Genomic DNA, 72,089 nt, shown 5'->3' on the forward strand with positions numbered 1-72,089 from the left:
CTGCGTACGTAATGTGCGTGACATAAAATCACATTTGCATTCAGCTGTGCGTGATTCAGCTGTGGTTTGTCCAATCATGAGTTATTATCATTGGTCGCTATCGACACTTCAGCCAATCAGCGAGTGTCCGTTCATGCTGGTTTATTCGATCCATTTTACGTGACTTCAAAGAAGCATATTTTCATTTTCGAGAGTTCTCAGTTATTCTTCGTCTCGTAAGGACGTACTGTTTGGGTTCTAATATCTTTAAGACTTTTATTGTTAAACCGATTTAAGTTTCTTTCCATCTATTGTTTTCAATTTGGAATCCGAACACTTCAATAAAGTTAATCACAAGAAGAAAAGTATCCTATTCGTCTCCTGAACTATTTCTTGTATCATCTCTATATTTCGGACTTAACCCTCGACAGAATAATTTTGTGTAAGGAGCCCACGCTAACCCCACCGCTAGCGCCAACGCCCACGCAAATAAGTATAAACCCACCCTTACAGAAACACTAATTCCCTAATATTTACTTGGAATTTACCTCTACCTTTTGCCAGGGTTCGTCTCTATTTTTGTTTTGGCCATACATTTATTGGTGTTTAATTCTACTATAGAAATTATTTGCAGAGGCTTACATCTTTGAAATACGACATGGTAGTTTTAGGAAACGCGAGCGTCCACGCACAGTTTTCTTCACCATGCATGGAGTATACGCACGCGCTTTAAATAGTCACATTGTGAAAGTTGAGTGCGCGTGTCTGTTTCATCGTATTGGTTACAAATGTATATTTAGCCATGTATCCAAGGCCTTTAGTGTTAGCAATCAACTGTGTTGCTTTACATATCTAGAGATATCATTTAAGATATACACATTGGCATTAACTTGAACCAACTATACGACTCTAGCGAAACCATGCGCGGGCGCCGTCGCGCATGATTGTTTTATCGTGCTTTATATCGTGAATTGTGCACGTGCGGAAGAAGTTTATTTGAGCTTCTATAAGTGCAGAGATAGCAGATAAAATTTATGTAAGCCGAGGGATTTCTAACCATCTGTGCAACAGAATGTTCAGAATCCACTGAATGTTGTCCAAAAGAATTAAAGAGGAACTGAAGTGCCGGTCAGGTAAGGTCCGGTTGCGTTTTTTAAACAATGCTCTGCACATAAATTAAAAAAAAAATAATCTTCTAATTTTCTTGCATTAAAGACATCAGCCGTTAAAAGTCTTGGACGTGTCTTCTCCATTGTAGTTTCACCTTTCATCTATGTATTTGTTGACGTCGAAGCTTTGTTAGAGCTGTGACGAAATGAGAATTCATAACTAAATGTTTTGACTAAAATCGCACAAGCAAACAAGTCTATCCCATAAATTAGAGACAACCCATTTACAGATATATAGCTGATCTGGTTTGTTTGAAAACATTACAGTTAGCCTACTTATTATTAGTATTATTTTTCGATTTTTTCCTGCAGTTAATTTCCAAGTTTCAATTTGTTGTTCATACCATATTCCCGCAAGATGAAAAGAACTCTTAGCAAAGACACTTACGTGAACTCAAATTTACGATGGACATCACCCGAACCAAAGGTTCTAGTACAAAGAATTCCCGTTGGAAAAAACACACCACACAATATTTACCAAGGAAGACTAGATTGGGTTTCTGAAAACATTAGCCCTCCAGAGGAAATGGACAATTCCTGGGAAGATGTAAACGTCCCATGTAATGTAAACAGAGTGCGGAGACGACTGTTAGCTGAAGATGACGTCAGAGTCTCCTGTAAAGAAGAGGATGAAGAACCTTTAGCGCAATCACTCGATGACTCACTCTTCCCTGAAATTGGAAACTCTGGTGACGCCTTGTTGAAATCCCCACCTAACGTTGACTACCTGCTAGGATGTGTCACACCCAAGAGGTAAATTGTTCACTTTCAGTTTACACACGATCAGTTAACCTGGTGTTGGAAGCAAAGGGGATAGCTAGTCCGTTGTAACTTTTTATCAATTTTTTTTACAAAATTGTTAATAATAATCATAATGATAATAAATTACATGTATATAGCGCTTAATACAGCGCTTCTAAAGCGCTTTACAAAGTAGGAAAGAGACAAAGGAAACCAAGGGGGGGGGGGGGGGACTAGGAATCAAACAGAAATGTTTTAAGTTGTCTCTCGAAAATACAAAGGGATGGAGAGCCACGAACGTGAAATGGGAGCTTGTTCCAAAGAGAAGGCGCAGCGACAGAAAAGGCACGATCGCCATAACGAGGAGTTAATTGCAAATGCGCATGATAGGAAGAGCGAAGCGTAACTGTATAGTTGACTGACGCAAAGGAGTAAGAATGTCAGTGTTATATTGAGGGACAAGCCCGTTGATCGCTTTGTGAGAAGTAGGATCTTAAACTGGATGCGTTGAAAGATGGGAAGCCAATGTAATGAACGGAGTACAGGAGTGATGTGATCAAACTTTTTAGTGAGTGAGACTGTAGACACGCAGCAGCGTTCTGAATTCTCTGAAGGGGAGCTATATGAGAAACTGGCAAATTCACATACAAACTGCTGCAATAACCCAGATAAGAAGAAACAAAAGCGTGAACCAGTCGTTCAGTTGAGCCTTGATCTAGATACCTCCCGGGTTTACCAATTTGTTAATCCTTCAGACTTTGACATGCATTTCGTACCCCTGCCAGATGGTTGCTCCTCGGTAGCGGGTGTGTAAATGCTTGGTCCCTACAGAAAGATTAAGTGTACCAAAAATAAAATAAAATAAATAATAAAATGGAATGTAACGTTGAACTGCTCCATTCGCACAGATTGAAGACCGTGTCTAACTTGTTAGATTTTTCGTGTTGTGAAGAAACTACGAAAGTTTAAAATTGCCATCAACATAAGAAAACTTTGCCCCAAAAGAAGTCAACATTTTCTTAACAACATATCTCTCGTCAATTCAACTATTTCTGCAAAATGTTCAATTGTTCACCTTTTTCAATTAAACATTTTGCAGAAAATTGTTCAATTGCTCAGTTGGAATGTAGTGAATAATTGAACATTTTGCAGAAAAATGTTGAATTGACCAGATATGGTAAGTGGTCAATTGAACATTTTGCAGAAAATTGTTGAATTGACGACACATTATAAGTTGTCAATTAAAACTTTTGCAGAAAAATGTTCAATATAAGCTCAGTTAAAGTAACTGAGCAATCCAACATTTTTCTGATTTTGTTATAAAATATTATCTTGTTATCTAAACAATTTACTGGAAAATGTTGACTTCTTGGGGCAGTTTTCTTATGCTGATGGCACTTATAAGCTTCCGTAAGAAACAACTGCGGGTCAGTAATTCTATATGTATACAATCTTTACTCTTATGCCCGAGTTCGGTAACACCGGCCAGATTGTTGCAAATTGTCTGAGCTGGAGCAAGGAAAGGGGAAGTGGGTATGGAATCGGGGCAATATTCAGTGGTGTTCAAAGAGCGGCCAATACATCGGAATTACGCTGCACACATGAAAATCACTGAGTTGGAAATATTGGGGTCAAAGGTAACCCGATCTCACTCGTGTCGAGGACCCTGTGCAGCAGTGGCGGAGCTAGGGGAAATGGGTATTGGTCAGGGGGCGAGAATGGTCTGTAGGGCGCTTTCGACACTATCTAAGCGGAGCGCCACCACAGGTTGGTGCGGAGCGTAAAGAAATTTTTGGAGGAAAGATACTCCCTAGATCGCCGGAAATGACCCTTTCCGGGCCTTGCTAATTTGCAGATAATGTGACAAATGTCAATAGGTAGTCGAGAGCGCAATAAAAAAAATCAACAATCGCGAATAAGTAAAAAGCGGTAAAAAACTGAAAAGGGCGCCAGTCCATTTGAGTCCGTCAGGGGGGCATCCACCCCCTGACTGTATGGACGCTCGGCCACTGCTTGCATAGTTAGTTGAGAAACTGATTCGACTCATGGCCCGACAGGTAAATATCAGGATTCGACTCAACTCCACCTAAACTGGCAGCGATCGGTGTTGCCCTGTGGTCGTTTGAAGCCGAATTTCAGCTAGGGAATGATTAAAATTGTATATGTAAAATGTTGCTTTATGAAGAATATTTAGGCTATAAATTAGGTTTATTTTATGCCTGCATCATTTGATGGGTAGGCGGGAGCGTGGTTCATTATTGATACACTCTTTAGATTTTTCAGAGTGCACTTTACATGTGTGAGGGTATTTAGTGCCTTATTTCTTCCCCAAGGAACACGTGGAATCCCGAAGACGTTTTGAAGAGTCATGGTATTGACATATTTGGAAATAACAGAGATCGTGAAGAATTTACCAACTTTTGTGAAAATCTGATTGCTGTACCAAGGTAGCCTACATGTTTTATATAACGTTTTACCTGTAAATGCATGCCCTAAAATGTGGGCCCTAATGGTCCCAAAAATAATGGGCCCCACAAAATGGATACAAAGAATGTGCCCAAAAATGCATTTGAGGTGGAAATAAATTTGGGTCTAACAAGCAAAAAAAAAATGGGCCCCGATTTTTGTTGGCCAGATGGTCCAAACAAACTAGGCCCATGTACCAGCTATTAAACTACTGTATACCAAGTTTGGTTACAATCCCACGTAAGCTTGCAAAGTTATTGCAATGTCAAAAAGTTAACGTTTGACCCCATAGTCATTAATATTCATAACGCCCGCGCCGAAAACGATATCTGGTGACTCCTTCTTATAATACATTTACATAGCAAGTATGACAAATATCTATCACTCCTTCGAGTTATAACGGACTCAGACCAATGTCACAGACGCACACCATGCCAGCCTTACTGCAGAGGTTCATTTGCTTACACCAAACAACCAAAAACGATGTCATAATTCAAAGTCGATATTGGTAAGGAAACAGAAATATACCTGATGAGAACGTAAGATTTCAGGCAGAACTAATTCTACATCCATTCTGTTTTCAGTAGAGATGCTTCGCATAATGGCACTCCAGGGGTACACCACGACAACCCTCTGTGGTCATGTGAATACAAACCGGTTGCTTGGAAAGGTAGTTTGCCGCACCACTACACTAACCATAAAGGTGCACAGGATACAACACATATATCACCAGCATACGCAACACTAAGTGTAGACTGGTAAGTGTGTCTGTTTTATCAAGTTATTTCCAAGTTTGTGTTTAGTAGATAGTTGGTTGTACATAACTACTTGACACTAACATACAAATATGTTTGACTCGTTGCCCGATTAACTTAGCTAACTTACTGTACCAAATTAACACAACTCATTCTTTTATGTGGGCATATCCTGTTTTTTTATTATAAAGGGTGGAAGGGGGTTAGGTGACCCTCAGATCGTGCGCCTGTTTTACATTAACCTCTTAACATGCTTGTACTGTTGCAGTCACTTTTAATTAAACACAGGTAGTAAAACACTGTTCTATTCTTGATTTATCACCAGCGGTGAACCCTTGTTCAGTAGCTGGCATCAACCACCTAATATCACACCCTCCCCTTTATCTGCTTCCATCTCGGATCAAGTTGAAGGTTTGCAGTATTTGAAGAGAGCCTCCTCATACAGACGAAAGAGGAGAAGAGGTCTTGGGTTAACTGTGTGTGAAGCCTTGTACTATGACGGTGAAAAGTATACCAGCATCAAAGTAATTACTGATGGTACAAGAAAATATAGACTTGTGCTTCCAAAAGAGCATAAACATAGCAAAGGTATGCCTCAACAAGTGCCAATCTATTCCGTAACGGTGGATGATTAATAAGAGATCCTGATTATCCAGAGAAAGACAGATTTGGTATCAACTTGGAGTGTAAGTTGACATTGTCCAGAACATCATGAAGACCTTGTAAAAGGGAAGTTACATTTAATGGTATTTCTGTACGAATGGAGCCAAAAAAAAAAAACAACCTATGAAAATATAGTTTTGAGTATCTAACCCTCCAACTCCGGTAAGGAGTGCTCAAGGAGACTAACATCTCAGTGAACTAACATGCTTTGGAAGTGTCAGGCACTGGACTAACCAATGTGACCATCGTGTCAGCCTAATCGATCTCAGTAGTCAGTACTTTGATTGGGAAATAACTTATTACTCTGGTACCACTGCAGTTACTTGAGTAAGTCACTTACAAAAAAAAAGCAAGTATGTTGTACTTATTAAGTGTTTGGCATTCATTTTGAATCAAACTTTTATAAAGGCCATAAAGAAAGGAAGGAACAAAATAAACTCTCAAAAGTTGAAAGAGACAACTAAGATCGACAAGGTTTGTAACTACAATTCTGTATTCAAATGCATGTCTTACATAACCAATCAGGTTTTCATTCTCAATTTAAGCATTGGTAAAACAACCAAGGAATTTAATACATATTTTCAAAGTTTTGATAAAGACATGAGACAAGGTGTTAAGTTAATCCTTGAATTAACCTATTTATTGTTATTATTTATTGAGCAGAAATAAAATTTACTGCAAAAATGAATGACTTTGATCAAACTGTCCATCCTCTTTGAGTCGAATATGAAGGGGTTTTATTCAAGTTTTTCTGTACATTGTTTCATAAGCTAATGATACAGAAACCACTCCTCCACTAATAAGTCACAAACAGACGAAGCAAGTAAGAGAGAACAACTCACAATTCATGTTACTCATATCTATTGTGCAACAACAACCTCCTTAAATTACATTCCATAGAAACAAGAGCACTTTATGCAACCAACACACAAGCTCCTCCAACCTTCTTAATCTTGTCTTCTGCAAGTTTGCTGAAAAACTTGGCCTTCACAATGACTGGCTGCTTAGGGAGTACACCCTTGCCGAGAACCTTGTAGTATCCCTGCAAAGAAAATACAGTCAAGTTAGCAACTGTACAATTTACAATGAATACAATCTGTTAGGTCGCTCAATGGAGGTAACAATACATTTGTTAGGAATCGCTCCATTTAAAGGTTGAGGGGAATCTTTGCCAGGGATTTTCCCAACTTGTGTCATGGAATTGAGCCACTGTTTTCTTTCAATGTGTAAAACTTGTTTGAGTCACTTCAGGTTTGAGATTTAGTGACAACAGTGATGAATACTTGTTACTACTATGGGTAACAAGAAGTCTCATGGTTTAAACAACATTCCATCACAATTAGTTTTGAAGTTCTAGCTTTTTTAAGCTGTTGGGAAACTTATGAGAATTGCTTTCTTTTCAGGAGATAAAAGGTTCTTGGAATAGATATTGTTTTGTGGCTTTATTACTTTGAGTAACACAAAGAAAGGGAGGGTTAAGTTTGGGGTAAAAAGTGCAAAATGGCTGGAAAACTTCTCTTCTCTGTAGAAGAAAATGGATATGATGGCATGGTTTTAGATGGATTAGAATATTTCACAATTTGGTAAAGGGTTAGCCTAGCAGTCTTGTTCCTATCAATGTAGTGGTGATCTCCCAAATTACAGTACTGCCATGATCATTGCCCACAAGTAAATGTGTCCTAGGGGTCTGAGTGGCTAATTACATTGTCTTCCTCACAATAACCATACCTTAACGCCAAACTTTAAAATATGGAAAGTAGGATAATTGTTCTCACCAATTCTAGGAAAAATATTAAAGTTAAATATTAACATCTGCATTGTGAAGAAAAACCCCTTTTTGAGGTATTTAACATCACTTGTGACAATAAATGAAAATAACTAGCATTTAACATTTTTCTATAACTTACGCCTTGAATGACATCAATAACAGGGGCCTTGTCTGTTTTTTTGGCATAGTTGAGCCTCGTTTGTTCGCTGACCAAGGTCCAAAGTTTGTCCAGATTGATTGCTGGTTTATAGAATTTCTGCTTCTTCAAATGGAAATGACGCATACCGACTTTTCCAAAATAACCAGGATGGCTGTAAAAAGGAAAATATAAAAGAATGCTTCTTAAAATCCTCCATAATAAGATTTATATTTCATCCTTCAACTTTTATCCAATGGTCAAATTAAAGATAAATCCACATTTATTTACAACTGTTGCTGCTGAAATGCAAAGACCTGCAAGTGAATTTGATGAAAATGGATAGCCGTTGATTGTTATGTAAGGAACAGCAGATACTGTATCATATGAGTTACACACTGGAAGCTGTAGTGATGTAACATACCAAGGGTCTAGTGACAAATTTATGCAACTTGCAGGATACGAGGGTGGTGTCAAAGCTTCAAGTACTACGGAAGTTGATGTAATAAGCCTTGATAAGTGTAGGCTGACCATTGCAAGGTTGACATTTTAAGGTGAAATATTCTAACGGTAACTTTACAATGTAAATGAGAATACTTAAGTGATTTAGTCATCCTGATATTAATATAAGCACTGTCATCAACAAGAGCCACTATGCCTTCTGATCAACTATCTTACTAGAGTGATGGCCACAAGGTTTCTCCACTATGCTGTAAAATACCATATGACAGGAAGGGGCTTGAGAGAATGTTCTGTTAATGGGATATTAATATGGTAAACATGACACAACAGAAGTGCAGAATGGGGTACATTGGCTATCTCTCTTTGGGTGTACTTACTATTTGTCAAAGTTGATTCTGTGGTGATGCTGTCCACCAGCGTTTCCTCTGCCACCAGGATGCTTTCGGTGCTTACCGACACGTCCATGACCATGACTGACATGGCCACGCAACTTCCTGGTCTTGCGGGGCTTTTTGTTTGACTAATATGACAAAGCAGAAATTATTTAATCATTACATACAGGTGATCAAGATCAATACTGCAATGCATTGAACTTTCCACAAATTACAGGTGACACACTCAATTGAAACAATACTATATATATCCTTCTATTCTACATTGAAGTCTGGACATAATCTTTGGCTTGCAGAAACAGGGTGTACAGTGTGATGTCATGCCATACACACAATAAGTTCTGGGATTATGGTTTGAAATCTAAACATTGTTTTGAAATTATTCCTTGAACATGCATCTTGTCATAGTGAAAAATTGGTAGCCCCACTAACTGTATGATTATGTCAGAAATTTCATTTAGGCTACGGACATAACTGTTACTAAATATGTGCCTAAGTTCTAACTTGAGCCTAAGGCAACTTCAACATGCCGTTTGTTAATGCAGCAGTTTGTTAATACTCAGCCTGCCTGACTTAGGCTGATGTGTCAATACCCAACAAGACCTTAGTTCAGTCCCTTATCAATTCACTGTGAAGTAGGCCTATCTTAGACAACTCTTATAAAGTACTAATGAATTTCAGGTGTTTGGGAGTAGGCCTAGGCTATAACTTATAACGTTATACTCGTAACACAATTACCATCAGCCTATAATTCAACGTCAATGGTAAGTAACGAAAAGGTTAGCCTAAGTTGGGTATGGAGGATAGCAAAATCATGCCTACAAAATCACGTATCTACAGAGACTTAAAAAGTACTTATGGACAACTAAAAAAGGGGATATAATTTGGAATATCATAGATTGGTACATGGAGTTTTCGAGACCAAAAGTCTTTGTAGATTGGAAGATATTTTCGGATAATTTGGCCTGACTCGTACTATTTGTATTTACCATTTTGTGTCCCGAGGAGAAAGGATGTACGACGAGAACAGCGGATTGCCGATCCGTACCTTCAATTATAAGTAACTAAAATCGATGAGTTAGCAAACTAAGATGCATCCAAAATATTAATATGTATTTATTAGAGGTTATTTATGCGTATAATACCTGAAAATTACAAACAATGGGAAAATAAAATAAAATAAACTCTCTGAAAATTGGAACAAAATAAGCATCTGGTATTAGAGGGCGCATTATCAAAACGGTTATAAGTGCCTGGAAGATTTAGCATAGAACTGCTACCAACTATCTGGTCATGCAGCAGAAACAAATACTAAGTAAAGTGTAGGAGGCAAACTAAAAGTGTAGGCTAGGCTAAGTTGCACTGGTCCATACCACCTATACCATAGCCTAGGACCGTCTTCCCGCTACAATACTAGAAATAACTGAAAAGAAGAAGGCCTTTTTTCAGGCCGTGTTTTCTCATTTGTGCAATGTATAATATCATATGAGATTAAAATGGACCCCGCAAGTTCCTCGACAGCTGGAAATTGCCAGCAAAATAACCAGGCTCAAAGACCTCTGAGACCAGATGAGGTTAACTGCAGGATCTGCAACAATGAACTAAAGTACAGACACCCAAAGTTGTTGCCTTGCTTGCATACGGTTTGTGCAGAATGCTTACAGAAATCAACAGAAAGTAAAGGTAATGAATCTTATCACACGGAATCATTATGTTGCATCGCATGAGCAAACTGTTACATGGAATGAGGAAAATTGCTAGACAAATGCCAATATGACCTAGGCCTAGGTCCTAGTATCTGTTGCAGTGTTAGTGTTATAATGCTCAGGATGATATAATTTTAAATTCTGCATATTACTGGAAGCAAAATGCTTCTTGTTGGTAAGGGATATAACATCAAAGTTAAATATAACAAAAACTGTTAGCAAACTGCTTATCCAGTAAGAGCTTGTGTTAGACTAAGAGGATCTGTGTAAAAGTAAGTGGGCCTGCATTACGTTACTGTGAAGAAGATCCTGCTAGGATCGAAACGTCAGGCCCACTTGCTTTTACACAGGGATATAACTTGTAAGCACTAAATTATTCCTATGACTATCACTTAATTTGTTCATTCATTTATAGCAAAGAAGTATAATTATTTTATATGAAACAATAGTTTAACATTGTCGCCTCCTAGCCTAATTATCACTTTGGAAGTGCCTTTGGCCTTCATTTTTATAAAAATAAGAAGACAGAAAGATGATGCCAGTACTATTTTCTGTAAGTTTGCTCAAAATTTGGTGATTAAAACAAAAATGCAAATCATGAAGTTCAATCTTTGACTGCAAAGCTGTTAACTGGTTATATGCCTTGACCATTTCTGCTAGATGATAATTGGATGAATAAAGCAATACACATGACCAGGACTTGACGACCAAGCCTTAGATTGGCCATATGAGCTGGATTTGCAACCCAGAGAAATAATACAGGCATCTGTAGCTGCCTGGTTAAAAATTGTGGTAAATCTTTATTTCAGGTGAATAATATAACCTATAGAAAATTGTACGTCTCAAGCTGTATACGCCACAGAGCTGCTGAGTTAGGGACTCTCTCTCACACACAAAAAAGTGGTGCATTCTCCCTAGGGTGTCCTGAAAGTGATTTGCAACATTTTCATGTGTCTAAAATTTGAGATTGGCAATAGATTTCAAATGTGCATGATGGTACTCAGTTGGGAAACAGTGTTGTACTTTGCACATAGCTTTAATGATTTAGATTTTGAAATGAATCGACTTACACTGCAACCTAAACTTCATCATTTTAAGAAGCTCTTTCTGTTTTTACTTTCTTCAGGAGGACCGTCCTCGATGGCAGCTCGCTGTCCAGTCTGTCGTCAGATGTTTAGCTCTAAAGACATTCTTGAGAACTATTTCATCACCGGAATGCAAGGCAGTCCTCAGCAAGCATCCAAACAGGACCAGAAGACTTGTACAAGCTGTGAAGATAATGCTAAGGCCTCTTGGTTCTGTGAGAATTGTGTGGAGTGGCTCTGTGATGCCTGCAAGCATGCCCATCAGAGGGTAAAACTTACCAAGGAACACAATGTAAGAAAATCATTTCACATTCATGTAGCAACAACTTAATGTCACATAATTATTCAAGATTACTCATGTGCCAAATCACTAACGTACAGTACTGGGGAAAATAAGTGAATTCCTCTTATTCAACTGTACTTTGCAAAACATGGGATTTGAGTTGATATCTCCCCCCCCCCCCCCCCCTCTCATCCTACCAGAGTTCAGAGTGATTTTCCTTGTACTGTAAGGCATTTTCACATGATGAAGTCACATTATTTCAATCTTTTAAAACAGTTACAGAAATTGTATAACAAGACAGAAGATATGGAATACTGTATAGTTCATAAGCATAGAGACATTACATGAAGATTTATAATTATATAAATACAAAACACAGCAGGAGGATGGAGACTCACAAGAAAGTTTAATTCAGAAAGTTGGACAGATGGACAGACAGACAGATTATTTGAAACACTGAACAAAAATGACAGTAAAATTAGATGTTTCAATAATGTGAGCAAAACATTTCCTGACTGAATACTTCACTGTTTGAATAGTTTTGGTGTCTGTTGTAGTGAAACTTTCCAATTTAAGTATTGTGTGAAACAAGAACAAAATGAAAGAGTAAAAAAAATGTATAGTGCAGATCATCTGATTTGGACTTCATCTGCTGCATAATGATCAGTTCCATGTAATTTTGTTAATACTGGGTTTGAACGTATAATTGTGGTTATTTGTGGACTCGCAGGAATAATCCATCCAGCTACAAAAAAACATATTTTATGGTTTCACTCTTTATCTGTCCTAAAATCCAAGCTCACCGACCCACAGTTCAGTGACTCTAAATGTCTTTCCAATATCTTTGCAGAATAGTTGCCTCTCTCTATCGGCGTAATCTTTCTGTTTTGTTTTTCTACAGGTTACGTATATCATATTACCTTCCCAGCCTGAGTTAACCAATAAACGTTGGTTTCCACCGTGTCAAATACATAAGGGTCAAATGCTCTGGTTACACTGTGCCACCTGTGAGACCCTGGTCTGCCAGGAATGTCAAAGAACCATACATAATTCTCATAGGTAAAGTTCTAGATTATCTCTATTGGTTCCAAAATTCCAAATGTCATTTGGGATCTACAGTACATTCCTTTCTTTTTGGTATATATTCACAGCATTTTCTTGCCCTGAAGGCATTTGCTGTCCTTCACTGGGTGTTTTCTGTTTGGTTTAAATAGTTCTAATAAAATTAGGAAGAGACATGAATGTCTGTTTGATGCATCTTGCTTGATCATATTAGGGCCGAAAATCCTTCCTTTCCACCACCGAAAAATTTGGACCACGTCCTTTTTGGGGTATTAAGAACTTATATTGCCTGGAACGTACTTCATTGCAAGCCTATTTTGCTGGTCTGTTCATCTGCAAAAGCCTATCCCTGCTTGTGTGTAAGGTGTTTTTAATCATGTATTTTTATTTATTAATGTGAGGAGATTGATGGTTTCAACAAGGACTATAATTCATTGTTCGGAGTATTTTGTAACTAAATAAAACCAAACTGTAAGCAAACTACTTATCACTAAAGAGCCTGTGTAAGAGAATGTGTAAAAGTAAGAGGGCCTGACGTTTCGATCCTAGCAGGATCTTCTTCAGAGGCTGAATGTCAAGTTACAGTAACAGAAGGGACAAATACATACACAGAGCACAGACAGGTTAAAATAAAAATAAATTATTGTTTAACCTCACAGAACGCAGGTAGTTGATACAGCAGCACAAGGAGTTCGACAGTTATATCACGGTAACTGTTCAGTGAGGCTTGCTGAGAAACTCCAGCAGGTCAAACAGGTCAAAGATATGATCGGGAAGATCAAGATTGAGATCAACCACCATGAACAAGAGATAACGGCAAAAATGAGAAGTCTAATGGAAAAGTAAGTCACTAGAGCTTAATATGCAGTAGCAATCTGATAACAGATCTGTCTGTCTGTCTGTCTGTCTGTCGGTCCATCGGCCTGTCCACCTGAAATCCTTTAGAAACTCCTCTCCGAGAACATTTGTGTCTGATCTTGAGGATAATTGGCAAGATATGTCAGTTGGTATGGGACCCACAGTTGTGGATCGTAATTGGCCAAAATGTGAAATGTTATAAAACAGACCCTTCATAAGCTAATTTTGAACTAGTTTGATGAAATCTAGTTGCATGAATTAAAGACTAGCCCAGGAAGGAGAGGTGGAAAGATGGTTTATTAAGCTAGAAGATGAAATCAAGCACCTCTCCTTAGGCTTCTTCAGATTGTCAGGAAACTAGGTTTAAACAATTCAGGGTAGAAAGTGGGTACTAGTAGTAGTACAGAAAAATAGGTACGAGGTCATCTTGAGCATATTAGAATGAAAACATGAAAATGATTGCAGTAGTACATAGCTATTTTGCTGAGACATTGCCTTCTTTTTAACAGAATGTTTACTAACCGGGCCGGGGCCTCCAGGATATAATATAGATGATGGTAACATTTCTATCGTGAGTCCTTCTGTGGGTTGAATATCACTTAAACTGGAAAAATGTTTGTAATGGATATTCAAAGTTCTTTTTCTTAAGGAATGGGCTTTATCCCTAAGCTGCCTGGATACAAAAGAGAGCTAAATTGAGGATAAGAAGTTAGGCAACAGCTTTGCTCTTTTAAAATGTGTGGGGGAAAAGAGAAGTCTGACAAAAAAAAAAAAGGTAACTATTCATGGTTACACACAAGCAATGTTTGTTAACGGTCTAGCTTTACTCTGGTTTCAGACTCGTGGCCGAAATATCCAACAGAATAGTAACCCTTAACAACAATCTGAAGGAGAGCTGTAAGAAGAAACAGCAGTTTCTTGAACGCCAGCAGCTTGAAGTGAGTCACCTGGAGAGGGCGCTCTCTAGGTGCCAAGAATTTATCAAAGTCACCATGAATAGCAAGAACAATGCGGCGGTTGTTTCTTGCAAAAAGACGTTGGACAAGCAGGTGGACTTCCTGCTACGGAGAGAACCGACTAAAATGCCAGTCGCCGGCCTGGAATTAACGTTTCTCTTGAATGATAATTGCAATATTTTGAAACAATTAGGATCATTGGGCCATCTTATCATAAAGGATCCTCTGGATAATATTAAGGTTCCTATGATGGGTAATGCCCCCAACAATCTGGGAACATATTCTGCTGTGAACTTTCCAGGTAATTGTAACAATAATGGGCCTGGCCAACATCCGGGCCAGTCTCAAGCTAGACAAGCTGACTTGATTCAGGCTAATCTACAAAATATGAGCCCGGCTGTTCGTAGCATGCTGTCCAAGGCAATGGTACGATTTGACCAGCAGACAACCTCGAAACCAACATTCAACGTTAGCACTCAGCCTCCCGTCAGTACTTCCATGAGTGCACCCTTACAGTCGACTCACATGCCCAGACTAGCACAGAATAGACCCAAGTTTACCACTGTCAGGTTACCGCACCCTGGCTTGTCCCTATCTGTTAGTCCCATCCAAAGCCCCACAATAAATAACCATTCTGATAACAGGAACCCATTACAGAGGCGACCGGTGCCTATCCTTCCTCGACCGTTAGCAGTCAAGGACGCAGAACTACGGATTCCTTCAATATCCCCAAATTCTGTTAGATCTCTTCAACAAGAACAGGATATTCTCTTGAACATACCAAACATTGCAGATGAGTTACCGCAGTCAAATAAACATCAACAGAATAACAATTCTAGTCAAGCCAACAGCTCAACAGAAGCGGTATTGAATACAGGAGATATATCGGATGGGGGCAGCAGACCACCAGCTCTGATTGTAACCACAAACCATCCAGGATCAATTCAAACAAGGTAAGTGAGGAAACAAACGTTTCTCTGCGTTCTCACTGCCTATTTGGCAATCACCTTAAACTTTGTTAGTTCAATCGAAACTATAGTATGAAATGTTTTCCCGAAAGGTAATGAGGGCGGTATTGGAGAACTAAGCATGCATAGACTCCGGATGTGTGACCTGATTAATTCACTTTGACGTTTTCTGTATGCCGCGGTGTTGGATGAATCTAATAAACAGTGATAGTAGTTAACGACTTTGCGTTCCACATTGTAGTCATTGCAGACTTTGCAATCCGCGGTCCCTCCCTCACAATTTTGCAATGTCGGTAAGGCGACTCCATAGTTTTCCTTTTCGGGAAACCAAAACAGCAAAATCAAACTTTGGATTTGGATGCAAGAATGCTTTGTAAGGTCTCAATAGATACTGAAATTCAATGATGTTAGTGGTTGCTACAAATGCAAATGAGTAAAATGATTATTCATGAGGTTTGAATATTTTAACTCTTGCTATATGTAGCTGCAAACTCATCAAGTTCACAGGTAACAACATATTTGGTCCTTATTTGCCTTTGTTGATTTGTTTTAACAGACTAGTGGATACTCTGTGTCCTTTTCCATTGTTTCAAGAGAGTTCCTCGTAAGAAATGGCTGTACTATATTAAATTGTCTTTATTTATTTTGATACTTGTCTCTGAAGCAGGGAATAGTAATATGTTTCCTGTGTAGATTAATTGATACACATAATTGCAATTGTTTAGCAAGATGCTCATTCTGCATTTTTGTTTAAGTTATGCAATACCGATTAAATGCTGAGCAATACTTTTCATTTAGCTACCCAACAACTACTGAATTTGCCTCAAGTTGCCAGTTTTACATCAATTGTTTCTTCAAATGTAAACATAGCTTAGTTTGTTGTGGAAGGTGGTTGAGCACTGCATGTTTAAACTGTTATGATATCGGCAATAACGGCTCCAGTTTAGTTGTTTTGTGGACATTTAAGTTGCTATTTGATGTTGGGATGGATGCTAGCTAATAAGTTTAGGTGATAAAGGGATGAAAATGTCTTAAGAATTCAGCAATAAAGCAAGTCATATGTGTGACAGAATGGTATTTCATGTGAGTATTAGTTATGATCATGTGACTTTATTAATATTAAACCATGGTTTCAATTGTCCTTATTGAATCATGGATAATCAATGAAAAAGAAAGACAATTTGATGTTTTGTCCATGTATGACAACACAAACTATTTCTGTAGTTTACTTCTCCAAAGAAATTAATAGATTTTAATATTTTATATCTCAGCAATGAAACAAGCTACTGTGCCAAGATGTGAATTGGATCTTTGCCATGCTTGTTACTTGCTCTGTATTGTAAGGTTTTCAACCCCTCACACCTTCCATGCACCCCTGCACACACCCTGTACACTGCCTTATTGACCACAAGCTGCATTGTGACCTAGTATTTGATTGTTATGAAGAACAATGGACTTACAACTGAACCTTCACTGAACAATGGACGAACTGATCAGGTGCCTAATATCTGTTTACAGCTAATGACTGGAGCTCCTTTGGGTCAATTATTTTGTATACTGTACAGTGTTATCGGTTACATGTGTTAAAAACACTGCAGTTTGTAGTCTGCCGACTGGCAGTCAGAAAACCAGTATATATATGTTCAGTTTTCCTGACTGATAACAACACGTCTTGAAACTGGCAAAACCTTGATCAGTCTTCTAGTCCTTAGTACACGGACACTGCACGGACACTGCACGGACACGGCGCGGACACGGCGCGGACACGGCGCGGACACGGCGCGGACACGGCGCGGACACGGCGCGAAGACTTTAATCCTCTTGGATTACTTTAAACAGATGTCAGCGGATAATTGGGATCCTTTCTCACTGTCTACTAGAGAGGTTGTAGTAATGGTGGCCGTCCTTTCAAATCTTTGTGATTTTTGCATTTTTTTATCCAGTAATTTTTTTTGTTTTTGTATTCAGCACCCCCGTAACCCCAGAGGATAACAAATCACCAGAGGAAATACATATTAAGCCAGAGCCAGGGACAACATCCAGCGAAAATTCATCATGTCAGAAAGAAAAGGAAGTACAGGTAGGTTTATTGTTTAAGAAAACTCACTGTTTGTGCTGCAAAGTCCCAATATGTTGGTTCCATATGTCATCATGAACAGAAAGATACATTAGCTGGATGCCTATTCTCTTAAATCCCTAAATTCACAAGATCGTACCAGGATAGATGAAATTAGATATAGAGATCAGAGGCTTTCAAAATGAAATAATAAAACATTTGTATAAATTTATGCATGCAATATTTTCTGTACTGGATTAAACCGGTTTAACAATTTCTTTATAGCTAGAGTGTGAATGGCACCAAAATTAATATGCAAAATGTAACATGGCTTTGGTAAGAATGATACAATCATTAAAAAACCACCATAAAGTTACAGCTTGAATGCTGGTCACATTGTAGTAGATATTACAATATATGACAAACTACCATATGTTTGCATTCTCACCAACTACCATATGTTTGCATTCTCACCAACTACCATATGTTTGCATTCTCACCAACTACCATATGTTTGCATTCTCACCACCAACCATGTGTTTGCATTCTCACCAACTACCATATGTTTGCATTCTCACCAACCACCATATGTTTGCATTCTCACCAACTACCATATGTTTGCATTCTCACCAACTACCATATGTTTGCATTCTCACCACCAACCATATGTTTGCATTCTCACCAACTACCATATGTTTGCATTCTCACCAACTTCCATATGTTTGCATTCTCACCACCAACCATATGTTTGCATTCTCACCAACTACCATATGTTTGCATTTCTCACCAACTACCATATGTTTGCATTCTCACCACCAACCATGTGTTTGCATTCTCACCAACTACCATATGTTTGCATTCTCACCAACCACCATATGTTTGCATTCTCACCAACTACCATATGTTTGCATTCTCACCACCAACCATATGTTTGCATTCTCACCACCAACCATATGTTTGCATTCTCACCAACTACCATATTTTGCATTCTCACCAACTACCATATGTTTGCATTCTCACCACCAACCATATGTTTGCATTCTCACCAACTACCATATGTTTGCATTCTCACCAACTACCATATGTTTGCATTCTCACCAACTACCATATGTTTGCATTTCTCACCAACTACCATATGTTTGCATTTCTCACCACCAACCATATGTTTGCATTCTCACCAACTACCATATGTTTGCATTCTCACCAACTACCATATGTTTGCATTCTGACGACCAACCATATGTTTGCATTCTCACCAACCACCATATGTTTGCATTCTCACCAACTACCATATGTTTGCATTCTCACCAACTACCATATGTTTGCATTCTGACGACCAACCATATGTTTGCATTCTCACCAACTACCATATGTTTGCATTCTCACCAACTTCCATATGTTTGCATTCTCACCACCAACCATATGTTTGCATTCTCACCAACTACCATATGTTTGCATTTCTCACCAACTACCATATGTTTGCATTCTCACCACCAACCATGTGTTTGCATTCTCACCAACTACCATATGTTTGCATTCTCACCAACCACCATATGTTTGCATTCTCACCAACTACCATATGTTTGCATTCTCACCACCAACCATATGTTTGCATTCTCACCACCAACCATATGTTTGCATTCTCACCAACTACCATATTTTGCATTCTCACCAACTACCATATGTTTGCATTCTCACCACCAACCATATGTTTGCATTCTCACCAACTACCATATGTTTGCATTCTCACCAACTACCATATGTTTGCATTCTCACCAACTACCATATGTTTGCATTTCTCACCAACTACCATATGTTTGCATTTCTCACCACCAACCATATGTTTGCATTCTCACCAACTACCATATGTTTGCATTCTCACCAACTACCATATGTTTGCATTCTGACGACCAACCATATGTTTGCATTCTCACCAACCACCATATGTTTGCATTCTCACCAACTACCATATGTTTGCATTTCTCACCAACTACCATATGTTTGCATTTCTCACCACCAACCATATGTTTGCATTCTCACCAACTACCATATGTTTGCATTCTCACCAACTACCATATGTTTGCATTCTGACGACCAACCATATGTTTGCATTCTCACCAACTACCATATGTTTGCGTTCTCACCAACTACCATATGTTTGCATTCTCACCAACTACCATATGTTTGCATTCTGACGACCAACCATATGTTTGCATTCTCACCAACCACCATATGTTTGCATTCTCACCAACTACCATATGTTTGCATTCTCACCACCAACCATATGTTTGCATTCTCACCACCAACCATATGTTTGCATTCTCACCAACTACCATATTTTGCATTCTCACCAACTACCATATGTTTGCATTCTCACCACCAACCATATGTTTGCATTCTCACCAACTACCATATGTTTGCATTCTCACCAACTACCATATGTTTGCATTCTCACCAACTACCATATGTTTGCATTTCTCACCAACTACCATATGTTTGCATTTCTCACCACCAACCATATGTTTGCATTCTCACCAACTACCATATGTTTGCATTCTCACCAACTACCATATGTTTGCATTCTGACGACCAACCATATGTTTGCATTCTCACCAACCACCATATGTTTGCATTCTCACCAACTACCATATGTTTGCATTCTCACCAACTACCATATGTTTGCATTCTGACGACCAACCATATGTTTGCATTCTCACCAACTACCATATGTTTGCATTCTCACCAACTTCCATATGTTTGCATTCTCACCACCAACCATATGTTTTCATTCTCACCAACTACCATATGTTTGCATTTCTCACCAACTACCATATGTTTGCATTCTCACCACCAACCATGTGTTTGCATTCTCACCAACTACCATATGTTTGCATTCTCACCAACCACCATATGTTTGCATTCTCACCAACTACCATATGTTTGCATTCTCACCACCAACCATATGTTTGCATTCTCACCACCAACCATATGTTTGCATTCTCACCAACTACCATATTTTGCATTCTCACCAACTACCATATGTTTGCATTCTCACCACCAACCATATGTTTGCATTCTCACCAACTACCATATGTTTGCATTCTCACCAACTACCATATGTTTGCATTCTCACCAACTACCATATGTTTGCATTTCTCACCAACTACCATATGTTTGCATTTCTCACCACCAACCATATGTTTGCATTCTCACCAACTACCATATGTTTGCATTCTCACCAACTACCATATGTTTGCATTCTGACGACCAACCATATGTTTGCATTCTCACCAACCACCATATTTTTGCATTCTCACCAACTACCATATGTTTGCATTTCTCACCAACTACCATATGTTTGCATTTCTCACCACCAACCATATGTTTGCATTCTCACCAACTACCATATGTTTGCATTCTCACCAACTACCATATGTTTGCATTCTGACGACCAACCATATGTTTGCATTCTCACCAACTACCATATGTTTGCATTCTCACCAACTACCATATGTTTGCATTCTCACCAACTACCATATGTTTGCATTCTGACGACCAACCATATGTTTGCATTCTCACAAACTACCACATGTTTGCATTCTCACCAACAACCCTATGTTTGCATTCTCACCAACTACCATATGTTTGCATTCTCACCAACAACCCTATGTTTGCATTCTCACCAACTACCATATGTTTGCATTCTCACCACCAACCATATGTTTGCATTCTCACCAACTACCATATGTTTGCATTCTCACCAACTACCATATGTTTGCATTCTCACCAACTACCATATGTTTGCATTCTCACCAACTACCATATGTTTGTTTTCTCACCAACTACCATATATTTGCATTCTCACCAACAACCATATGTTTGCATTCTCACCAACTACCATATGTTTGCATTCTCACCAACAACCATATGTTTGCATTCTCACCACCAACCCTATGTTTGCATTCTCACCACCAACCATATGTTTGCATTCTCACCAACTACTAATGTTTGCATTCTCACCAACCACCAACCATATGTTTGCATTCTCACCAACCACCAACCATATGTTTGCATTCTCACCACCAACCATATGTTTGCATTCTCACCATGAACCATATGTTTGCATTCTCACCAACTACCATATGTTTGCATTCTCACCAACTACCATATGTTTGCATTCTCACCAACAACCATATGTTTACATTCTCACCACCAACCCTATGTTTGCATTCTCACCAACTACCATATGTTTGCATTCTCACCAACTGCCATATGTTTGCATTCTCACCAACTACCATATGTTTGCATTCTCACCAACAACCATATGTTTGCATTCTCACCACCAACCCTATGTTTGCATTCTCACCAACTACCATATGTTTGCATTCTCACCACCAACCATATGTTTGCATTCTCACCACCAACCATATGTTTTCATTCTCACCATGAACCATATGTTTGCATTCTCACCAACTATGTATGTTTGCATTCTCACCAACTACCATATGTTTGCATTCTCACCATGAACCATATGTTTGCATTCTCACCAACAACCATATATTTGCATTCTCACCAACTACCATATGTTTGCATTCTCACCAACTACCATATGTTTGCATTCTCACCAACTACCATATTTTTGCATTCTCACCAACTACCATATGTTTGCATTTTCACCAAATACCATATGTTTGCATTCTCACCAACTACCATATGTTTGCATTCTCACCAACTGCCATATGTTTGCATTCTGACGACCAACCATATGTTTGCATTCTCACCAACTACCATATGTTTGCATTCTCACCAACTTCCATATGTTTGCATTCTCACCACCAACCATATGTTTGCATTCTCACCAACTACCATATGTTTGCATTCTCACCAACTACCATATGTTTGCATTCTCACCAACTACCATATGTTTGCATTCTCACCAACTGCTATATGTTTGCATTCCAGCAGATATTATAGTTCCTAGCACATTTATTTTCTCTTATTGAACAGAAAGTTGTGAGTAAGTGATAATTAGTTTAATTATTTCATAACAAGTACATTTCTTACTCTGAGTCTCTGACACTAATATCCACATTAACATTTTATGTCCTTGCACATCTTTATATTCTCTGTGTTGCTGATATATTGTTTTTCTATTAATCCCTTCCTTTGAGGATTCTGGTCTACAAAGTTTTTTGTTAAAATATCTTGGGAATTTTCTTGACTTTGTACATCTCCTTGTGTTCAACTTCCTTTATGCCACGAGAGCCAGAAATTTGCATCATTATTTTCTTCTCCTATATTTGAGTTTTTTGTCCCGAGCTGGTGCACAGGTGAGGCACCAAGTTATTCTTCACATCAGTATCTCCATCATATAACCTTTATCAATAATCATGTACTAGGGTTTCTTAGGTGAGGTACAAAGTTATTCTTCAGTCAGTATGTCCATCATATTATGTGGATCAACAATCATGTGCTTGGGTTTTGTCTCACTTTCCTCATACAGCAGCAGGCTGTGGTCAATTCAGATGTGCTCTCAGATGGCAAGTACAGGATATGGTCAGGAAAGCTAACATGGAGGGAGGTAAGAAAGAATTAAAACCAAAAGAAAATAGAGCTTAGACAGATGTGAGAAACTGTGAAACAGCTGAGATAGTAAAGAAAGAATAAAATTAAGCAAAATATAGTTCTGACGAAGCAAAGAAAGTGTCCTTGCCAGAAAGAGATTTGCACCAGATATAATCTCTCCTTGAAGAACATTTGATATAAAGTATTGTACTCATCAGTTTTGTCACAGATATTCCTAGTAAGCCAATTCCAACCAGTTGTAATTGGAAATGAACCTTTAAATTATCAAAATTAATTATTAGTATTTGTTAGATTATTAGAAGACAAAAGCATCCATGCCTTTCATGTAACTCTTTAGTCAGGAAGTTTATGAATCAAACCAGTTTATGTGTTACAGTAACAAAATGCATTTCACGGCTGAAATTTCTTTAACATATCAGATAACTTTGCAAAATGTTTGTCATTTGGGTGTAGGTCTTCTTATTATTTGATATGCCATAGTTGCATATATGTACAGTATTTGGTTGCATATGCATATGTATTGTGTTGAATATGCATATTGATTTGAACTAGTAATTTTTATCTCAAAGGGACTAATAAGCCTTTATATATAACTTGGTTTTAGAATTCTTGTCATGCTAAGTTTCTGTTGGAACCCTGGGTTCTTTTGTCATACTATTGTCCAGAATCATGGTGTTTATTTTTCTAATGATTTGCAGCTTTATATTCAGTCTTGAGCTGTGTTTTCTCTTCACGATCTAGAACGCAGATAAACCCAAAGAACCGTCCCCCTCGTACTCGGTCGTCAAGTGCCATTTCCATGATTTTCATACGGATGCACCAACAACCATCAATGTCTCATCTTGGCCGGATAAGTTTTCAATGCACCTCATTCCACGTCATTACATTGTAAGTAGCATAACCCCCTCCCACCCCCTCCCTGCCCCCTCCCCCCAAAAAACAACAGAGATCCTAAAAGAATGACACTAGTGTAATTTGATATAATGTCTTTTCATGCGACTGGTTATGTTTATTCATAGAACTTGTCAGTACAAAGAGATACAGAACCCACCATGTTTGTATTTCTGCTAGGTTAGTTAAAACAGTCCGTTGTACTTGAGAAATAAAGTTAAAATTAGAAGAATATCCCACAAGAACAGCAATCTGTTCACTCATGCAACTAGTACACTGTTCCCCTAAAACAATTGACTACGTATATCTTAGTATCAACCAACGTAATATCATCAGATGGAGATTAACGTCATTAGTCAGAACTTCAGTCCAAAGTTTGCTATGCAAATAAGGCTAGGCCTAGATACATATGTTTTAGAGTTTGCTCTAGGCATAACAGGTGGTTAACATCTGCTGTTATGTTAAAGCATCATGGTAGAACCATAATTGATAGGACTATTAGCATAATTGGCCTTACTGGAATTATCATATTCTGTGATTATAAAATTTGAAATAGAGTACAATCATGATAGTTTTACCTTTTGCTTCTTTTTGCTTACTTTTACCAAAGCTAATTTTTTCGTTCCTTTGTTTACATCCGGCAGAAATCGATTGAAGAGCACATAAAAGGTGCTAAGAAACTCTTCATTGAATTTGACAAAGATGACGAAAATAAGAAACAAGTGGATAAGATCACAACTGCACTGTTGGCCGATATGGTGAGTTGTTTATTTATATTTCTCATTTGCTATTCCTCTGTGAGAGGCATGGCTTATTATTTTGCAGACATGTTTTTGAAATATTAGTCCAAATGTCATTGGTGCAAAGGTACCTGATTACCTGAGAAATATTTATTTTAAAAGACCAAATTTCTTTGTAGTTAAACTTTGCAACTGAAATTTATGAATTTTTTAGATGGATATTCCTGGTTTTGTGGTAGGCGATGTATTATGTTTTAGGTCGGTGTCCCTGGTAAAACAATCGGCAGTTAATCAGGATCACCTCAACCTATATTGCTCAGTTGGTAGAGTGTAGGACGTACAACATCCAATTATAGACAGTAAGGTCTTACTAACTTGTCAATCCCTACAAGAACTTTAAGCTATAATATAACTGACTGTTAACAGAACCATCTCCCTTCTCACCCTCTGGTTTAAGCATTTAGATTAAGTTACAGATTGTGAGGAAAACTTAGTTTAATACCCAGTATGGGCTTTCAAATTGTAAGAATAACAAAAAAAAATTGCCAACTTCATTGGTTTTATAAACAGTTAAGTAATATAATGTTGAGAGTATAAAAAGAATACATGGCAAAAAAGTGTTGAAGAATTTATACATTTTGAAGAAAATTATACTAGAATTAAAAACATTTGGCCTGCCTGACTAATATGTACGTTCATAAACGTCTATATTTCTATTCTCTGCCGTAGGTTGGTATTGCCTGCTATTTCACTGGTCCCACCAAGATCGGCGTCTTCATTGTGGCTTGCATACGAAGGCTTCAGAAATATGTGGCGCTGGTTCCGGCCCAGCAGAAAGAAGTTTTGAGAACGTTACGAGATGTCGCAGGTGACAAGATGAGGGTGTACCTACAAGAAATAGCAAAACAGGTGAGAAATACTGACTTTATAGGAAATAGCTGATTGTCAAACAGTTCATGGCCTTGTATCTGTCTTTTGTAGCCATTCTGCTTACCAACAGAGCACATTTATGACAATGTAGATACAATTTAAAAGAATAGTCCAGGTCAAAATTTCATTTTGATATGTTAAAGAGGAACATAACCTAAAAGCATTCTGGTGAAATGTGCAATCAATTCCTATGTACGGTTTATATCTCGAAAATTCCCCAGTTTTTTTTCATTCAATCATATGTCAGAGGGATCTGTTAATGATTGACCCAGTCTTATCAGATGCTAGATATTATATCCTTCAAATGGTACAAAGTTGACACACTCAACCAGAGATGTGTCAAAGATTGCCCCAGAATTAACTGTCTGCAAAAAGAACTTGCAAGATTACCATACATCACCTAAAATATGATTTTTATATTGTATTATTTTCATCAACAATTGAGTCAAATTTCTCGAGATGACATAAAGAGCCTGTATCCATTATGTTACTCCCTGTCATTTATGGTTATTTTCTGTAACAATTTTAATAAATTGGTCATATTTCCATAGCCATCTTGTTTGAAATCATTGTCATTTGTTTGTTACCGTAGCAACCCAAACCTGTGATGCCAGCCACCACACCAGAGAATGCTCAGACTACATTAACGACTACTACAGCTTCTACTAGCTCTTCATCCAGCACAACGACCTCTGCCAATGACACTAATACCACAGATAACGCTGAGAACCATACAGGAAAACTAGCTAACATTGGTAACATGATAGGTGGTGACGGTACAGGTTACAACGACATACCCAAGAAGAGCAATCCGGACGATCCCAATGAAGATTGGTGCGCCGTATGCCAGAATGGAGGGGACCTACTCTGCTGTGATAGCTGTCCCAGGGTGTTTCATCTACAGTGCCATATACCGCCTCTCCTCTCCACTCCAAAGTAAGATATATTCTTTGGACATGTCTTTTTGTCTCAGACTTTCTTTCTGTGGTGTCCCTTTGTATCATAAATATTGAATAACCAGCAATGAACGTAAACAATGTTTGTGACTTTGACAATATGATTTTGTCAGATTGAGACAGACACAAAGACTGTACAGCCCATCGTGTTTAGAATTTGATTAACAATTTCAGACTTTTCTCTCAAATGTGAGATTTTCCTTCCTAAACACCTGGCAAAATTAGACCACAAGTTCATTTTTTGGGTGTTTTGCGCTTTTAATCTGACAGCTCAAAACTGTCATTGTTAACAGAACAAGTCTCTATTGTTTGTTAAGCTACTCTGATGAGGCAGTCAGTACAACTATGACCCTGATGTTAGGGGTGGTGTGCAAACAATGACCCTGTTGCTAGGGGTGGTGTGCAAACAATGACCCGTTTTTAGTGGCGGTGTGCAAACAAAGACCCTGATGGTAGGGTTGGTATGCAAACAATGACTCTGTTGGTAGGGGTGGTGTGCAAACAATGACTCTGTTGGTAGGGGTGGTATGCAAACAATGACCCTGTTGGTAGGGGTGGTATGCAAACAATGACCCTGTTGCTAGGGGTGGTATGCAAACAATGACTCTGTTTGAGGGGTGGTGTGTAAACGATGAACATGTTGCTAGAGATTGTGTGCAAGGGGGAAGGGGGAGTGTGCAGATTTTAACTTGTCTCACATTCTCTTTTACAGTGATTCAGTCCCTTGGAGCTGCACTTTCTGTCAAGAGCTTGCAGAGGAACCTGAAGTACTGGTTGCAGAGAACGGAGTTGTCCAAGACACAGTGGCAGGAACTGAAGAAGCAGGGGAAGGCTCTAGAAAGAGGAAACGAGAGGAAAAACTTACAGAAAGAGACAGAAAGGTAAGATGTTTGTTAAATTTCTCAAAGAATTTAAAGGTATTAAGTATTATGACTAAATATGCTAGAAAAGTCAAAGAATTGTCACTAGGTATGTTTAAACTTCAACCATTTAAAGGCACTGGACAGTTTCATTCTTTGGGAAATATTGTCAAGATTAACAAACCTCAATGTCTGGATGAGATTTGGATGGTCAGACCCCTCCATCAAAATACCTACGGAACCTGTAGTAAGTTATGCCTGCTAAACTTAAATAGCAGTAACCTGTACCAAAGGTTAATTGCAGATAAGTTGACTTTAGTGTGTTCAGCTATTATCACTCCTTAGTGATGCACATGCTGTTGTGATACCCAGCCTGCCCAGATGCTCAGTCTGCCCTGATGCCCAGCCTGCCCTTATGCCCTGCCTGCCCCTATGCCCAGCCTACCCAGATGCCCAGTCTGCCCTGATGCCCAGCCTACCCAGATGGCCAGCCTACCCCGATGCCCAGTCTGCCCAGCCTGCCCTTATGCCCCGATGCCCTGATGCCCAGTCTGCCCTGATGCCCAGCTTGCCCTTATGCCCAGCCTACTCAGATGCCCTGCCTGCCCTGATACCCAGTCTGCCCTGATGCCCAGCTTACCCTTATGCCCAGCCTACTCAGATGCCCTGCCTGCCCTGATGCCCAGCCTGCCCTTATGCCCTGATGCTCAGCATGCTCTGATGCCCAGCTTGCCCCTGATGCCCTGCTAGCCTTGATGCCTTTTTGTTCATCTTTTTCTTATATTTGTTTATTGTTGAAGCAGCCAACTATCTAATTTCAATCCAATTAAGACTTTGGTTTTACTCAAATTTGGTCGTTTTCCAAACAGTAAAAGTCACAAGAATGAACACACACCTTGGTAAACAGATTGCACAGCACATTGATTCAGAAACAGCATCCAGACAGTGCTATATGCTTGCTGTCGAAAAAAGAAATTTCAGTTTTAGGACTTTAGTATTAACGATTACACTTGGTTTGTTCTATTGAGGAAGTCAATATTTGATTCTATATTTATGACTCTAATTTTCTTTCCAGCTCTGTGAACGTGTAATTCTAGAGTTATTCTGTAACCCTTCAAGCATTCCATTTAGGGAACCAGTCTCACAAGATGTAAGTACCCATATCTTAATCTGCTTAGCATTTTGTTACAGATACCGTGGCTGAAGTCACTGCTACACAAGGCTACTAGCACCACTAATGACTTAATTAGTCATTATTGCTCTTTATTTTGTTTTGATCTGTGGCTTGACACGTCTACAAACAGGCCTTGAAATTAAGGATATTGATCAGCTAAATGCAAGTGGGTTTGGCATGTAGACATTTTTCTGTCGGTAGACATCAAGAACATGAACATCAAAATCAGTACAACAAACTGATGTGATGAAGTGGGAATAGTGAAGTGCTAGGCCTTTCACCAAATATTGCCCACATTATGCTGGATAGGCAAATAAATTTCCTCTATATTCAAACTTTAACACCGTTTCTATGGCAACTTTGATCAAGACTGTTTGGTTTCTAATTTAACACTACTCAATGTCTGAAAAAAAAATGTCTAAAATCTCAAGAAAAGTACCATTGGAGGTGCCTCAAAGTTCAGGCTGTTTGCCAGTGAAATTCACTATTTGTCAGTAGGAAAAAAAGAGCACTTGCATTTTACTGCCAGTGCAAATTAAGCATGTTTTTGTAATCAATTCAGGGTTAGAATGAAAAAATAATGGGAATTGGAATTAAACAAGTCAATTTTTTAGGCACTGGAATCTTTGGCTCAAATTGTGCAATTCTAGGCCTGCATAGCATATTCAAATTAATTAAAAAAGAAAGAAAAAGGGGAAATTAGAAAAAGGAAGAAACTTCTAAACACAATTAGGTAAGATGCTCAAGTATGGAGGTGATACCCTATGGCCTTGTTCTTAATATTTTTTTATTTTTCTAGGTTCCTGGGTATTATCAGATCATCACACACGCTATGGATCTATCTACAATCAAGGCTCACCTCGTTCCAAGCAACTCAGACTATTACCAAAACGTGGACGAAATGCTCTCGGACCTGAAACTCATGTTCAGTAATTGCTTTGCATATAATGGGGTAAGACATTTGAGAAGGTATAGATAATCCAGTCTTAGAAGGAGGAGGAGGCATTATATGTAACATGTAGTAATCAGAAAATTATGTTGGTTTCATGGATAAGAAGGGTAGACACCTCACTTGAATAAAAACCAAAATGGTGAATAAATATTAAAAAATATCATTTTCCAGTAATTTCAAAAGATCCGTATTGTAACCCTAATTTTTTGATATGATTCTCAATTTATCCAAATTTTCATTTTGTATTTCTTGGCAGATGGAAGCAAGTGTTTCTCAGATGGCGAAAACACTTCAAAGGCACCTTAATAAGCTAATCAATCAATTCCTTCCCGACTATGGCTCAGAAGTGGATAAGAACGATCCCACGTGGTCCGGAGAGGATCGGGCCAGTAAGAGAAAGAGAAAACCGAAAGATATCGTACACATTAAATGAAGATTGACCGCCACCTCATCCAAGTGGAATGAACACAGAATGAACGTCGTTCATCACCCTCAGACAGAAGAAGAATTGGTCCAGAGGTCGTACGAGGTGTGGAGAATCGTCTAGGGAAGAGAGGATCAAACCGTGGAGCAAGATGACAGGGTCACTCCAAGGAGGAGAGAATGATGGATGTCTGCAGGTTGGTTTGTAGAGATGGAAAGCGTGATGTAGAACATTGGGCATTATAGAGGGAGGTAAAGAGAGAAAGTTTAGCTGTCCAGGGTGGTGTGCCACATCAGATTTATATTCTGCTGGAAATTGCTTTCCTTGGCAAGGATAAAGTGTAATTTATTGTTGTTGGAATGCACTGTTTAATGTTTCTAAGAACAAAAAAAGTCTCAGAGTACACTTCATGCCAGAAAGAAAATCTCTACGGTGGAATTAAATTTAACCGTGGTCCATGGGCCTCACGTTTTCTGTTGTGGCTTACGTAGCATCCCAAACCTACAGTATAAGACCCTTCACTCATATAGTAAGAAGTGAAACACTGGGATGTTTACTTTTTTGGACTGTCCTGGCATGCTAGTGAAGTTCACAACTTCAATCACAGTTGGTTATTTCACATTCAGTTTTCATTGCTTTTGTTTGCATTATTCGCCAAGAGAAAGTTAGATAATAAAGAGATACATTATAAATATTTTCATTAAATTAATGATAATTTATAAAGAGTTCAAGAATTCACTTTAATTCCATATTTTCCTGCCTGGATGCTGTATCATATCAAGACCAATCATTTGCAAATAAATAAATGTTTAAACAAATTTTGTTCCTTAGTTGCAACAATTTTCAATTGCTAATACCACTCTATACTGTCCTCTCATTTGATGCTTTAAAGCACTGGTACTGACAGTATGAACAGTTCTGAACCTGGTCTGATGTAGAGATATTGATACTGCTCATACTTTCATGACAGGTTTGACACGAAAGTATCTAATGGAAATAGTTGTTCCAATGGTACAAATTCATTACTGTCTGGACAACTTTCTAATGCTAATACCATGCTCTACTGTCCTCGCATATCATGCTTCCAAACACTTGTACTGACAGTATGAACAGTTCCAAACTGTTATCTGGTAGATGGATATTCACCTCATGAATATTTATACATGAATATTCATGCATGAATATTCACAATGGATATTCATGATGAATATTCATGGCGTACTGCTAATACTGCCAGTTCAAGTGCTTTGAAACATAACATGAAAGTACAGTAAATGCAAAACATTTCCAGAATTGTTGTTTTAGCTTTATCTCCATTTTTTTTCTCAAATGATCTGTATTAGCCAAGCTAACAAATGAAATTATATAAAAAATAAACAAAGATATACATAGAATGCTACATTACAATCAATGGTACTATAGGGGAGATGTCTTCAACAGATATTAAGGTTTCTTGTTGTAGAGAATTCCTGCCCAAAATTGAAGTTTATATTTCAGCAATCCTCTGGTCTCTAAAAGAACATTTGCCTTTCAAGAAAAATATAAATGAGCCTCTGTTTGTGTTTTGTGTTAAAGATCACTAAATTCATGTGTCAGACATTGCCCATATCAAAACATTTCCCAATTTTGTCTTCCTCCCATGTATTATGATATTGATTAAATATCATTTTAAGTTTTCATGATATTTGCTAAATAATATTATCTGATATATTGATTACGGAATTGTGTGCTAGCTCTCAGAGACCAGAAATTCTGTTGTCTAAACAGTATATAACAAAAATTAAAAATTATGGATGCTATGTTATTAAATTTTGGAGTCCATCATTAACCTATTTTTCACAGTCATATATTGTGAACCTATTTAAATGAGTAATACTTTCAAACAACTAATCCAAATTCTGATAAAAAAAAATCATAAAATATGCTGCCCACCACCCCCCATTAAGCCCCTCCCCCTTCCTATCCTAGTAAAGACACTACTATAAGTAAAGATTGACCAAACATAAAGCAAACAATAATTGAGTTGATAAGGACAAGCTTTTTTCTGCTTCCCACCCCCCTCCCACCCTGCATTATTTCAGCTATCATATAATAATAATAATAATAGTACGACTTATGATGTGCACACAGCACTCAAAGAATGTTCATGGCGCAAATGACAATGAGAAATGATACAAATAATACAGAATAATACAAAACAATGACAGAAGAAAAACTTAATGGTACAAGATTATATAAAAGCTTTTGATATTAAGTGGGATTTGATGCTCTTCTTAAAGTTAGAGAGAGTAGATGTTTGTCTGATTTTTAAGGGAAGTTGGTTCCATAAGCGAGGGGCAGAAACAATAAATGACCTATCCCCCCAAGAATATGATGATAAGCGACTTTTAGAAACGCCACAAACGAGTAGATTTCACAGCTACTATGGTGAGGACCTGAATACTTAGTTTGATTTAAACAATGTTAATTCAGGAAGCCAAGATATAGCTTACAAAAATAATTTATAAAAATATATAATCATAAGAAAAAAATGTAATAAAATTAGAGAATTAATTTCAGCAGTGTTAAATTGTACCATGTACATCTTTGCAACAACACTTAAAAATTAAAATTGATGTACCTTTCTTTAATAACATACTTCTTTATGAATGGTGGATCTCTTTACCTAACTTAACTTATAGTAAGAATAAAACTTATAGTTGGAATTTAGAATTTTTCCCCATCACTATGGAAACATTAAAGTGCCATCAAAATGTTAAGATCATTCCATAAATATTGTAGTAATTTCCAACTAAATGATTAACTGTTTAGTTAGTGTATTAAAAATCTGTAATAAATTGACAACTGCCTTCAATCTTATTAAGTGAGGAATTCAACATTGTGCTGCAAAATTATTATTTATGAAATGTTATTTGTTGAACAATTTGCAGCAAAATGATGAACTGATCACTTAAAATAATAAAAATAATAATAAATCTTGTCAATTCAACATATCCCAACAAATCGATGTATTTTGCTCGCATCAGAATGTCATAATTCCAACATTTTGCAGGAAAATGATAAATTGCAGCAAAATTGCAGAGAAAGATTTTAATATTTTGATGGTTCCTTAATGTTTCCATATTTCATAGACAGGCCTATATATGTCTGTACAGCTACCATTTTCCTTACGATATCGGTATGGAGACTATGCTCCACAGAATGCTGTAACCATGGTTAAAGTGACAAAGTTTATTTACACCTTCCCTCTCCCCTACCCCACAAATCCATCTGTATAAACTCATATCACTTGATTGGGGAAGTGGGACTTTTTCTTGGGGGGGGGGGGGTTGGGTGGGGGAGATGACCATTGGAGGTTATCTTAATTATCTGAAGCCAGTAAAATTTTAAATGAATACCATTGGGCAGTTGTTGGATGATGGATTAACATTGAAGAGATTTATAAATGACTTGTAGCAAGTTCTCTATGACATCATTGAGTTGTACCAAAGTCACTTCTTCTATATCTTTAACTTATCACGTTTTGTAATATGATTTGAGGTGATTCAAGACAGTGATGATAGTCGAAAATATTGGACTTATCGTCAGAATACAGCATCAACCTGATTAAAAGGGTCTTGGAATAGGACAATTCATACTGCTAGTACAATATTGGTATGATAGGATAATTCATACTGCTAGTACAATATTGGTATGATAGGATAATTCATACTGCTAGTACAATATTGGTATGATAGGATAATTCATACTGCTAGTACAATATTGGTATAATATGATAATTCATACTGCTAGTACAATATTGGCATGGTTTTATAAGCATAATTCATACTGCTAGTATAATATTGGTATTGTTTTATAAGCCATATTATTTGTTCAGTACTCTTTTTCTTCTCTTAGTTCTACTGTGGGAGGAATGGTTTATATTGAGGCATTGCTACCTCTAAAAGGTCATTTGAGTAAACGGATGGTCAACATCTGAAAACAGTGCGATAAAACTTGCAACCACATGTGTGGGAACTTACAGTTTGTGTGTACTGTGTGGGTTCGCTCAGTCAGAGAAAGTACCTAATGGTATTTGGTTGGGGTCAAAGGTCACTTGATGTCAACAATTGTTAAAACTCTAAGAAAAGTCTTGAATCAAGGCTGATTTAATGGGGGGGGGGTGGGGACAACATCTTTGCAACATGTGGTCCTGGTACGGTTTGATCTGTAAAACTGAAGCTGTGTGTAGGTATGTACAGCTGTTTGCTGGGTGTTTTATGTTGAAAGATTATTATTGCTTGTGTTGTATAGAAAGTTGAAACAATATTAATACTACTTGGAAGGTTGCAGAGGAGAGAGAATGCCGTGTAAATTGCTCATTGTTTGGACATCTATTTATTAAAACCAGATAAGAGACATCGAGAGACATCTCGATATAGCGGTGAAATACACCAAAGAGGGATTAGTAAAGCTTAATTTTACCAGACAGAGAAGATAAACAAGAAATGTACACACAATACAGGGGGGGGGGGAAGGGGTTTGAAATATTTCATTGATTTAGATATTGTTTAGTTTTTGTTGAAATGAATGATCCTCAGTACAGTGATGTGAACTTCAACCCCAAAAGATAACAACAGATTTTTTAGATATAACAAGACAATGTTGACTAGATTTGAACTAGTTGTTGTCTTTGCTGTTCCAGTACATTTGTTTACATTTTCTTTGATTAATTTGAGTGTTCTGTATGGTGAGGATAATAATATTTAAGAAGGTTGGGTTCCAGTCATTTGTTATACATAAATCTATTAGCATACTTAGGGTGAGGGGGAGGGGGGGGGGTTGTGCGTGGAACAGGAGGGCATGAAAGATGTTATACACATATGTAAGAAGGGAACCAAAAATTGTGTATACTGGGACACTTTCACGAATTTAATTTATGCATTTACAGGAACTATACAGGAAGTTTAATGCGATCGCGAAGTTAGGTAAACTATTCCTGCCTCCGGCACTATTCACTCCGAGACCTTTACGAGTAAAGATCTATTTCATTTTGGCGGAATCTGATTAAAGTCATCGGGGAATTTGGTAATTGGAGTCTAACACTAAACTACAGAGTAAAATAGATGGTCATCACTATGGGTTCTCTAAATGAAAATTAATGCGCTGTAGCAACGTGAACTGTATAGCGTAAAGATCTTGCATTCTGATTGCGATGTCAAGTGATAAGTTTTTTTAGTGCATTTAGTGTATATTTTCATTTCTTTTTCATTTGAATACATTAACCTGGTCATTTATATGAACTTTCTGTAATCCCGTAGTATTAGTCCTGGGTCTTTGAGTAGGTCCTATACTGCGCTAAAATATTTATATGTAACAAGCTATTAAAAACTTGTTTCTAATATTTTTAGTTGATTTTTGTTTTGTAGTGGAATGGATTTTGAGGATTTAACTTGCCTTGTTTTTGCTTGCTTTTGGTTGACCTGTTTGACCTCTTGAAATGTCAAAGTTCATAGCGTAAGTACCTCCCATCTTTTACAGCGGTATGTTATCTTTCGTTAAATGTTTTCCTCTCGTTTTCAATAAACATTTTAATTTTCCTTTTTGAATACACCTCAAGCAACCAAGAACAAGACAGAATATCCTTTGTGTAATTATGTAAATAGAATGTACATGTTTCTGTGATAATGAACCTATTTTATGTAGCATTGATAATAAAATGTGTTAAAAACATAACAATTACATCTGGCTTCTCTCCTTTTCTTTCTGGTGTATCATCTGGGTTTTATAGTTCTCCATGATGATGGATGGTAGGGGGAATGGGGTGGGGGGTAGGTTTGAGAGCAGGGGAAGTGGATAGGGGTACGGCTTGACGAGGGGAGATACCAATTTTAATCATTGAAGAATACTTACAGGTTCTAAGGTACCATAAGGTATCATTAGGTAGCTAACATAAGGTATTGAATTGGGTTGGTGTGTGGGTGGATATAAGTGTTACTGTTTTCTTGTATTGTTCTCTCTATTTACTTATGGGAGCGCTCTACTTGACAAGCCCTCTGAGTGTTTTTATAGTACTTCCTTTCACAATTTTCCCTGTTGTTGATATGTTTTGTCACTTAGTTAACTTCTCTGTATTTATATTGTGAAGACACAAATAAATAAAATGACATGAAAATATGTATAGTCCCACATCCCCATGCGCATGCTTTAATTAAGCTTGATTCTTCGGAAACAATGACCTTTAGTGACTGGAGGTGAACTATGACCTTTAGTGACTGGAGGTGAAGGAGTACCATTACAGTATTTACAAGAAGAAGATGGGACAAGAGTCACTGGGTGAACCCTCCTGTTTCAATGCGGTTCAGCTACCGAGTTTTATCACCTGCAAGGGTTACAAAAGGCCTAACCTAAATGTATCATGTTTATACACAGCTTACATAAACGTGCTTTGTGATATTTCACGCTCATAAAACCTCAACATATCTCAGGCAGGTCATTCACCACCATCTGAAGTATGGTGTTTAGGAATCCACTCTTCGTGTATCCAGCCACCGGTATCACTACTAATAAAGTTTTTCTATACCTATCTAACAGGATTATAGTGTATATTTTTTATGTACATTATGCATACCTTACCAATGCGTTACCGTGCTGACGCGACCACGGGGCTACATAAATACATACAGGCCAAGGGGCAGTTATGAACGATCACGAATGTGGGTGAAGACCGCAAAGGTTTATGGATTACAACTTCACATCGGGTGGCTTCCAATTCAACACTTTAACTCAGATTTAGAATCTAAACTAAAACTTGAGTGGTATGCATGTGTTGCACCGATGACACTGTCACTGTTTAGTGTTGCATATTCATTACTAATCTCACATCTAGGCGTGGTTTAGCTCATATAACGAGAACCGGGGTTTTTTCAAAACGTTTTCAAAAGTTTACCGTTTTTACGGCGTTTACGTTAATATTAACAACTATCAATGTCATTAATGACATATTTTACCAATGAACAACACCGGTGGTTCATTGAAAAATAAAAAACCCATAAGATCAAACATAATCTTATGTTGTTTTTTCATATTCGGTACGTACCGAATCACTTAAAGGTAAAGCTCTATACTGTAAATAATAATAATAATAAGGTATCATTTTTTTGAATTGGTTTAACTAGAATGTACCATCTACGTGTTACAATTTCTGGGTCCATTCGGGGCAAAGTTAGACAGGTGGAAATATTCACTGAATATAAATAACAAAGTGACAACATATTGAAGAGATAGATATGAATAATGACAGCTACGTCTCGATAACGCTCTTGTAACGTTATTACATAGTGTAAGCCACATCAACGTATTAAAGAAATTACACGGTAACGTTACCGATCTAAGTGATTTTTATATTACATAAAGTAAGAAAGTTACTTCCGTGTCTAGTTTTAAAGGTCTGCTGTATTCCCCAACTATAGCACGATATCATGGAAATGTTTCTTGAGATTACGTAATCGACCTGCTTTGGTCGTAAAATGACCTCTTTTTACTAATTAGTCTGCAACGCCTGCCACATATTTTTTCTCATATACGGGTCTTTTTGTGAACGCTGTATGATTAACTTCACTCTAGACATGAACATATTTCCACACGGTGTTTACACAAAGAGCCTATAATGGTTTAAGAAGCTATGCAGGCTAATTGTAAAGCCCAGAAGTCGATTTACGATCGAGGCAGGTCGATTACGTAATCACAAAACTTTCCTAGCTATAGCGTGCTATCATTCTAGCCAATAAAGCAGATCTTTCAAGGCACTGTCTAATACGTTTGCTAGATGTAAAATGGTTTAGTTGGCTTTAGTCGGGTTCATAACTTCATACCTTATCACTTTAAAGATAAAGTGATTTTCGTCGATCTATCCTCATGTTACAGTCTGGTTGTCATCATCCTGGTGATTTTCGTAACCAATCAACGGTTGATGAACAATTCCCCTTTTTACAATCTTCCGTGATTTACACATCGGCCTCTTAGAGAAACGCCTTTTTGACAGATGGCGCTATTAATGATTATATTTGGATTGATTTGTGGCGTATCACATGTGGATGGGCACGTAACCACTTAAAGGCAGCATATCAGATAACACACTGTATGCTAATATGCTCCGAAACCAATTTCACACTCTCTAAACAGACGCGTTTAACATTCATAGGCGTAGGAGCCCAATTTGATTTGGAGGGGCTGTAATGACTTGCCCGAAAAATATAGCCAAAATTTTTCGCGCGCTCCGCGCTACCAACATATTAATGTACATATCATATAGGCATTCTCGGTTATTATATCGCATGCCATCGTGTACCGTACGGTCCCTGAAACTTGCACAGTATACCGCGGGATGCTAATGTAAACAACGAAATGTCTTATGTAGATGGAGAAAAAGCATGAGGGGCCAATTATGTCAAACTCTCTTTTACATTAGTACCTGTCTTTAAACCGCTTATAAGAGTTTTAAGTTGCACAGCTATCCGGCACATAAATCAATGATACGTGTCAACATTAACACATCCACTTATAAATTAAAAAAATATTACCCATCTATTAACACTAAACTGATTTATTTTAACTGATGAAACAGGAACACATGCTGGACAAGTTTGCAAGCAATTTCCTTTATGTATATTGGAGAGATATTGATAATATAAATTGTTACAGGTTGTACTACAAGGAATTTAAATTGAGGCAATTTGCCTTTTGCAATGAGAGGTACATCAGAGGTATTTGATTGTTATATATCTGTAAATAATCATGACACACCGCGACTTATTCTTTTTCAATAAATGGAATCGGGAATCGGGAAAGGCTGTCTTACGAATTACCATTCCATATAGGTATACAGTTGAGGAGTGTTATAGCTCAGTGGTTAACGCCGGTGCCTTCCAATCATAAGGTCCCCGGTTCGAGTCACTCCAAGATTAATGTATGTCGTCCATGCAGTTACAGAGTTGTTGACAATTAACAATTCATAATCATGGATGTTAAAATATGAATCTAAGAGACTGACTTCGGTCAGCTTGCGGCTTTGATAAGCCAATGAGGCTTCTTCGCGAGTTTCTGCTCGCAGGAGGATCTAAAATACATACATAGGCCTACATACATACATACATACATACACACATACATACATATACTCTTTTCGTAGAGCATTTTCTTCTCAACTCCCACATCTATTTTTAGACAACCACTTCGGATTTCAAAATTATACTTCTAAGTTGGTCTTCTATATCTGCGAGCAAGGAAGTCTATATATTGAAATATATTCATTTTGGACCAACGTTTGACATTTCGCTCCCGAGCTTCCTTTCTAGACTAAGGTTACCAACGAAAGTATACTTCAAACTGTGGTGTTGAGGGCCAGATCGAACCCAGATCGAAAGTTTATTATTATAGATGACTATTTCTCTCTAATTTCGCATGGCCCTTTAATTGACCCCGGGCCTCATGGTTGCCCCTCCTGACACAGCTATGACTTCAGAGTTCTCTGATGTATCGTAGTTTATCACCTGATATAGAACGAAAGGAAACATGATAAACATCTAAAAACTGGTTTTAAGTTCATTTCCCTCCCCGTTAGAAAGAGTATGCCTGAACAGAGAACTATTTGGTAGTTTGTTGTATACTTGTAACAACAAGTGTGATCGTAAAAATTCCTGACAAAGTACTTTGCCTTTCAAAACAAACGATAAAAAGCTGCCCGGTCCAATTTTACCACACTTTCAGTGCATATAAGTACCTTAGTCTAGCACTGCTGTCACGCAAAAGATTTCAACCCGATCCGCGAGAAAATAAATCGGTCACAAAATGTCAGTTATCTGGTATGCTGATCTGTTATGCACAAGTTAACATTAACACCGTAGCGGCCTACGATAATAGTGATATCTTCGTTCTATGTGGCCTATACAATATTTACTTCTGTCCTTTGTGTCAAGTTGATTGAGACACACCTTGATCAACCTATATCGCCGACGGAGGATGGACGGGAGGGTGTGGGCGAGGTCAATACTGCTGACCATAACATGATATATTGACCATTCTATGACGATTGGTTTATGTTATTTGACCACAAACAAATCACTCAGTAGCTTCATTTCCTGTTCTCTTACATTTACTTTGTAGCATCCTTACGTAACGTATAAGTAGTCTATCAGAGTATTCCGCAAGATTTTAAGCTCACGACTCTGGATCTTCCAAAGGACTTAACAATGACCCACCCCTCCCACCCCTCCCACCCCTCCCACCCCTCCCACACCTCAGTTTGGGAAGCTTGGACTTAAACAAAGTGTGCTAATCGACCTTCGTTGGCTGCTTCGATATAACTGTACATATACATTTTCAGACGTCTGGTAAAATCACACAACACACCGAATGTCTGCCGTGGTCCACTCCTGTGTCGCGCCCCATAGTTTATAGATAATCGGTCTACCCTATCAATAATGTTGCCAGATGCCTAAACAATTACAAACAGACAGGTAACTAATCTATACTTGTGTAGGCAAGTATATACCATAAGTGAATCGAAGACGACCCCGTCGGTGAGGAAGACTTAATAATGATCAATCGCTAACTTCTATATATCCTCTTTTTTTATATTTCAGATAACGAGTTTCTACATTCGAAACGAAGAAGAGAGCAATTGAATTGACAAGATTGATAAGATGGAAAACATTGGACAACATTGGACAACACTGGATAAGGATATTTAAAATCTTAATGCAAAGGAAATGCAAATCTACGTTACATTGATAGCATTGTTCTATTTTGGTGTTACAGCAGCCTATACTTACTAGCCACCCACAATTCAATTAATGTATACCATAGATTTTTTTAAACATTTTGTCGAAATCGGGGCGAAGAACTCTGTACTTCAAGAATAATTGTTTCTAGGTTGCTAGGAATTAGATGGCGCAGGCGCAAAGGTATGTCTGCCTACACGTCTTGGTAGTAATTGGGATGGATATAAAAGTGATATATGCTGTTGGCTAACAAAGTTTTTATTACATTAGGAAAATAATATAAATAGTCGAGTCAACTCTATCCTCCGGAAATGACACCCTTATTGCAGACGACAGCCGAAAATGTGTATCTTAACCTATCAACACAAACCAAGACTGGCGGCAATACGTGTCGTAGATTCTTGAAACCATTCAGTGAAATTAGAAGAAGACAAACGCTATAAAAACATTTACCGTTGAAATGTGACGAAGTAAGAATGTGGGCATTGGTTAACACGTCTTGAATTTAAGCGGACATTTGTTAACATCTTGGAAATGTTAACATTACTCATGTTAACAAAAAGTCTAAGCCTTCATCGATTTGCTTGTTAATTGATCGTTGAAATCTTGTTTCTGTCGACACCATATCATTGGTATATATATAGCTATATATATAGCTATATATATATATATATATATATATATATATATATATATATATATATATATATATATATATATATATATATATATATATATAAATGTCTTACTAACGCCCAATACATCTTTAAACGACATCGTCTCTTTATGAATCTATAATTTTGAAAATGCACAGGTATTTAATTAAATTTAAATGTTTCAGAAGATTTTTAATCTCTCACCACATCGTTACTGCAGTTCAAACCTCGTATACATTGATATGCTATCGTCTATCCTGTCGAAGTATAGTTGTCAACATTACGTTTCTGTAGAAGCCTGAAACATTTATTCATTGATTAAGGAGTAACATGATATTGACATATCGATATTATCACATCTAATTTAATAGAATAATAAAGATATTCAAATTGATTTTTTTTTTATAGAGACCGCAAACTCGCCACAGGCGTTTTTGTCAGAATTGGATCCAACAATTTTATTACAGAACTTTTACAAAGTTGCCTTATGCGATATTTTGACTTTGAAGATAGTTATGAAAACCTGGCATGAAATAGGTTTAATTTTTAACAAAATGAACAGTTGTTTGAATTGTCTTATTGAATTGCTAGTGATAGGTTCGGGGGCATTAAGATCTGACGAAACTGTTGTAGGGAAGTAATGAAAAGATTGAGCTACTATCGCATCAAACACAGATGATAGAGGTTAATCGAGAGGAAGGAACTTATGGGAATTACATCACGTTCGTTCCCCCACCGAGAGGGAATTTTGTTGAAGGCGTCAAAGCGACCTTAACAATGGCCAAAGTTAAGAATATTGTATAACTGTCTTGGTAATATATTGGTAAAATCATATTCTCCCTCTCTGTTATTGATTTATAATTAATGAAGGCATATCGCATTCATGTATAGCAACAATTGGAATAATGTTTATCGACAGTGTAATTAGGCCTAGCAATGTTATGCTTTTGCGTGTGTTCAAGTGTTTGTATGACTTGAACGTACCCAGAAAAATTAACTTTCCGCCGCGGGATACCGGGGAAGAGGGGGGGGGGTTGCAGGGGGAGGACACGTCCCTAAATATTTTGAAAAAGAAAAAAAAAGTACCTCATTTAATAAATTACTAGTATCCCCTTTCTTGTATTCGAAAATAAACTCTTTTCCAATTCCTGTAATGAAAATTTGCCCTTTGTTATTTCAAAAGCGACCGTTTGTTGAGATTTTTTTTGGTTAGTACCTACACATGGATTCACTTTGTTAAGGTATGTTTAAGTTAATATGTCCGAATTTACCTCCAATTTTGTCCCCTCCCCTTCCTCGATCGGAATAAACCCCTTCCCCGTCCATGCATGCTAGTTCCCAAACTATAATTGTTTCCTCTGAATATTTACTTTGGCCTACTTTTTATCCCCCACGCGGATGGCTACCATCCTCTCTACAGATAGTAGCATATCATGAAATAATGTTATAGCCATAAAAATCTCGGTCCAATATTACAGGGTCAAGATTAAGCAGATTCACTTGCGTGTCAGGGGAAGTTGTCTCTTCTCCGGTGCGATCAACTACACATTATTTAAAAGACAATTCGAGACAGAGAGTCAAACACTTGGACACAAAATGTCCTTATAAAAATAATCACAATTCTCTTTTGTTATATATTGTTTCGTGTATTTACAGCATTTTCAATATCAACATGCTTTGCATTATTTACACAGAACAGTACTGATTTCATTAAAAAAAAAAAAAACATTTATAAAAAGGAAACAAAGTGGTGTTGATTCTCCGATAGACAAAATATATCGAAAGGATTGCACAGTATATTCATATTAAATAAAAATAACCTTTAAAGCATGCCTAGTACTTAATGTGTTACACGATCAACCATGGAGTTGGCAGAAATATGACTTAATTATATGTCACAATGGAGTGTAATATTTCAAAGGACATTATGTCACTTACATGGTGAAACATTAAAGTATGGCAAGGAGGCAAGGAAGGCAGCTTCACAGTTTAGCATTTACAATAGCCATTTGGGCAACCAATTAAAAACCTTTCCCCTGATGACGTCAGAGATAGAGATGACACACCCTCATTATCCGAAACTTACGTCAACATCCAGTTGAAATGAACGACTGAGAAAAACACATTATATAACCCTATTACATATGGCCGTTGAGTTTGAATAATTAAGTCTTGTAAACCTTTCCTATAAATCACGGGGACACACAGAGGGTATCGGGGGGAGGGGGGGGGGAGGTGGAAGTTGGGGCGTACAGTCTTCTTCACGGAGGGGCATGAAGGGACCAAAACTACTAATTTACCCCTCGTGACAGATTCGGAATCTTGGATATAGCAAATAAAAGATACCTATTTGCAATGAAAATATAATAATATAATATAATATTCTGCAGTTTGATACGGAGGTTTCCTAGATTGATGAAACCAATTGGTAGCATGCACGGTAATAATGCCTGGTAACCATGGTAACATTCTCAAGTTTTCACAATATATATATAGGTATATACGTGTGAGTTCGTGAAGATAAAGATATACAGAGTACAGGATATCGCGCATGCCCATAAATTCTTTCACCATGAAATGTCGTGAATAAATCCAAGTAGACTTGCATCTAATGTGATTTCCCACACACAAGTCTAGTTATGGTTAATAGGATAATGGCAGTACAGGATTGATGAACCCAGGGCCGTATCTCTATATGCGGCTCTGGATGAACCTCTTGTCTCCAGGTGAACAAACCAAGTTTTCAAACAGAAAAAATGGAAACAATTCTGATTACGTTACTTGAAATGCTCTGAGAAGGGTTTCGTGTCCATCAAATAAATCAGTTTAAAGCATTTATTCGAAGTCTGTCAGGTTTGGCCTCAAGAGGGTTAGGCTGATCATTATCCTAACGTATGTTCCTCCATGTCAAAATGACACGACATAGGATTCAATTACGCTGGCAGCATTGCGTGGCGATATCGAATTAAAACGACACTTGGAATGGCGTGAATTAAATTATCCACACTATCGAGAAGGTCAATAGCATATTGGGACAAATACGATACTGTCGATTACCGTTAGAGCAAGTGCCATGGCTTCGTTACTGAAAGAATCCAAATCAATTGAACGCCACTGCACCTGTAATCGTTCGCTAAACTGGTATAGTAAGTACTTACTTGTACTCGAATTCTAGCATAGTTGCTTGTACTCGTACTCGTCCTCATGGATTGGTACTCGGTTTTCGAGGACATTTTAAAATTTAAATCATTCAATATAGGAGACCTGTAACTTTGCTCTGTTGCTGTAAGATATTATACAGACTATTGCAGTTAAAAAGTCTGTCAAATATCGTCGAGATATCTGGCAGAAACCTCATAAAACTGTGAGCATAAACTTGTTGGAAAGGTGAAAATGAGGCAAAAATAAATACACGATCCATTTATGCTTTGATAAAAGAGTAAAACATGCATGTATATCTGATCCTCAAATGTCATTTCCTTAGGCAAGCCACCGACACGGAGCTCGATTTACCCTATGCGTCAGCGTTTGTTAACGTGGCAAGCACGCCCCTGAAGGTGCGAAGCTATATATAGGCATAGACATTGACAAATTCTACTCCACGACCTATTCACAAAGCTATCCTCCACAGCCGGTAAAAGGGGTGCACGCGATTCTTCGCCATTCGCTGCGGGGGTAGAAGAGTGGAAAAGGTTCAGAAACAGTCCTAAGGAGACGTCATTTTCCCCCAGTATATGGGGTGGAACATGCAGACTCATTGCGACTGTCTTGAGATTGGGAGTTGATTTCTTAAAGTAGAATCCTTGAAGTGAGGTCTTTTTGCTTGCGTCAAATATGTAAAAGGTAACGTGAAAATCTTGAAGTATGTTACTGACATTTCATAACCAAAAATAGTTGTGGGCGATTAAACGACGGTTCTTTAAACATTTATATGAAGTGGCCCCATTTTGTATCATTTCATGCAGCCCTGGTGAAAACAAATTTGACATGACATATATATTTATTGACTGGTTCATGAAAGAAGCTGGCCTCCAACAGAGAAATACCCTTCATAACTTTCAGCGATGGCCCCACAATTATACCGTATAAGGTAAGAAGCATCAGATTTATATTCTTAGATTATTAAGTAAAGGAAAGTTGTAGTTAAATGTCATCGGTATTCTCCCCTCAATATAGTAAAAATTCAAAATAATGTTCACTGGCGTTACAGATTTCAACAAGCATTTCACAGCCACCCGGCCTCAGGGCGACATTTTAATGTCTCACTGGAATACTCCACAGTGACTGCGAATAAATTGGAGAGAAAAAATCTTATAGATAAGTACTTTCGAAGATTTCAAGTAATGTTAGCAGGCTAAACTTTGGAGGCAATACCGCATATGACCTATAAAGCTTGCATTTCACGGTATAGTGAGAGCGTATATACTCGATACTGAAAGTAATTCATTATTGGCTGTTTTCCAAAACTCGATGCTGATAGGCTTCTCCGCGTGTGGTCAAATGTTTGTGATAACATTCAAGTAAACAGCTTCACATGAGGAAAGGCTGGAACAAAACAAACCATCTTGTCAGCAATCTCAGTTCGCATTTATGGTTTTCTCTAAGTCGTGAGTTAAAAAAATATATAACAATTAAAATTGTTTCATTTACTGTCTACTGTTTATTTTTGTCAAAGTCTTGTTCAAAACCTGTTTCATTGACTGTATAGAACTGCGCCTGCGTGTTTGACGGCTACTCTCTGCTACTCTGCGTCTGCGCGTGACTTCGCGATACAATTCGTGGAAAGCGTCGTTAATATTTTGATCTCCTCTACTTGCGGAACTTTCAAAAAATGCACACGCTAAATCTTGAGCTAGTCTCTCTCCTTCTTCCGTCGAGACTTCTCGACAGTGATCCAAATCACACTTGTTGGCAACGATCACCATGGTAACATTTCGCGCCTTTTTCACTTCATCAAGATAGTTCTTGTAATTGATAACTTCATTAAAGCTCTCTCGATCTGTTACGCTGTACATGACAAGAAATCCTTCGCCCCATCTGAGATTACCTTCAGTTTGGATTGACTCCACGTCCTGTAAAACAGAAAGTGAAAAGACAAAATTACCATAGAAATGTGACAATTATTGTTAATAACTCATGCATTCAATAGACCAACAATTATACACCTCATTCTAATAGGAAGTGACGTCAATCTAAGTCATCAATATGCAAATTATATGCCGTGCTTTTAAAGCAGCAGTTTGAGTTGAGATGTAAACTGCATTATTCTGACAGAGAAGGGTTGTAAGATAGTTATATTTGCTTCAGTGTATGTAACCAGGGAGTTTTTATGGAACTATGATTTGGTATAAATTATGATACTGATATGCTTGCTTCAGTATTTATTTATTTTTAATTTGTTTCACTAATTCTTCTTCATGTTTGGAAAGTTCCAGTAACACGCGCTTCAACCTAACAGGTGCAAGTTTTTTTTTTACGTTTTGTATACAATGTAGAGGTTTGAAGCACTTTATCAAAACATGAATAAAAAAGATCTTGCATAGCGTGAGGTCAATCTTGTAGCCTCTCTCCAGTTGTAACATTGATCAATCTTATTAATGTAATTTTATAAATGTAACAAGAATTGACAAACCATTCTAGATTCCTTTAACTTGTATCAATTACGGCACATCATCAGTACAAATTGTCTCAAATTTCACAACATAACTTAAGTCATTCGTTACCCTCCAAACCAGCTTCTTTTTAATCTATTGCTTAACGACTTAACGTAACTAAATTTATGTCCTTTAAGTCATGCCATCCGGCCGCCAATATACACATACACAGAGTTTAGGAGTGTTAGCTCAGTGGTTAACGCCGGTGCCTGCCAATCATCAGGTCCCCGGTTCGAGTCACTCCAAGATTAATGTAAGTCGTCCAGTTACAGAGTTGTTGACAATTGACAATTCATAATCATGGACGTTAAATATGAATGTAAGAGACTGATTTCGGTCAGCTTGCGGCTTTGATAAGCCAATGAGGCTTCTTCGCGAGTTCCTGCTTGCAGGAGGATCTAAAAATACAAATACATTCTGGTTGATGTGTGTGTTGTTATGTAATCATGTGATACTTGTGGTGTGCTGTTGCCACGGTACCATGGTATCGTGTTAACTCACAAGCGAAGACATACACTATACGTTAAACTGTTAATACATCAGCGTAAACGTACACAGTATTGGGCATCCCATTCTACATTGTTCTACAACCTATCGCTGGCACATAATCAACTTACCTGACCAGCAGTGTCGAGTATTTCCATGGTAACCACATCATCATCTATGATTGCCTGATGTTTATATGTGAATTCTGTATTGGAAAATAGGAAAACAACATTCAAGGTACGATAACTGGTTAAATTATATAGAAATATGATGAAGATGGTGTAGGTGAGGCGTATTGGGATGAGATGGGATGACGTCTTCCCCACCCATCTTATGGTACTCTTCCCGCATACATCGGCAAAAATATTTGACTCGGCACATTAATTCAAACTAATATCTGGGCATATTTTAGCATTTTGATGACTTCCAGAATAGCAATGGCTCTTTTTCCCCTGTTTCCGATAATCACTGAGGATAGATGAGGATTAACTGAAAACTTCCAGAGTATTTGTCATTACAAAAAGACGTTGCCAAGAGTTATAGCTTGAAATTTACTTCAAACGGCTGTTACGAGTCTAACATGTCACTTCTTTTCGTCATAGTTCAGCACATACTAAACGTTATCCTAAAATACAGAATGGAGTGATCAAGGTTTCCGTGAAGTTGTAACTCTTGAAATGGACCGAGACGAAAGATTCTCGATCCATGACCATGAATGTGAAATTTATGTTTCAATTCTTGATTAACGTCCACTCAAAGATCTTTGGCGTTTGTAGGGTTTAACAAAGAACGTCAAAGTCTCTTTGATAGGTACTGACAGGATTATATATGAGCAATCTCTTAGCATTTGGATACGCAATGTTGTAAAAGACCGAGAATGTTCCAGATCGGTTCCCTTCACCGTAAAACTCATCCATTTTGTGAGCACATATTTATAAACAAAACGGTCGCTTGGGAACTAAAAATAACCCAAAAAGTAGGCCGTAAATCAGTTAACACGGATCCTTGCTTTAATTGTTTATGCCGTGATGTTTGAAAGGGTAGATGAAGATGAAACTATCTGACTTTATCCGAGATGGAGAGGCAGATTCATCCACAGAAGATGAAGAAAACGATAGAGCAAAATGAGTAATTAATCACAGCGGTATAATCACACCCATGAAGGGTACCTGAATCTATTGCCAGCCAATAATGTTGTTGTTGTTTGGAAATACTAGTTGATTATAACTTTAATTGAAGTCATTATGTTTATGAGTTAGTGAACTCAAGACCCATGTGGCTGGTTTCATGAATACATGTGACACGTGAACATACAACGTGATTAATGTTTGTTGCAACACCGAAATGACGTCACCAATTATATTTTATATTACAACTGCAGTCTAATTACATAATGAATCATCAACTTCTAAAAACAAGAATCCCTTCGTCCTCTGTCACTTATGTTCTTTTTTTCTATCGACCAAGCGGAAGAACGCACATGACCTTTGAGGGTGAAAGCTGCACTAAGAGGCTACCACATTGAAAGTTATTCATTTGCACTCCAAATGAAAATGTCCGAGAAACAGATTGACCATTGTAGGGAAAACAAATAAGACGTATGCATCATTTATTCGTTAGGGACTCTGGTCTTGGAAGAAAGGTCATAGGTTCAACTCTTCATAATTAAAGGGAACATAAAGTGCAAAATGGTGTAGGAATGGCGAGGGGAAAGCTGGTCTTATCCACTAAATTGATGAGTTGCTGTATGATGTGGATATATATAATTTATGTAACAAAGATTTATCCCTTCCTATTATGTTATGATAACATTTGTAAACGCAACATTTGCTAAAGGTTAATTAAACTATGAAGAATTTTATTGCATTAAGGAAAACACTATAAATGTTATATATACATAATACAATGAAATTTTCACCGACGGTGATGGCTTCAAATATACGAGCCAGCTACAATCATGTAGGAAAGTAAAGCGTACTTGCTCAATGTTAATGAGGAAAATGAAAGTTATGGAAGGGAAATATTGAATAACTTAGTCTCAGGGTTGCTTTGGGAGGAATGATCACTTCCCGACGATGTATAAGACCAGTTTGAAAGGGACCAGTTGGCGGAAGGGTGAGGGGGTGAGTGGTGATTGGAAGCGTGAGAGGAATGGAAATGCTTTAGGACTGTCTTTAGGAGGTTTTGCAGGTTACATTTATTCAAGTGACGATGCTGCACATATTCTGTTTAATGCTGGCAGCATGTAATTTGGCGAAAGAATATAATAAATAAGTGTGTAGACATTGCTCGTTCAACTCAACTTTACTACAAATATACTTGTGGGCCTCTAGCAATATTTGGCGAAGAGTACCGAAATTCTCCGGGGTACTACCGGAAATACTGTATATGGTGTGAATCGTGGTTACACGATATTATAAAGACTCCATTGATCGCTTTGTCTGAATGCGTTTTCAAAGGTTTGTTATATATATAAATAGGATCAAGGTGAAGAGAGGATTTAATACTGCAGTGAGCCTCTGATGTGAACCACACCAAGACCATTCGCTGAGGCATCATTAGAATGGATGGAGAAGTTGGAATCGATACAACTTCTGAATGAACATCCCTGAATGTCAAGTTTGTTTGTTTCACGAGCAGTCTTGCAATTGAACACCATTAAGACAGACATTGGTGAATGTAATTCCAGAGGTGGTATCATTTCTATTCAATTCGAGTGAACTCTCTAGTGATACATCAAATTTAAGTGGTAAACGAAAACATGCCCTGCGACTTGAGATATTACTCTTACGGTAACCTTCACATTTTGTCTCGAATTTCTTCATACTATTTCCAATAACTCTTTCAAGGCGCACTCGTTTGCCGATTGTCATTCTTTGCCCGGCAGGTACTTGAGATGTTCAAAAGAAAATCTTTAACCATGATAAGAAAACAAATGACAGACTTCAGTAACGCATTTGATTGCGTTGGTTCACTGACAGTCACGTTACGAACAGGCACACTCTCAATTTCATTATACATGTCAATGACTTGTGAAATCTAGAAGAATCTTCACACCGCTAACGTGGGAATCATAACATACATGCTTTCCATGTGTGTACTATAGTACTTATCAGACAACAGATAAGTCAACGGCTGTTACAAAACTAAGTAACTAAAATGAGCTCTATCACTAAACAATTCAGATCGACTTAATCCAAACAAATTGTGTTGGTTACCGTATCCGTAGATGGAACAGTCGTAATCTGAGCATGCGCGTTGGTTGTATTTGTGGACGGCAAAGGAGGTGGAATGCATCCCTCCATAATACCCTGCGGAAGAACGTCTCATGTCTAATGAAGATTCTACGGAGGTAACGACCCCACAGAAATCCGATGAAAACGATAAATCGCATACGTTGCGGCGAGTGACGATTCTGATAAATGCTGTCGTTGAAAGACATATCTCTGTCGTCGAACAAGCGATTCTTATCGCTTTGAATGACTGACTTAAGATCTTCCTCCAAGAAATGATCGTAAAACGAAAAGACTTGTCGTATATCGCTTGTCGTGATGACATGTAGAGTATTAGATAAGATACAGAGAGAGGGGGGAGATGTCCTATGAAAATCACCTTGACATTAATGTTTTCACAGATGTATATCTATTCCTAAAATGAGATCTTGGTGGTGTAAAGAAAAACATTTTTATGGGTATCACGAGCATTGCCTAGATTGTAAATTAACGGACTCGTTAAGAGTAGAAGGTCAGGTTGATATGTTAGTTACTTTAAGTTAAAGTAGTAACATAAATAGTGCTCCTTGGATCTTTCGCTGACAATTATTGCAAGGAAGAAACTAGCTTTGCAATAAACTTATGTGTGTGCAGAACATTTCTATTACAAGCAGCTGATATCGTTCCTAAAATTATACACCTGCGGTGAATGTTTATCCGTCGCACCTGTTCCACTCGTAGATTAAATAGTGCATTGTTTCTAACTACATGGAACGCCAAAAGGGCAACAGTTCTGTCGTCTTATGTAAAGTTGTTGCGTTGTTTCTAACGACGGTATCAAGTATTCTACGCCCACTCTGAGCAGGTGCAGCCTACTGATTGTTACTTATTAATGTAATCGCCAGGTTATTATTTCCATAACATGAGCGTTGGGTGACAAGAACAATTTGCGACTCAAGTTGCATCTTAGAACAGGTATACCAGGTATATGAAGCTGTTATAAAGGCCTAACATAGTTTTCTTGAAATACAAATGACAGCTATGTATAGTCCACTAGGCAAACTAAACTAAGATTCCAAAAGTGGAGCATCTGTTGCGGCATCTACATACAATAAATTACTAATTAGCGGGTTACCTTATGAATTAATTAATTAGTTAATTGATGTAGCAAATGAAATATTCTCCTCAACTATGTGTACTTTGCAGATCCAAACCATTATAATTTGTTTTAAAGTTAAATTTGTCTGTTAATATGCATTCGTATAGACCTATTAATGAATGAATTGGGAAATGAAAGTTAGAGCATCTCTTGTGACATCTGCAAGAATTAACCTAATATCAAATTATATATCCTTTGTCTGGCGATATTGATTCTAGGATGGTTATCTTTATTTTGTCTGATTTAATGCAGGAATTATAATATTTCAAAATACATACTTAGCTTATCCAAACAACTTTTATTATTCTGAAATGTGTAATATTAAAATCCCACGTGTTAACTCATGAATAATGCATCGGAACGTATCGGTAGGAGGGCTTTCATCCTTTCACGATTTCGAAACGACTACATATGGTTCGATAACCTAATCCTATCCTCATGTATCCTAAACGACTGAGAATCACATACGTGCACGTGACACATCGCAACTCACAAAAGTCTAGCATGTATGAAGTGTTTTCGCCAGAAATGCTTCGCCGTATCATCGAGAAGCTGAAATATACTTTTTCAACGTCCTAATTGATTGATCGATATGTTGTATGTGACGTTGAATGTTTCAGGAATTAATCGATGAGGGTTTCGAGAGGTATTTCTTGAGATGTATTCATCCTACACCAAGTTTATCATATAACAGACATGCATTCTGAATATGTACTATCACACTCTACCTCATAAAACAAACGTTTCGATCATTAATTACTTTAATTCTCAATCTCAACCTCTCGTCGTCGTCGCACGCCTGCTTCTTCTCAATCCATCGGTATTCGACAAGTGACAGTATGTTGATACAACATATGAAAGGGTTCTTAGATGTATTCATCGACCGAAATGACTTGCTTGAAAGATAATCACAAACAAATTAGTGTCTTGATAACAAGAACGAACCGGATAAATCGAGATTTGCTTTGTCCTCAAACATAATGAATGACTTAGATGAAGTTCCCTTTTCTTAGTAATAACAGAACTCTATTTCAACTTTTCGTTAAAGTTAAGGTCGTTTGAAGTTGATGCCTGTTGTCTTGTCGAGTTTGAATCTCGCGTTGAATTATAGCATGTTTTAATCAGATTAAGGTCCCCGGATGCGCAGATCAGTGAGAGAGGATAAGAAAAACAGACAAGAGTCTTCGATCACTTTTCTGACGAATAACAGTACCAATATTTCAAATATCTCTGACGCGCACAGGAACAACCAATCAGAGGATCTTAAGTTCAGTCATAACGCCTTAAACAAATAAAAGTATACAACAAAAAATGTTACACGTAGTAAAGGGAAACTCTTTCAAGTGATAGAAAATAGATTTTCCGTACGCGTAATCGAAAAAACGGACCATCATTCCGAAAACACATAACTAAATATTAAAGATATAATGTGCTTTTCTGACATCTGTAAAGGCTTTTGTCCTTTGTTTAAATAGACGTAATTAATTATCATATCGGAGTACCTGATTGGTGTGTTGTTTTACGTGTGAGATGTCAGTGTTTACTCGTATAAGACATAGATGTCAAGACCCTATGTACAAGACCCAACCAGGAGCAATTGTTTTTTTCAAGTCCTTCATTGTGTATTCCGGTTATATGTATACGTTTCTAATTAATATCTTGCACATTAAATGGGCTGTTCCAAATTGATGATGGTTGAATACAAATCTAATTTGGAGTACACAGTACAATTTTTATAAATACGCAGGACACATATATAAGTCATATTTCATGATTTATGACTATTTTTCTTAAATCTCAAATTATCACAAACACTCTCTTTGAAAGGGATTAAGGCTTCAGTAAAAGTGACCCGTAATCTGCGTTGTCCTGGTTACAGTTTTACTAACTTATTCCCTGGTAATCCATTGTTTGGGCAACATATGACATGAATGTAAGAGAAATATCAATGATAAATATGCCTACAAATATGGATATAAGAAAGGAGAGAGTTTTTAAGCGCCAGTTTTACAATACATTTATATAGTATTACCATCAATATGCTTACCTAGTGTAGGATCATACTCCCAGATAAATCGGTTGGTAAGAAATCGAACCACGGTAGCTGTATATGAGCAAAAAAGAAGAAAAAATACTTCATTCATGTGTTTTTCAAAGGTCATCCGTGTAATTTTAATCAATAAAATACTGTTTCGCAAATGTTTGTTGGAGGTATTTTGATGTTGTTTTTGTCATATTTGTTCCTATCGCTGTTATAAAACACGAAAATTGGGAAACTTGGGAAAATATAAAGAACATCAGCTAGTGAAGTTTGCCCATGTTTATATTTGATCAGGGACATATATTTAATAATCATTGATTAATATATTCCTCTCTATGTAGTATGATATGTATATGGAAATGAAAATATTTCCATATTTGAGAATTAACCTTGTTATAGTTGAAAAGACCATTTACATAATTAAAGTAATACTGGAGTTTACAAATTCAGACACCAAACTGCTGGTTAAAAACAAGATTATCCAATTCTCGATTCTAAATTTCATTAAGTTTTATTTTCATGCATACAACCAATTATCTAAACGGACAACATAGGTTTATAGCCTTCATGTTCTATTTGAGGAAATTAATTCGGTTTGAGGCGTTAAGAACAATTAATGATTCGTAGTCCTTTCTTATCGATTTTACAAACCTCCTTATTGAATACAGCATAACCACAGCAATCAATACGAAATGTCGAAACAGTGAAAGTAATAAAATTGTAACTTTATGTTGAAAAAAAGAAACAATAACAAAATGTCAGATAGGCATAAAAAGGAAATGAAATCATGCTTGAACAAGAACTAGGGAGCAGGTGCAAACTTAGATCAATCGAATCCGTCCCTTTTGGCGTTCCAAAGATACATCTGCACATAATGTATATATTGGTTGAGCAAGGCGCTAAAGTTATTTTGGTATTCTTAATATGCTACACGCCAGTAAACATTGTTTTCACAATCGATCTCGTAAACATCAATGTTTGGGACGTTTGGAATAAAAGTCTAGCTTCATAAGTCGACGTAAAGTTGTGAAATATGAAACGTAGACGTATTGAGGACTAATTTATACAATGGAACTCGTACAATGTGTCTTTAAAGCAGTCTTGTACATTGAGTAGAATGTGAAATGTACAAGGACGAGTACGGAATCGACTAAAAACAAGTCTGATTTATAGGGTAGGTATATATAACTGACATATGGTTATAAGTGTTCAGAGAAACGACAGGAAGAAAAACCTAACAAAACTTGATTATTCCTGACCAGACGAACGAATTAAACACATTGCTTATTTTGTCAAAGATAGAAAAAGAGCGCCTTTCATTACATCATGTTGTCATAGCGATATCGGGCAGCCATTATAACGCCATCGATTATCCATACTGCTGGCACGAGATCCACTAAATCTGTAATTATTTAGTGACAATGAAAGGTTTTCAGATTTTTGATGATCTTTGACCTTCAACCAAGCTACGTCCATGTACACTTGACATGTACATGTGTACACTGGACATGGTGAATTATCGAGATTACAAGCGAAGGCATCACATACACAAACATACGCACATACATAATAAATCACAATCGAATGTGCTCCATAATGCCTTCGGCAAGGATTGACAAAATCGTATCGCCTGCTGAAAAGCTTCTATTTCTTCTTGTACTACTTCAACAATTAATAACATTTTTCAACTGCACATCGCAAGAAATGAAGAAAGTATGTTTCAATTCTAGGGCAAGGACGCGCAAGGGTAAGGTATCCGTGATTGACTCAAATTTTAGAAAAAATCCTATTTCCGTTTCAGTGGATTTTCCCATAAAAGTTACAACAACAAAAGAAATAAATAAAGAAGGAAAAGAAGAAGAAGAAGAAGAAAGAATAAACTAAAACCATAAAGTAAAGAAGTAGTGGAGGTGAACTCTAAGGCCAGAACGTGTTGTGAATCTTCTAATTAGAGCAAGCATAAGATGTATTTAATTATAATTGATTACGTTGTCAGGAGGCAGAGATAAAAGTGAAACATAACACAAACACTATTCATCTTCATAAGACTAAAAAGAGAAGAGAAACAGATTTGCCGATCGTGATGAACATAAATTGAAATCAGAGAATGTAATCAAATAAGGCGTAGATAGAAATAGACATATAATTGTAGAAAGAACAGAAAAAATCCGCCTAAAAGAATTGTTATTGATATACTCATTGAAGCTTGTTGTAAATTCGTTTTGACAAGTTTACGCTACCATAGAGATTTCTCTCTCCCTTTCTCTCTCTTTAGTTGAAAGGATGAGCTGGTTCTGGCTTTATCTGTGTCGATGGTGGTTCATATAATGTAGGCAATCAAATCAGGTCGGTATCAGGAAAGACATGAGCCACTGGCAGAAGTTTCCACTTCAGGAATATTCGAGAGAAAAGCGAAGGCGGGGGCGAGTTTCCAAAGTACAACACTTACGTCATCAATGACAAACGCCAAAACGCCAATAGAGTTTTAGGCTTATGAAAGAAACTTAACGATTTCTTTTAGAGTACCTCAGCAAGTTATTTCGAGTTCGATAACAACATGATTGATCTGTAGAATAAGGCAAAATATGTCACCAACAGAACTAAAACATTTCGATGCAGGTGACAAAGGCATATAGTGGAATGTCGACCTTCCTTACTGGGTTTTTAACCATTCGACATACAATTAGTGTCCTTGCATGGCCTATAGTAGGATAGCGAGTCGGGTCCGGGTTCGACTCCCGGTGGAGGCTGGAGGTTTTATCACTGTTCTGGATTAGACACGCCCCCATTGACAGCTATACAAAGCCAGTTTATACGCTTTCACACACCAGAAGAGTCACCGTGGTCGAGTGATGCGGACTTCGGTCTGTGACACAAGGTCCAGGGTTCGATTCCTACCTTCGCCTGATTATTCCCAAAAGAATGAGCCAGTCGTGAATGGGGTTTTACTGGGTGTGTAATCTCACTTGCTACACATTAATATTAGATATATAAATATATATCTAGATATCTTTATATCTATATATATATATATATCTATATATATATATATATAATATAATAATAATAATAATGGAAAATCTTCCAGCCCCCACAGGGATTCGAACCCGGGCCTCCTGCTTTATATGATTTACGCTTATTACAACTCATAAATCTTACTTCTTTCAAGTAAGTTTTGTATTATCTCATATTTATTCCTTTGACAGAATACCGTCGTCTATCCTTGTCGGACCCCTTAATTCGTTGTATATGAAAATAACCTAATTGATTACTGGTTATCGTAGATGCAATGGTCATATTACTAAACTCCATTTTTAACTTTCATATGGCATCTTGGGTCGATATCTCTTGACTTTTCTGGAATACGTTAAGAACCTCGCCTGTATACTGCTTCACGCCAAGTCAGCACTACTTGAACTTGGCCACTTGTCAATGAAAAATGTCATTCGAAAAGAGACCGAAAGAGAGAGAAATAGCGTGTAACCTGTTTATTATTCCATTTGCCAAATTCTTTCTAAAAGACATAAATAACCGCTTAATTAATGCGTCACTGCAAACGTCTGTGCAATATTTATTATTGGACCTGCTTTGCTATCGCCAACGGATGAGTTTCAAAAATCAGTATAGAAGTCTGCTTATTATGAGATGGCAACTTAGAGGTATTGTATTCTCGCGATGGTAATTTAGGTAATAAAGATACATTAGACGGCTTGATATTGAGAAAAGGTTTGATAACGCCGTTAGCCTTCCATAAAAACGGAAAACTTACAAACGTACTCTTTTATAGAAATATATATATGCCTAATCTGACCATGTTGAAATTGAAACGCATTTGTAACTGTTTTAGTATACGTAGACGATGATGCTAAATAACGATAAAAAACTGCAAATTTGGCTAAATGGATGTGACAAGTCCTTTTGAGGCAGTAATTGAGATACACTATGTTACATAGAGAATGTTCTAGACATAATCTGAAACCTATAAAAAAAATAATTGACTTCAAATTTCAAAATTCTGTTTGACCCGGATTGGTCCGTCGATTCTCTCGTATATCTAAATAGAACTGTCCCAAGCAGACGGTCATCTTTGCTCAGAAATGTCCTCCTCCACCTATCTACATCATTGACCAACCTCCCCTTCCCCTGCCCCTCCCCCTTTACCGCTTCTCCCACCCTTCCCGCAACTTATTCCCCATTCGTAATCTTGTAAATGAATACATATCTCAGCTTTCCCTGTACGCAAACCAATATCGTAAAAATAGCTTCGTTCCTTGTTTAGATTCCGTACACGTCATGCAATTTGGGCGGAGTCGCCCTCTTTTCCCCTCACGATTGAATGGTATCGGTTGTAGGCTGCATGTAAAACGATCCTGGTTGATAATTATAGCATAGCTCTCGTCCTGTATGAAATGATTTTTGCACACTTTTAACGTCATTTGATATTTGAACTCAAGTATTTCTCCAGGAAACCAAAATAACTACCACATCTTAACCATTAATCCTTTTAACTTTATAACCGTTTCAAGAAACCCATCCATGTCTTCAGTTGCCACGAAGGGTTATTTCAAGGGTGTATAACGGCGTCACTAAGCGGGCCACGATAGAGGGTAATCAGGGAATATACGTAACTAGTCGCACAGCATTGTAGAGGTAAAATGTGTATTGCCTAGATAGTACCATTTAACCTAAGGGGAGAACTCAGTCATTACACTATTGACATTTAAATATGAAGTAACATGACTCGTATTTATTAGAACATGGGATGGAATACCTTATAGCATTTCAAGAGAGGGTCGCCATACATCAATAATTACTGTCTGCGATATGCAAATTTTCATCCATCGCGCGTTCGTTTCCCAGAAAAAAGAGATTGACAAACGCAGATAGCTATTGACAAATACAGAACGAAACTAAAGCAAGGAGTTTTCTAGGGAGAAAAACGAGTATATTTCCGTTAAAAGCACTCATCAGTCCGTAAGATACGATTAGTTCTCTGTAAAACACACGATGTTTGATACGGAAAAATGACACCTAAAAAGCAAATATATGAAAACACAAGTTCGTATTTCAGTGGTCAATCGATTGCTTTCCTTTCCCGAAAAAGCGCATTTAACCGATAACATGAAATAATAATGAACCGGAGAATAAAATTGTACTTCGACTGAGTCAAATGTCAACTAGAATCGGTTTGGAATAGCTAATATTAGAAAAAAAAATATTATAAAATTCTTTCGTCAAACATGATCAAAACAATTGAGAATACGTAGTTTGAGTACTCATGATGCTAATTCCCAATCCGTCTGGCCCTTCCCCTCTTTATCATTTCTGCTTCAACATTCTACTGTTCTGTTTAACCATCCATCACAAACTATGAATATACAACTTTAAACCCTTCACTTATATATGTTCCTAATGTTGGACATCGCCCAGAGTTTGTGATTCAAATTTAAAGTCGTTGTCATAGACCGATGACGTCACAATAGCGTCGATTTTCATTCATAAGTTTCAATACTACACAATATCAGATAATGTTTCTGACTGCTGTACAACTGCTATCGGACCTATGCATGACGCACGAATGTGATCTACATCATAATCAATATCTACATAAAGATTCGTTACTAGGTCCGTATGTGATACAGGTAGAAGAAGACCATCAACGGTTGATTGAAAATGTTTGCATTGCCAAAAGGAAGATATGTTTGAATCCATTGTTTGATCTCAGTTTCGGTTATATTTAGTAGTTTCCTATGGATAACAATCCATCTATTCTATATCATGTGTAAATTTAATCGCACTTCTTTCAACGCGGATGAATAACGGACGCTTTATTCATAGTCAAAACAACGGTTGATATTTCAAAGACATACCATGCCGTCCCTACTCTCATCATAGCAAATCCTACCCGGATATGAAATTATCAAACGAACGATAAAATTACCCATATCCTCATCTGTCAATAGCCGACTATCCCTTGTAATATCTGCGCGGTATTAATTGGCATAGGCGGTAACAATTTCGTCGTTGGGTAGAAAGAAAACAGATAGGGCCAATTCTTCCGCTGTTTATTCGCTGCTGGCGATCAAAGTCGTCACTGCATGTTTCCGAAAAGTGATCTACAAACATGACTTTGTTGTTTGACCAGCGGTTGGCAATCATCCATTAAAGTTGACTCAAGTACATGATGTATTATATATTATTTACTTAAACCGCGTTGCACGGTGTCTTTGACGCTATACGTCGGATTGAACTGGTATTCCAGAGTGTACTATTCTAATATCAGTGATGATAAGTTCGTTGGTCTGACTATCTGGTTACTATAAGATCATGTTATTATTTTGTGCACTATTATCGGTTTGATGTTTCGGTTCGATCGACATGGGGTCCAAAATTTCCCCTTCGGAAAGAGCTGCAGCTCAAACTAATATGTATCCCTAAACAAATACGAAAGTTGAGGGGGAGGGGGGGGGTGGTGGGTAACTGTGGCGTCTCCCACTATACATGTACGCCATAAAATATCTTCTTGTCTAGTGGACTGTGCTTGCCATCGGCGTAGGAAGGTACTTTTGAGTGGGGGGGGGGGGCTGAAGACTGATGGCCGGCCTGGGGGAGGGGTCTAAGGGGAGGGGGTGTCCCCCTCCCCTTTGGATTTTTTTGCATTTCCAGGTGGCCTCAGATGCAATTTGGTGCAATATAGCACACTTCAACACCCACTCCATTTTGTAAACTTAATTTTGTATTTCCACCTGGCCTTAGATGCAATTTGGTAATCCAAATGAGATTTTTTTTCTCATTTGGAAATGAAAAAGAGGTTTTTTGACTTGCGAAGTGGGGGGGGGGGCGGAATGATACTTCCGCCCCTCCACATTTTTCACTGGGGGGGCTGGCGCCCCCCAGCCCCCCCGGTTCCTACGCCCTTGATACCATATATAGCACATGGGAATACGAACACAAAGATGATGAATATCAAACAGTTAAACAAAATAAAGTTAGCTTAACACTGACGACAAATAATTGTGATGTTTTGTTTGTATATCGCGCGTATTTGTTTATACCCTCCAGGTATAATAGAATGATTCCTGCCTGGATTTAATAGTCTTATCGACAACAATATCGTTATATCCTTCATATTAGGTGCATCCTCAAAGTGGACTAATCCACCATATCAGATAAATTAAATTAAAGAGAGATATCCTTTCTACTAAAAATTTATAAAAGCCGCAAATTTTCTGGAAGGTCAAAGAGTCCTGGCGCTAATATAAACCAAAACAGGATTAAAGTCTTGACTTCATATATATTAAAATATTACAAGTAATTATGTCTGAAAAGTTTTCAAAGGTCACATTGCCTACAATTTTCTACGGAGTAATCCCCACCTATAGGTGGATTCGTGGCTTGCTATTTGATGTTGTTTTCAACTGAGGTTACCTTGGTTTAAAGTCCGTGTAAGGTATATAAGTATACGTATCGATGAAATGACCCCAAAGTGCAGGGCCGTTTCGATATTGCAGTTAAAGAGGTTGTCCATTGGCTGAGAGAACTCGTACGAAACAGCACAGTTTAGAATAGGGGAGTGTTTAAACTTGAACTTTCCCAGCTACACATTTGTGTGAACGCATGTGTAGCCAATGTGAACGCATGTGAATGCATGTGGAAAATATGAGAGTAACATATAATCTTAAGCAAACTTATCGTGTTATAATGTACTGTCACCATGAGTCATGTTAAGTTCCTCGCGGGAAATCTTGTTACTTTTGGGAAATATCTTAGGAACAATTTTATAGTCATGGGTCTATATATACTCTTCAATGCAGCTCCTTTAACGTTAAGGTGGTAAGTGGTCATAACGAGATGTGTCAAAGCCTAAGGAAAGCCCGCCTGATATGTGCAGTGATGGTTAATAGTGACGGACCTAGCGAAGCGATTAACCTCTGCATGAACTTGAAGCTCTCGACTTGCGCACGATCAGCAAATGTATTCCACAAATAGCAAGCTAAGGTTGCCGATGCTTGGAGCATATCTTTGTCTTCTTTCCATTATATTCATCACAGAAGGATTGTCGTACTTCTTCGTGGCCTCGACAACCGGGACGGGGTAGGGGTAGGGGGAGGGTGGAGGTGGTTGCGGTCGACCCCAATGATTTCCACCTATAGCAGTGAATATCATTCCGGTGTGGTGCGCACACAGGCGGTTACTTCACCCCCAAGAAGTATTGCTCTGACTAGTGAGATACCTCTGGTCATGTCTATGGGTTGAAGTCCTCATGAGATCACAGAAGAACTTATTAATGCATGTTAATCCAATCCCTGTGCTCCTATTTGAATTTATATTGTTTGTCTTGGGCATTGAGACAGTATCCAATTCTTTTCTACCTCACAGACATATTTTTTCTCTTTGTTTAGTATATCTAATGGATCCCTTTTGATATTTAGACAAAAACAGCCAATAACCACCTGATTGTTATCCTTTCTGTCTAGACCTTAGTTTTAGCTTCTTCTTTGCTTATTTAGTACACCCTTTTTTTTTTTTAATAGGTTTATCTTTTAATCTTCATGAAAAGGCCCCGTTGTAACCGGGTATTGTCAAAACTTGGATTCATATCACCGTTCACGTTTGGAGGTATATTCTTTTCTTTAAAAGACTTAAACGAAGTATTCTGGATTACTAGGAGAGAAAAGGGGGCAGGTTTTAACATAACGGAAAGAAAAGGAAAAGAAGAAGAATTGGAAATCTCGACCGCAATAAAAAGCAAAAGGCTTAGAAATAAATTAGAACTACTAAGCCATTTGAGAAAGCGAAGGTAAAAGCACCCTCATTTGCACCCCCCCCCCCTCCCGCGCAACCCATCCTCGACAAAGAAAGGTCTATTAGGTGGATCATGGAGGTAAAAATGGGTGGATCTACAGTCGGGCTCGGGGTAAGCTACGTGCATGTAGTGACTGTTGACGTCACTGTACATAACTAAGGGGTATACTGGTAAGGTAGGGTAGGGTAGCAAGGTTAGAGATTCAGATGCAGTTACATCAACAAATACGCATGTGAATACGAAAACAACAATAGTTTTGTTACGCCAACACTGCCTATAGCCACTTATCTTAATCATTCTCTAGACAATGTCTCAATGTGGTCTATTAAAAGACAATAATTTATTAAGTGAATTATAATGTTATGTAAAACTTTCTAATGAATCTTGTCAGATTTCTACTTGTTTGAATAGCATTTGTGTGTCGTCTGCTCAACTTTTCCAGTCATTTACATAATATTTATGAATATTCACGAGATGGGTTTATTCTAAACGTATACATGATACAATTGAAAAATACATGTTTTTTTTCTTGGCTCGAATACAGCAAACTATAACGTGTTGAATCCATGCGAATTATGCACGACGTCATACTTATGCACGAGTTCGATCCGAAAGTGGGCATGCAAAAATGGAGAAAAACTGGAGGGAACGTGCTGTATGCCGATAACATTATAAAGGAGATCATATAAGAAAAATCAAAAAAGTAAAAGTAGAACTTGACTACATATATATGGGATTCCCCGTTTGAGAAGAAATTGATTGAAACTAAAGGGTTTTAATACGTGATAAATTTTACATGTTTATCAGTGAGTTGTGCTTATTCTTTATACTTTTTGTTAGATAGAAATTCTGCCATACTTCATTAACGTTGACTGAAGAGCGGTTCTTACAACTCGAGTACTTTAGATGCTATTTGTGTCGCTGGTATACTGAAATTTGTCACGTTTCTGTTTTACTTCTGATAAGTCTTATAAGTGAGATAATTATAGCGTTCTTCATCAATCATTATGAAAGAGGCGATGTAATTGACGGTGTTTCTTTCGTTTCTGATGAGAGGCAGAATAGATGATATATAAGAAGGGGGAGGGGTGAGTGATGGTCTGTTACCATGGCAACATAATGTGTGTGACTATTTACGTGCTGTTACGCAACCATTTGATTAGCACGTACAGCGGTATGATGTATCAAATGAAGAAACCAACAGTAGGTAACTGTGCATGATATTTCTATGTTATGTACAGGGTCTCGTTATAGATGACGAAATTCGCCTATATTTTCTATTTTTCTACACACTAATTAGAAAGCTTTCCCTAGTATATATTTGGTGTTATCATGTTTACAATTTTTTGAGATTTTGACCACTGTGATCTCGAATGACTTTGATATGTACCTTAGACTATAGGTTATATGTGCGCAACCACATGTATAGTATTTGAATTATCGTCTTTACAAGCCAATGCGTTACACCATGATAAACCTACACGCATGAAGATTGGCCTTGCATCCGTCCAGCAACCTAAAAATATACTTTGAGTTTAGCATAGGCCTACGTACAAGCAGCGTCACAACAGACGATGATTATGCATATACTCTGTTTAATAATATACAATGTTTATGTATTCGTATTATTTGCATAAAGTTTACATATCGGTTGACGTGTTATTGTTATATAAGCCCATAATTAAAAAGCTATAATTAATTACATCTTAAACGGCTGTAAGAAATACTACACCTCATCAAAAGTGAACTTTGCACTATAAACAGTGGTCTGTTATTTACAATTTAAATATTGTTTGTCAGTTTTAGTAAAGGGAATACAACATCCACTTTAAACAGACGTCGCCAAACAGCATAAACCTAAATGAAATAAAGTTTACAGCCTCTCAAGACTGCAGGGCCAGCATGCATCATAAAAAGTCAAGTTTCATACAAAAGAAGGACGAAAAGTGACATCTTAAAAATAAATGCTCCCATGAAAATATCAGCCACAATCTGTTAAACATATAAACGAGATGGATTTGTCTGTCCGTCTGTTTATTTATGTGGCTTTATAGACAGTATATTATTGCAGACTGAGCCGAACATAACAGAAGGGAGGAAGAGAGAGAAAAAAATGTTTCGTTTGTTGCTTTTAGACCGAATTTATGACAATTTTTGGATAAACACATAACTATACCAATATGATAAATTTGCAGAGGTAGTGTTTTCTTTTCCTAGTTTTGATGGATTCGTAAAATCAAAGTACATTATTTCTCATTGTTATGATTTTTATATACGTCATCAACAACGTAAATTTAAATCATCTCGAAAAGGATTCTTTTACGTATAAGGATTTATAGCCATCCCCCCCCCTCCGTCCCACCTCCACCATTTTCACAGAATATTCTATAGATCGATATACAGACCTAAGTCAAAAGCTATATATTTCGAACAGACCATCAATACACATTGCGATGTTATCCTTAAAGGGTATCTTTTACACGGTATATAGGTCTATATTTATAGGGGAGGGGAGGAGGAGTTAAGAATTGTCAATTCTTGATGATAAATGAACATTAATATGAAATTTATAAAAACATATATCTCTATCGAAAATCGTGGAAAAGCATGTACGATTTTCCCTGAAATTGTATAACCCCGTACAACGTTTTTGTGTTTTAAATGTTTACCCTTTCGTGCACAATACAATCGATGTCATCCTGTATTTCATCCCAATGTACTAACCGACTATATTCTGCTCTCGATTTACCGTATAGTTGAAAAACAGGCACTTTATCGCGAAAAAAATAAAGTGTTCGTCGAAATGAGACACGGGTCAAATTCATCACAAAATAGAGAATTCACTTACAAGAAACTATCTACCGTTACAGTTTAACCTCACTGTAAAAGATCTATCTTGTTATCACTTTAATTGCTTGACTTGTGAGATTCAACTTGAGAAAGAAAAAAAAGAAAGAATCACCGACAAAAGTGCCGCCGAACAAAGGAAACCGCCACGTAATGTATTATTAGAAGCATACCCTATGTGCCCTTTAACTCACACCATGAAATATGCCAGATGTCTCAGTCACTTCTGCTCGTTTACAACATTCTTTTCTTTAGCTGCACATAACAGTCTTTTCTTTTCGGCGTAAAAAAAGTTTATTTATCTATCAAAACTGAGAGACAATCTTTGAAGCATGAACCAGAGATGGTTTTGAGATACGTGACTAACAGTAATCTACAACTTGCACTCTCTCCTGTAAGTTACCCAAGTCTTTCTTTCCCTTTTTTGTTGTTGAATTATGCGGAAAAAGTCCTATGGTCTTCAACAATGTGTTTTCAAGACTTCTGTGCAGGTTTCAAACGAATCCAATCTCTAATCGGTAGTCTATAATCTTGCTAAACAGATGAAAAAATATGGATTAAATTTTGAACTAGCTACTGATTTGATTAAAGCAATGCTTCGGGTTTGATTAAATTTAAGCTACAGTAAGAATCATTCATATAGGAATTCCGCCCAGGTGGGTGGGGTTAGTGGGGGGGGGGGGGTTAGAGGAGGACAGGAGTAAGGCCCGCGTGAGAGTCATATCTCTAAAAGGTACTGGTTTATGTCCCATGGTAAACATACAACGATGTATTCCTCAAAGAGTGTATTTTTTCCCTACATATAAAAGTGCATTTATTTAAGTTGTATATTACCATGCGGGGAGCTGATACGACACTCACCAGTGCATCGAGACAGCATACCCTAATACCGCAATACTCGCAATCATCCACACAACTTCAGAGTGATTCCAAATAATTGGATTTTTATTTGTTTTTATTTGAGTTTATCTCTGGTTGTTGACCCTTTCAACAGAGCTAAGCGGTAAAAGTTTCTAGGAACAGACAGCCTGTGCGTCCAAGCGCCGTGACGATTTATCCATAATTTACTCGCGTCGGTTCATTGAAGACATTGATTTATGGATTTTGAGACGTATAGAAAAATAAAAATGTCTGAATATGTCTGGTCAGGTCTTGAATTTGTTTTGTTATCTAGCGGTCGCCTTATCAGATTATCAAATTAATTGGATTATACATTACTTGTACAACCCATTCTCTACTGCGATCTGACTATACACTTAACTTCTCTTTTGCAGTTCACAATTATCGCTAAGTTATTTATGGACCACACATTAAGATTTTACCCCGGTCAAGGGGAATTCAGCGACCAAGACTATAGTGGTACAGGAGTAAATTACACAGGTGAGAGATCATTATGGGTTGTGTTGATATAACAATTAGCGCTCAAACAGAATCTGTCAGTAGTGCAGGGACCAGCGAGATGGGGGAGGGGTGCCGAGATGGGGTGGGGTGGGGGTTGGGGATGGGATGGGATAGGGATGGGAAGCCGTAGAAGGGGAGGGAATATAATGAAACATAATATATGGTCTGAAGTATTTGCCTGAATATGGAATGTTCGAAACGTTTGTCTACCTCAACGAAGTAGATTAAAATAAATGTAATTTGTTCATTTGTTGCAATGACGTTTACAGAATCTCTAGAAAGTTTAATTTTTTTCTCAAAATAAAGCTTTGCAGAAGCATTATGTGTGATCATATATCCATGCATGTAGCCATACACTTTACATAAAGGAGTTACAGGGTGGACTGTGTTATTATTCTGATGTTAGCATAGTTCATTAACTAACAGTATAGGCCTACGACAAAACAGAATGTAGTTGCATGTAAATATATATTGGAGATATTTCTAATTTCTATAGCATGATATTGATTAAATTGAATAATTGTAGATATTAGTATTAGTTAATGAATCATTGAGGACATACTAAACCCAATTAAAAAATAAATCTTAATTAATTGGAGATATCCGTAAACATTTAAAATCTGTTTATAATTTGAGATTAGCCATAAACGGGATTCGCTTACTGTCTGGGTATTTATTATGTATTGTAGCTGCAGTGATAGACAGTAAAACTAGCTAGATGTGAGAATGTCTTTAAGTGCAAGTTTCGATTTATTTTGATCTCCAGTTCATTTATTTGTTTCTTCACAACTTTTATAAGAAAAAAATAAAGAATATATACAAATGAATAACAAGCTGTGGAAGTAAGCACTGCTTAAGAACACTGATGCCAACAAAGCAACACACTCCCTTGCAGGAAAAGATACTTCAACATAAAATATAAAAGTTATAATAACCGATAGATGCAGCCTTTACGAAGCAGTTACACCACTCAAGGAGGATAAATCAGTTTTGTATTTTGTAACAACGCATGGAAAATTATACTTGATTTCGAAAATTAATATTTATACAGCAAGATAAACCACATGCGCTGCACAGGTACACATGCATTTCTAATTCTTACGTTATAGCATCAAACTTGGATGAACGTACGTAGTTGGGGATATTTACATTAATAAAGTTACAACAAAGGGGTCGTTATTACCAATAGGAAAGGAAATTCGTGCTCTCAGCATCGTAAATAGCGGTATTTTACCATACATAAGATTAAATGGGGAATCTAATGGGGCTATATTCTATGAACTTATCGCAAAGTTTGTTTTGAAACTGTTCGTGAACACACAGGCACGCACGCACGCGAGCGAGCGAGCGAGCCAACGCGCCCACGCACAACACTGTAGGGGGAAAATCCCCAAACCAAGAAACACTGGATGACATTATGCTAATAGCGTTACGTTGAGGGTCATTAAGAGATTGCAAATGGCGACCTCTATTCCATTTTTTCAATCCCTTATTCTCTTTTACTACGTGAAAGGTCGTGAAAGGTCGACGTAGAATTGTCGTAGTAACATCACAGTAGGAGAGGGCATTCACATTTTGCAGCACTTCAAAGGAAATAATTTTCGTGACTTAAGAACTTACAAAACGGGTTCATCTTAGACTCACATTATAACCAGCGATCAATTCTTCTAAATTTCGTCAATATAAAAAATTATAACTTCGCCTAGCTCAAATGTAATGTCGATTAAAAACTACAAGGGAAAGGCTTTAAAGCAGCTTTCCATAGGTACATACTTATACTGTAACCGATTTAACACACGCATGGTGTTTCGACCTGCGAAGAATTTTACTTAAAAGTTATTCCCTTTTATGTTTCAGGAGACTGGTGGTCCGATAGTGTAACTCTTTAATGCCTAACGTAATATTACCTGTTTTAATGAAGGAGGGATGAGGGAAGGGAACATGGGAGGGTGGTGCGGATGAGGTAGTGGGGTCTTTGGGGGGGGGGATAATGGTTATACAACGCAACATAATTTTCACAATTATATTTGATCTGGAATGAGCTAAGGAACGATATATATTTGATTTAGCGGGCACGTATAAGTGAGCAGAGTAATCGGGCTTTTGCAGTAAGGGTTTCAATCATACCAATGCATTGTCCGTGAAATCGCTGATTGACGAGAGGTCCTATGTTAACTACGCCATGGGTGTGAAAGGGCTGGAAGAACATGTGAAGTAAAGCTAATATTAACACTTACCAGATTTGCCAACACCTGGTCTTCCGAGCACCACAAGTTTACATTCGTTGCATTTTGTTGGAGACATATTGATTCCAGGTAGACTCCGCCTTCTTTGTCTCTGGTTTATATCTGGTGTATTATTATTATTGTTGTTACCACCCTATAAAGAGAAAACGATATTACAAACAACAGTTAACTTCAACAAGAAATTATGCATATTTTAGGAAACGTCAAGTTATTTTATTTCCATAGCGAACTTCGCGAAGCAGACAGTCTATTATAATAATATCACTTTAGTATCAAGTACTGCAGCGGAGTCACATTATGGGCTTTGCGTAACAATATTTGCAAGTGAGAAGCCGTACGTCCTAATTTGTACCTTATAAGTTGCGATTCAAATGAGTTTTCGCATTTAGGTTCTTGCAAATATTAGTATTACAAATAAGGTTTCTAATCTTTAAGTAACATGAAACCCTTAATGTTAGAACCGGGTGGTTTCCAGTTTGAAAATACAACAGTATTTAAAGTCTTCGCATATCTCCATGGTAACTAGTTAGCAGTATTCAATAACAGCTAATTTATGAAAGGTTGTAAAATATAGACTATAACACACAAGAATGTAATATATTAATGACCTACATGTAATTACCTGATGATTCTGTATCGGATATAATGAAATGATTTACCATTTACCGGAATATGTTAATGAACTACATGTAATTACATAATGACTGTAACTCTGTACCGGATATACTGAAATTATTGAACATGTGCATTACGCGAAATAATGCATGACGTCACAATACCTACAGTATCTTTCGTAACTTTTAAGCAAACCTACGACTAAAGGTAGAATTTTCGTAGATGTTGGCGATGTGAGTGTTATCCGCCCTGTTCATGACTGCAAGCGATGTACGACTACATGCCGAGTCGGGCAAGTTTGTAATTGACGCTTTCCCCTTCCCCTCCTCTTCCCCTCCCCTCCCATTCCCTTCTCTTCCCCAACCCCCTCCCCCTCTAAGAATTGAAAGTGAAACAGGTCGTAGGTAAGGCTGGGTTAAAGCCAAGTAGAGAGGAAATAAACAGCGTAAAGGGTAATATAGATATACGATGAATGAAATATTAGAGCAAGTTTCATGAAATTTCATGAATAATAGAAATAAAATAAAAAATAAAACGTTTTCTTTGTTTAAGCGAATTCACGCGGAACCCTTTGTATTGTTCAGTCCTTCATATGTGCACTTAACATTAGCGACAAGTATGTTATTTTGACACACCTCCTATCTGTTAACATTGTGGCCTCATCTATACAACATGTTTTGTTATGTCGAAACATTCTCATATTTTGGTGAATCAGTCGTCGGTGTTACGTATAATCACACGTTACGTCACAATGTCAGTATATTCAACTTTTGGAGATACTGTATCCTTCCTGTGAGGGAAAATCAATCTTTTTGCTTTTAACGTTATTTTGTCTCACTTTTTTCTTCTCTGAGCGAGTGAACACATTGTGAATAAAGAAAACCTCTAGGGTAGAATTACCATAGATCTTCCATTGTTTACAAATGTTTGCTCTCTTCGAAAACTTTGCCAATAAATATAAAGAATTAATGGATTAAATGTGCGAGGCGAAAAAAGGCTTACGTTATTAAGTGACGTCAAACAGGGAACAAGTTATATTTTACTTTTAACATATTCAGCTGTTGTTGATGCGAATGGCGAAGATGACATAACATAGAGAATTTATTTTATTGATTTTATTTCAAAAATAAAAATTTAAGCTGTTGATATGAATGCTATTGTTTTCTTCTTTCTCCATTGTTCTTTCTATTTCCAAATCCAAAGATTATCCGCATGTTAGGTAGCTCAAATTGCAAAGAGTTATATACCCTACGGGATGTTATTCTGAGACGTTACAAGGATCCCGTATAGATTTGAAAGTGGGAAAGAGGAGAGGTCGTGACAATGTTCACTGATGTAGAAAGTGGCAAGTGCCACCCGTGACGTCATCACGGTTGCATGAATGTCAATGCTCCAAACATTCCAACCCCGCCCCTCACCCCTGCAGTCCTGTTGCCCGCGGGTCGTGATAAATGAGAAAAATGTGGCCTTCCAATTGTGTTAAAATAAATCAAATAGCGAAAGTAAAACGTAAATGTTTGGTTAGTAACTATTAGTTGATTTTTTAAGCATATTTGGGAATTATACTTATGCCAGTTCTACCGAGTGCCCCGACACTGGGGAGGGGTGGTTTTTAATAAGTTTCAAAGTAATACATTTCACGCATACGTATTACCACAGGCGCCAAATTCAACGTCAGAGAATATTAGTCCAACTCCTTCCAACATCCCATATCTCACCCCACCCCCCCCCCCACACACGATGTGTAGGTGTCGCGGAGATAAAGTAAGTCTTTTGAGTTTCATGAAGTTGGTCACCAATTTTCGGAATATTTACCAGACCTAAACGTGGCTTTAACAATTAGATTGCAAGCAATAAACCTGTACATTTTGTGTTTATTAGTTCTTTGTCACTACATAAGTTAATTGGCTAATAATCAGTAATTCCGCGAACGATTGTAAAATGAAGTCACCGAGACATCTTGATTTAATTACATCCATGTAAACTCCTTCATTATTAATTGAAAAGAAACTTGATTAACCTAACCCACTTAAATTAATATTTACATTTTTTTGAAACGCAAAATTTTCCATGTCAAAAGGAATCTATACATGCGACACCCAAATTGTTACTAGGTATGTTAATATGGCTGAACTTACATTGCACCTTTACCATGCCCCTTTTAAAGTTTTTAAGTATAAGTTTCCAT

At 37.4% G+C, this 72,089-nt stretch overlaps 4 protein-coding genes across 9 annotated transcripts in view; 2 read left to right on the plus strand and 2 right to left on the minus strand.

Moving 5' to 3' along the window:
• Window positions 1–815: 815 nt before the first annotated feature.
• LOC139969923 (uncharacterized) lies at window positions 816–6,461 on the plus strand. 3 transcript variants are annotated; one of them, XM_071975335.1, is made up of 5 exons: window positions 816–1,112; window positions 1,461–1,901; window positions 4,223–4,336; window positions 4,940–5,113; window positions 5,436–6,461. In XM_071975335.1, the coding sequence occupies exons 2-5, from the start codon at window positions 1,507–1,509 to the stop codon at window positions 5,743–5,745; spliced, it is 993 nt and encodes a 330-aa protein (XP_071831436.1). In that variant the 5' UTR covers window positions 816–1,112; window positions 1,461–1,506; the 3' UTR covers window positions 5,746–6,461. The 3 variants fall into 3 exon arrangements, with proteins under 3 accessions (XP_071831436.1, XP_071831438.1, XP_071831437.1); XM_071975336.1 differs by having other exon boundaries at window positions 819–1,112; window positions 4,943–5,113; XM_071975337.1 differs by lacking the exon at window positions 4,223–4,336 and having other exon boundaries at window positions 4,943–5,113.
• Window positions 6,462–6,617: 156 nt separating this feature from the next.
• Window positions 6,618–9,659, minus strand: LOC139969925 (large ribosomal subunit protein uL15-like). Of its 2 annotated transcripts, none has more exons than XM_071975341.1 (4): window positions 9,521–9,659; window positions 8,517–8,659; window positions 7,681–7,852; window positions 6,618–6,815 (listed from the first exon to the last, which is right to left on the minus strand). In XM_071975341.1, exons 1-4 carry the CDS (start codon window positions 9,521–9,523, stop codon window positions 6,687–6,689), a joined length of 447 nt encoding a protein of 148 aa, XP_071831442.1. In that variant the 5' UTR covers window positions 9,524–9,659; the 3' UTR covers window positions 6,618–6,686. The 2 variants fall into 2 exon arrangements, with proteins under 2 accessions (XP_071831442.1, XP_071831443.1); XM_071975342.1 differs by lacking the exon at window positions 9,521–9,659 and adding an exon at window positions 9,270–9,290.
• A 161-nt stretch (window positions 9,660–9,820) lies between these two features.
• On the plus strand, window positions 9,821–35,739 carry LOC139969922 (transcription intermediary factor 1-alpha-like). 2 transcript variants are annotated; one of them, XM_071975334.1, is made up of 15 exons: window positions 9,821–10,214; window positions 11,364–11,614; window positions 12,507–12,664; window positions 13,327–13,509; window positions 14,364–15,434; window positions 17,418–17,529; window positions 23,012–23,086; window positions 23,833–23,979; window positions 24,627–24,740; window positions 25,452–25,631; window positions 26,245–26,588; window positions 27,321–27,489; window positions 28,544–28,618; window positions 29,442–29,594; window positions 29,851–35,739. In XM_071975334.1, exons 1-15 carry the CDS (start codon window positions 10,028–10,030, stop codon window positions 30,025–30,027), a joined length of 3,396 nt encoding a protein of 1,131 aa, XP_071831435.1. In that variant the 5' UTR covers window positions 9,821–10,027; the 3' UTR covers window positions 30,028–35,739. The 2 variants fall into 2 exon arrangements, with proteins under 2 accessions (XP_071831435.1, XP_071831434.1); XM_071975333.1 differs by having other exon boundaries at window positions 9,822–10,214; window positions 23,009–23,086.
• A 9,968-nt stretch (window positions 35,740–45,707) lies between these two features.
• The window catches only part of LOC139969924 (ras-related and estrogen-regulated growth inhibitor-like), a 28,396-nt gene continuing 2,014 nt past the window's right edge, over window positions 45,708–72,089 (minus strand). The window contains exons 2-5 of one of the 2 annotated variants that reach the window (XM_071975339.1): window positions 69,278–69,419; window positions 53,993–54,049; window positions 47,706–47,779; window positions 45,708–46,506 (exon numbers count right to left, since the gene is read on the minus strand). In XM_071975339.1, coding sequence (XP_071831440.1) covers window positions 46,081–46,506; window positions 47,706–47,779; window positions 53,993–54,049; window positions 69,278–69,419 — 699 coding nt within the window. In that variant the 3' untranslated portion in view covers window positions 45,708–46,080. The remainder of the gene's footprint in view (window positions 46,507–47,705; window positions 47,780–53,992; window positions 54,050–69,277; window positions 69,420–72,089) is intronic. The other variant, XM_071975340.1, reaches the window with a different exon arrangement.

Source organism: Apostichopus japonicus, chromosome 7 (assembly GCF_037975245.1).
Source record: "Apostichopus japonicus isolate 1M-3 chromosome 7, ASM3797524v1, whole genome shotgun sequence".
Lineage (NCBI taxonomy): Eukaryota > Metazoa > Echinodermata > Holothuroidea > Aspidochirotida > Stichopodidae > Apostichopus > Apostichopus japonicus.

Excerpts from the sequence above, each read along its gene's own strand:
- LOC139969923 (XM_071975335.1), top strand. The coding sequence starts at position 1,507 with ATGAAAAGAACTCTTAGCAAAGACACTTACGTGAACTCAAATTTACGA. Across the intron at positions 1,902-4,222 it reads GGATGTGTCACACCCAAGAG|GAACACGTGGAATCCCGAAG; the intron begins GTAAATTGTTCA and ends TTCTTCCCCAAG. Across the intron at positions 5,114-5,435 it reads GCAACACTAAGTGTAGACTG|CGGTGAACCCTTGTTCAGTA; the intron begins GTAAGTGTGTCT and ends ATTTATCACCAG.
- LOC139969925 (XM_071975341.1), bottom strand. Across the intron at positions 7,853-8,516 it reads AGAATCAACTTTGACAAATA|CCATCCTGGTTATTTTGGAA; the intron begins GTAAGTACACCC and ends TCCTTTTTACAG. Across the intron at positions 6,816-7,680 it reads TTATTGATGTCATTCAAGGC|GGATACTACAAGGTTCTCGG; the intron begins GTAAGTTATAGA and ends TTTTCTTTGCAG.
- LOC139969922 (XM_071975333.1), top strand. The coding sequence starts at position 10,028 with ATGGACCCCGCAAGTTCCTCGACAGCTGGAAATTGCCAGCAAAATAAC. Across the intron at positions 17,530-23,008 it reads AGAAAGAAAAGGAAGTACAG|CAGCAGGCTGTGGTCAATTC; the intron begins GTAGGTTTATTG and ends TTCCTCATACAG. Across the intron at positions 25,632-26,244 it reads TACAAGAAATAGCAAAACAG|CAACCCAAACCTGTGATGCC; the intron begins GTGAGAAATACT and ends TTGTTACCGTAG.